The 72,089-nt window shown below is 40.8% G+C and overlaps 4 protein-coding genes and 1 long non-coding RNA gene across 6 annotated transcripts in view; 1 reads left to right on the top strand and 4 right to left on the bottom strand.

Moving 5' to 3' along the window:
- LOC106748857 (cytoplasmic tRNA 2-thiolation protein 2) overlaps window positions 1-2,251 on the bottom strand; it is a 3,148-nt gene extending 897 nt beyond the window's left edge. The window contains exons 1-3 of the mRNA XM_014627761.1: window positions 2,019-2,251; window positions 1,648-1,922; window positions 1-1,562 (exon numbers count right to left, since the gene is read on the bottom strand). The exon at window positions 1-1,562 is cut by the window's left edge and continues 897 nt beyond it. Of these exons, the coding sequence (XP_014483247.1) occupies window positions 487-1,562; window positions 1,648-1,922; window positions 2,019-2,092 (1,425 nt within the window). The 5' untranslated portion in view covers window positions 2,093-2,251 and the 3' untranslated portion in view covers window positions 1-486. The remainder of the gene's footprint in view (window positions 1,563-1,647; window positions 1,923-2,018) is intronic.
- Window positions 2,252-4,580: 2,329 nt separating this feature from the next.
- Window positions 4,581-9,025, bottom strand: LOC106748952 (lysosomal acid phosphatase-like). 2 transcript variants are annotated; one of them, XM_014627918.1, is made up of 7 exons: window positions 8,517-9,025; window positions 7,543-7,688; window positions 7,009-7,104; window positions 6,492-6,731; window positions 6,069-6,375; window positions 5,725-5,930; window positions 4,581-5,396 (listed from the first exon to the last, which is right to left on the bottom strand). In XM_014627918.1, exons 2-7 carry the CDS (start codon window positions 7,648-7,650, stop codon window positions 5,253-5,255), a joined length of 1,101 nt encoding a protein of 366 aa, XP_014483404.1. In that variant the 5' UTR covers window positions 7,651-7,688; window positions 8,517-9,025; the 3' UTR covers window positions 4,581-5,252. The 2 variants fall into 2 exon arrangements, with proteins under 2 accessions (XP_014483404.1, XP_014483412.1); XM_014627926.1 differs by having other exon boundaries at window positions 6,069-6,345.
- A 3,450-nt stretch (window positions 9,026-12,475) lies between these two features.
- LOC106749955 (lysosomal acid phosphatase-like) lies at window positions 12,476-17,736 on the bottom strand. The gene is made up of 7 exons (XM_014629944.1): window positions 17,466-17,736; window positions 15,557-15,757; window positions 15,020-15,115; window positions 14,307-14,546; window positions 13,358-13,664; window positions 13,002-13,210; window positions 12,476-12,751 (listed from the first exon to the last, which is right to left on the bottom strand). Exons 2-7 carry the CDS (start codon window positions 15,716-15,718, stop codon window positions 12,608-12,610), a joined length of 1,158 nt encoding a protein of 385 aa, XP_014485430.1. The 5' UTR covers window positions 15,719-15,757; window positions 17,466-17,736; the 3' UTR covers window positions 12,476-12,607.
- Window positions 17,737-18,398: 662 nt separating this feature from the next.
- On the bottom strand, window positions 18,399-43,114 carry LOC106749961 (diuretic hormone class 2). Its single transcript, XM_014629957.1, has 4 exons — window positions 42,981-43,114; window positions 22,978-23,069; window positions 21,987-22,091; window positions 18,399-21,400 (listed from the first exon to the last, which is right to left on the bottom strand). The coding sequence occupies exons 2-4, from the start codon at window positions 23,067-23,069 to the stop codon at window positions 21,268-21,270; spliced, it is 330 nt and encodes a 109-aa protein (XP_014485443.1). The 5' UTR covers window positions 42,981-43,114; the 3' UTR covers window positions 18,399-21,267.
- On the top strand, window positions 25,818-35,269 carry LOC106749968. The gene is made up of 3 exons (XR_001374898.1): window positions 25,818-25,883; window positions 33,689-33,894; window positions 34,019-35,269. It is a non-coding gene; the product is annotated as an uncharacterized LOC106749968 (long non-coding RNA).
- Window positions 43,115-72,089: the final 28,975 nt, after the last annotated feature.

Here is a 72,089-nt window from a genome sequence, read left to right as displayed (position 1 = left end):
TTCAGAAAGAATTCCCGAAAGGATTTCACCCCCTGATTCTCGTGTAACACATGGCGTAAATAAACCGAGCGGCCTCAATCGAACGTATTTTCCTTTGTTAGGCGAGAACCTAAATTAGATCACCTAAATTAGATCACGTACAAAATTTTCCGTAATTTCCAGAAAATACTGAAAAAAGCTCCGTTATATTTATATATTTTCGAAAGTTTGCGAAAGTCCCAGCAACTTAAATAGGTAAATAAAAATAGAGCTTATATTTTTTTGTTCTCCTAATAATAAGAAAAGCTATACTAATCAAATAATTCAATATTGACAGTATTTTTTTTTAATTCGGTAAAGTAACTTCGCAAATGATTAACTTTTCGTCATACTGAATTTATTCACATTACAAAAAGAGATATTAGTAGTTTTAGCATTTCTATTTGATCAGATAATATTAAATTGGGAAATGATATTCTTCTGTTAATACTAATTTCTATTGTTCATTTATATTAAAAAATCGCTAATATCCTCTTTCATTTTTTTTAAAGCCAATCTTTGTTGAACAGCGAACAATAACGATGCTGGCAATCTGCTTAAAAGATTTGAATTCCGAAATATCAATTGACAACTGTAACATAAACATTTCTGTACATCTTCCGTAGTCAACTGACCCATTTTACCGTTCATGCAACCACACTGACTGCTATTATTGTTACAACACTTTTGATTATTCGACAGACATTGACTCGTTCGATCCGATTTCTTGTCACTAAACGATTCGTTTTCTTTATCAGTAACGGAAGTCCTTGCGTTGAAATATTTAGAAGATACTAGACTAGAAACTTCTATTGCTTTCATAGCAGTGACATTGTTTTCAGAAGACACAGAATCCAAACTTGCATCGCACAAAACACAATTTTCCATATCCTGATTGTCCTTGTTATTCCGCGCACTTACTTTCTCAGCCGTGCGCATTATAGTGGATATTGTGCTGGAAAATTGTGACTCCATTCCCATAATGAAGTTATACGTCAAAGCCTGTATGGAAGTTGCTGGCTGTGTTGTCACATTGATCTTTTTTGATTTAATAGGATTCAGCGAATGACACTGAGAATAATACATCATTTCCTGCTGTGTAAAATCTCTCATCGGTTTGAGTATCTTGATATCTGTGCATCGAGTATCGCAAAAAGTTGCAAGTGTAGAAAGTTGTGCACCTCGTCCTAAACATATATTTCCAAGAACTTTTGTGGCAATGTCCATAGTAGAATCTGCTACAAACACCTTGTTGCAATTAAGTTTCCGAGCTGCAGATAGTAGCAATTTTCGACGTAATTGTTCAAGTAAGTCTGTTCTTGAAGTATTGTCTGGCAAATTGGTCAATATCTCATGTAGCTGTTCATCATTGTTGTCCTTTACCAGCTGATTATCGAATTGTCTTATATCTAATGTGTCATCTTTGTTTAAAACTTGGCTCAGTGATACAATATAGTAGGCAAATCCAAAATTCTTTGTTTGTTCAGCAATTTTACATTGTAGGCTATTTCTATCTTCATCTGTTATTTCATTTGGTAGAGCATCTATGTCAGAGAAGTAAGATAGTTTTATGCAACCTCTCTGCAAAACTAAGTATAATATAAAATTATTCATTTATATAATACTTACCATCTATATATAAAACTGTTGTCTTGAAGATGAGTTTCTTATGAGTTGACTCATTCATACCAGTTTTAATCAGGTGTAAAAGTACGGTAGAATTCAATTCACCTGAGTGATCAACTAGTATTGAATCACCATGACGGATGATTTTGGATTTACCAAGTGCTGCTCTAAATTTATGATTTGTGGCAGTTAGAAAACACATATTACAATAACCATTCTGACCGAGCAGTAGAACATCAACATCTTTTATCCGGCATTTTCTGCATACTTTGATATCTCTATCAGAAGTAATGAGAATATGTAAATGCTTATATGTTAAAACTAATCATTAACATGCTGTTTTCTTCTATTTTACTTGTCATAACTATACTTACATTAATGAGTCTTTCGTATTTTTTGGTATCTCATCATCATTACTATTACATCTGTAACCATTCAGTGAACACATTTTCTGTTTTACAGCTTGTCAAGGTCAAAGTTTCTCGAGAACTAATTATTTGTCAACACAGTCGCAAAAGTATTTTCTAACCTAACAATGGAAACACCACACATGATACGTTGGCGATGGTTATATCATCGACAACATATTGTTAAAGAACGCTGACGCAGAATTAGATTGGCTGAAAAGTTTCGTTGGACGCTGGCGCCCTCTCAGAAATATCACGACAGGGTGGCCGTCGCGTCACTTTTCCTCAGGAAAGAAAACGCAAAAGCAGAGAGAGAGAAACATGAAAACAGCCATCCCGTAAGAATTTCAGGAGAGGCATTTTCCGACGCGTCACCTGAGAAAGTACATCTGAACTTCCTCGGTTAAACGTTCTTTCCAGCTGTAACGGTAAAATCGTTTGGTTCGTGTCCGTTCTATTTCCACACGATAAGTGTAGAACTCATACAACGTAAAATGACTGTGCACACGTTTAATTCTTATGATAGTTATTTTTTATTAAGGCAATGACCACACGATCATTTTAACATCTAACACAGTTTCAACAGGTGCGTTCAAATGGACTCTGAATTCTGGTATGCATTTAGAAACATTACATTGAGGGTAAAGTGGCATTTAATTGATTAATTATGATAAAGAAATCTTTGTTCTTTTTGTACCGATTGGTCAATTAAAAGCTATTCTACCTTCAGTGAGATATTTCTGAACGCAACCCAAAATTTTTGTTCCCGGCATGTTTTCGTATCTCTTGTCCAGCAATCGGAAAGTCTCTCCCTATTGGTCGTCTGAAGGTGCCGTATGCTTTAGGGAGTCGATCGTGTATCTCGAAACGTAGCGAGAATTATAAAGTGAGCAATTCATTAGAATATTTATAATTCCATTGCTCAACATCTAGTGAATTTGCTCATTTTGCAATTCTCACTACGCGTTTTGAGATACACAATCGACCCTCAGGAAACAACGCAAAATTATCGTGAATTTGGCATAGTCACGTGACATCTTTCAAATAGTTAAGCACAGTGACTTTCAGTTACGGAATGGCTCATTCGCGGTAGTACAGGTACGTTCAAGCTGTTCTGTATTTCTTGAGATTTCAATCGCCTAAAGTGAGTTCCACGTAAATTATGTTGGGAATGACGGAAATGAGTTCCACGCGTTCGTCGCGATGAAATTCCGTGAAATAATACAGCTATTCGAAGTTCGAAATGCTATCTTTTTTCGACTCGCTCAACGAATCTCGTGCTGCCGGGAGTGCCGAAAGTAAATATCGTGTGTCGGCCAAATATTGTTCAATATCTCTTGCAAGCAAAAGTCTCATATTACGGATCGTCGAGAGTAGCGAGTGAAGTTGTTGCGCATCTATATTTCGAGAATCGTAATCGTCAAGATTCACGATACAATGTTCGGTAGTGGAACGAATCATGTCGGACAGTGCAAATTCGTAGAACCATTCTGTGTTTCTTACCATCTCAACTCGTCGACGCCGAATCTCGTGTTCGAATCATCATCGGGAACCGGAAGCAAGTTTGTCACAATAAGATATCGTTAAGTAAGTACTCAAAGTATATTGAAGTGAAGAGAGGGAACTAAAGTAAAGTGAAAAGTAAAGTGAAAATTTCGATAAATAAATCTTGAGAAATGTCGAGTGAAATTTGGTGTGGGATAAAAGAAACTTGTTAATTATAATAACGCAATATTAATTGCACGATCTATTGTTATCCAGTCTTATAAAATCGATACTATTAATATAAAATTTATAATCATATGAGTTAAAAATTTATAATCATATGAGTTAACCATTCCGATATTTCTAACGAACACTTAGACAATTACTCGGAAATAGCAATACCCCCCAATTATTCTCTAACCCAATTTGAATCTCAATGTTAGTTGTTAAATTTTATCTTGATTTAAGTAGTATTCCATCGACGCATCAAGTGTACACGCGTTTGATATTCCCGCCACCAGAGTGCGCAACGTGTCGCATGCAATGCTTCTTATGCGATTAAATGTTGTGTTATAAGTATAATATAACGAGAGAAGAATCACGATTGTTCGTCGATGATGAAGTTGTTCATAAGATTGTTTAGATATCCACGTTCGTATTAATTAGAACTATTATTAGAAGAAATTTTTTATCGTATTTATAGGATTACTTTCATTTTTCATTTTTACAATAGATTTTTATATTATAGATATAAATATAAATATGATCTTACCAGATGCTAATGATATGGCAACTTTTTATTAACATTTATTGTCAAATAACAGCTTTGATGACATTCTATGCGAAAATACATATTTGACACACTTCATTATGTAAATCTCCGATAATCGTGCTATCATTTCGATACGTTAATATTTATCGAATATTAAATATTTTTTAATTATGAGATTCGATGTGTAGAGTAAAAATAGTAATTTCCATGATTTGTGTATAAAAATTAGTGAAAAGTGTCAACGTATTGAAGATTAATATCACTTATTAAATTATTATTAAATTATTATAAATCTGGGATGCGGAATGTATAAAATGAAAAACTATTAAGTGTGTGTGACACTAACGATATATTACAATTTTTACATGTATTTTATTTACATGTAAAAATTGTGATATGTCGTTAATCTCACACACGCACACATTAAGTGCACACACATTTAATAGTTTTTCATATTGTACATTCCACATGCCAGATTTATAATAATTTAATAATAATTTAATAATTGATATTATTCTTCAGTATCAGAGATTTATACAATGAGTGTACGTATACATGTGTACGAATACGTATAATACGGATTTTTGCACAGAATGTTATCAAAGCTGTTATCTGACAAAATGCTAATAAAATGCCTTATCATCGGCATTTGATAAGATCAGATCCTATATAAGACCTATCATGTGTATGTATAGTTGGTACAATAAAAGTTACAACACTTTTTGATGAATTTCGCAACACTTTCGATGTCCAATAGGAGAATTTGTTTTTTAATAATTCTCAAGAAATACATTTTTTTATTGAACGCGAATTGTATTGCGAAATTCATCGAAAGAAAAGCGTTGCCACTTTTATTATATCGACAGTATTATTTAAAAGCTACTTTCAACAACATCTATATATACATGGTGAAAATATTATAGTAAAAATTACTACAAAATTTTTCATATTGTACATTCCGCATCCCAGTTATCCGGGATCACTTTGTGCCACGTTTGCTTCAGGCTCTGCAATAAACAAGGATTCGCACAGTTGGGAATTTCCATAAAAGATGCGACTTTTTTTTCCGTACTACTTAAATATAAAATCTGCAATAATAACAGGAAAAATAGCATTAGTACAGAATAATATGTAAATGCACACAATACTCTATCGCTATAATTCGAATTTTTACAGAATACTTTCTGAACAATTCTCGTAATTATACTGTTGCTAATCAAGCGTAATTTTTAGTAATTATATTTCATGGATTACTCAGACTTGCTTTAATCTGTAAAGACATACAGAATAACGAAATGTAACCAATAATCTCATAACGCGAAATATTCTGAAAGTAATAAAAACATTTCCCGGTCGCTGATATGATCGATAAATTACTTCGTAAACTTAAACATTATAATAGTATCATGATTCCACCTTCACTTCCTGACTTTGGTTATCGGTGCAATGCAACTCAAAAATGAGCGTCGCTCCAAAATCTGGTTTACTTATATTCATAAATTCCATTGTTCTCATTACGTTGATGATCGTTATGTCGGAAACGAAATAAAAATATGCCCGTCTCGGCTTCGGGCCAATCTTCGTCTCTTCCATATGTTGTAAGATTTTCTTTAGCAACGGACCTGCAAATATCGGAAGATTTTTATGATATTTAGCTTATATGCATTAGCAAATAGGATCTCGCGATACAAAGTGAAAAATACATCTTCGCGGCGATATCGCGAATGTTTCTCGTCATTTAGATAACACTATTATCGAACCTCCTCGAAGACGTTTTTGAATAATGTCGTCGGTGAAAAGATTATAGCTGCGAATAGACATTTCACGCATCTCATTATTATACAAATTTTGCGTCCAGATGGGAAGTTTTAGTCCGTGTTGCTCTTCGATCTGGAGAGTATCGTAAAGATACGAGACATCGAGGATCGTGCTTATATTCTTTCCGGTGTATTTTGTCAGTTTCTTGTAATATTCAGCCATCTTCGCGCTCGATCTTTTCTCCTCTTTTAGAAAGGCTTGTTTCAAAGCCTCCTCCAGCTGCGGACATGGTGCTTTCACTGATAAAAACTACAATAATATCGTCTTGAAAAAAAAAAGTTTTCTTCACATGCCTACTACTTGTCATTTATGCTTATGTCTTCGCCTTGCGATTGTTAAATTGAAAATCCAACCGGTGATCGTACCTTGTCTATTTCCTTTGGTATCGTATACACAGGAATAGGCGTCCATTTCAAATTGGGCGTGAATATATCCTCGTGACTTGGTGAGAACAACCCCGCGAGTAACGTTTGTGCCGACATAATGCTCCGTTCTTCAGAGGCGCTAAATACCATCGTGTTTACATTTTCGTATTTCTTACCGATTATCGCGCCGTAATCCTCGCGAATCCATTGAGCTATAGTGTAAATTCGCAGCATTCCTTTCTGAAAACAAATTTTGCAGTCGATAATGCACGATACTTCATTATTCGTGCTCAGTTGTACGTCTTACAAATGATACCCTTTGTGCACAATGACGAGATTTAATTTACAACGAATGTCGAAATACTTGTACACATATATCTTATCTCAAGATATATGTTATATATATTGTGTTTCTTGATTATATTTTCCTTAGCTGATTCTATTTCAATTTACTTGGACACTTTGTATACATGGGATATCGATTTTTAACGGTATTTATTACGTATGTCACTCGAACCTTGGTTAAAGCACCCCGGCCACCGGGCCAAGTGTAATTTATGTGAGGGTCTTTAGGGTAAGTCTCCACGGGATTTCGGTCACCGTGACGAATTATCTACCAAAAAGATAAGATTATTTTCATATGAGGAAATCTATAAGTGGCGCAATTTCATCATGCTGCCTCTTATTTATAAAATTTTCAACTAGCTCGAAATCTTCTAGCGAATTTCATACTAGATATATGTATAATAATAATATCGTGTGGGTCAGTCGTAAACAACTTTCCACGAAAAACAGTGTCTTCGAAGAATGTGTACCTATTTCTGAAGGCATGCGAGAAGAATCGATGAAACTATTCATTAGATAAAAATGTAAGCTATCATTAATAGTAACGTATATATTATAAAATCATACTCTACTGTGAAACGTTTCGCGTACTTTTAGAAAGGGAGGAAAGAAGACAGAAATTATATATGACTTAACCTGATAGACCAACATAATGTACAAGCAATATGTAATGTAATGGAATAATTGCTGTCAATGCATTACTTACGAATATCACTTGCTGCAACGTGTCATGCTTTGGAATAGGATTTGCGAATTTTACATACGTTATTAGCATGCACCCGATCAAACTCCCGAATACAACTGTTCCTTGCATCTTATCTATTCGCTCAATTAAAGGTTTTCTATAAGGATCTGTAATTTTGAGTCAGTCTAAGTACGCAGTGAGTAAGTGCACACATTGCCTATAATATATGTGGTAGGTGCGGGAATGTTGGTGTCTATAAAATATCTAGTCATTATCATTTCAAAAGACGGTATATGCGCGTATGTCGCTCGAAGAGCGATGATGATGAAGTATTATTATTTACTCTGATATGAAAATTTTGAGAAATTACCATTAGAAAATGAGTGAGTAGAATGCAATCATATGCTAAAAATGGTGGTATATACAATGCTCAACCTACATATAAAGAGAAGTCGTAGAGATAAATATTTTTGTATGCAATTTGCACACTTAAAATTGTGAACTCATTCGCCCAACATCTATGCGCATATTTACCCTATATACAGGACAAGAGGAGCATTTTGAATTATATTCTTTTCTGTTAAATTACAACGAATTGGGACAACGATTTAAAACTTTATGTTTGTTTGGATTTTGAATTTAGTTTAATCAAGAGTTTAACTAAATAAATATATTATTGTTTCAAGTACAAGCCTTTTTATTATTTATTTATTTGTAATAAAACGTAGGAACACGAGGATGGCGTACTGGTCTACAGTGCTAGCGGTCCCGGGGTTCGATAAAAGCGACGAGACCTACGACAACCGAGAGTATCTTTGCCAAGAGAACTTCTAAAATTAATATGCCGTTCGGAACCGGCATTAAACTGTAGGTTACATAAATCTATATATCAACGTACGCACCACGGGCATATGAGAGAGATCACTGCGCAATATGGATACAGGTAATAGGACTGAGAAGAATAGAACGTAGAATGTTAAAGTCCGTATACTTACCCTTATTGATGATTCTATTCCACCGATCAACGGCACTAACACTGACTACTTTATCATCGAATTAGCCTCTTTACTATTATTGATCTTATTGATGTTTGACTTGAAGATTTTGCAATCTCTATATATTTGATCTTCTTTGTATGCACTGAAGCACTGAACAGCTTTCGCTTTATTTAATTTGGCCTCCGTATTAGCGCTGCGTCTTTTGTGGATTTATTTCCGATGTTTCATGAACATTTCAGTTCATGTCTTTAGAGTGAAGCGCGACTTGAGATTGTCTTACTTCTCTTTACAAGAGTCTTATTTCTCTTTACAAGCTTAATTAATTCGACGAGTTTCATTCCTAGATTGCTTTGTCTATGTAGGAAGTCGGAGAAACAATGCGGCTTAATTGGCCGGTAATCGTAACACGTAGTCCGCACATGGATGCCTCCGTTCGTATGCGGTGGTGGAATTCGTCGTTTGGTATCGCGGCGAATTAGTCGGCGAACGTATCTCAGGTGAGAGACATCCACTTCGATTTATTTCGGAATCTCGCATTAATAATAATGACATCACGCACAGAAGACGGTAGGCGCGCGCGCGAGGAAGGAGAATCGCGCGGTGTTAATTGTTAGAAGGTGGGGCTTATGTGAATACTCAGTGGCGCACTTTGAAACATTCAGGATACTAGGCAGATGAATTGCTAAATCGGATTGATTTTTAACCCACTGTCTCTGCTGAAATTGTTGGAGTATTTTTAAATCTCTAAGGATTTCTTATATTTTCTAAGAAAATAAATGTTGGCTTTGGCTAGAACTGATGGTCTAGCCAAAATTCAACAAAATTTAACTTTGATCAAAAACAAAACAATATTCGATAGTCAAAAACTCAAAACGCGATCCTTTTCAGCGTCTTCGAGAAATTGTTACGCTAGACTGTATATCGCGTAAACTTCGGATATCTTCGGTTACATTCGTTACAAAACCGAATATCTTATTGCTTGATAAGCATTCAGGAGCAAAAGTAAGAGAACGATACCAGAACTGTGTCACGAACATAACTGAAACACCCAAATTTGATTAAGTTGACACAGCTGACACCGCTAATATCATACAAGAGCGCTAATATTATATAAAATAGTCTTCTTTTCAAAAGGATCGGTACTCGCCTTACAATTTAATGCTATACTACCACCGCTACCTTTGAAAATCAAAAATTAGAAATATTGTATGGATGAAAAAATACCCCCGCCCTTAAACGAAAGCGTTTAATGCGAAACTCGCGCCGAAGACCCGTAAACTATTTTTCTCCTACCTCACTAAAGGTTATTACACTGCTTTATTACACTGCTAAGCATAATATCTGAATTTATCACTATTTTGAATAGAACTTATTTGTATAAATAATTTATATAAATAATATTTCACCAGTTTCCCTCAGGGCTACAGATATTTTTAAAACATTGGAATAACAATTCGTGTAAAAAAATTATTTGTTTCTTGTTTAAGCATGTTATTTTATTTGTAATCATTCTTTTAGTAGTATTAAAAAATTCTTTTATATCAAATAAGTATATTCAAAATAACGATAATATATAGTATAAGTTCAAATACTTATTTAACACGATATAATTTCTTATTAAATACTATTAAAAGGACTAATAATAATAAAGCAATATATATAAACGACATACAAATAATTTTTTATATGAAGTGTTATTCATCTTTCAAAAATATTTATGCTTTGAAAAAGACCAATGAAATACTATTTATAAAAATGATTGATATAAATGAGTTTTATTCAAAATAGAGGTAAATTTAGATATACACAGTCGTGTAATAAAATCTTTAATGAGGTAGAAAAAAACAACCTACATAACTTCAATAATATTTTGTAGTTCCGCTTTTAACTCAAACGCATACTATTGTAATGTTATTAGCGAATGCAAATTAGCATTGTATGCTAATTCGACCTCTTTAAATAGCATTCATTTAAAAATTACCATTAATTAAAAACTATCATTTGAATAAAATTTTAATAAAATTATATGAAGTCGCCATGATGCCCAGAAATGAAAAATATCTACAATAATATTGAATTACGCTATCTAGGTCGCTTGTCGCTAGATGGATCAAAATTACTGTCATCTACTCTCTTACGCGATCCGAATCTATTCCATTATCACATGTTGTCATACGGATATTACACAGTCATCATCTCACTTACTCATTCGCTTTGTCTTTAACACAGTCACTCGAATATGAGCGCGACTATATATTCGACGCAAGTATTTACTGGCATTTGCCTTATAAAATCTCGTAATTAATATATCGGTAACGCGTAATACTTAACAATTCAGTTTCCATGGAACTTAATTATCTCGCTTCTAAATCCGAATCTTATCACAGATATTTGAATTATATATACGTGGTGACGCGTCACTTTTGCATTCATCTATTTTCAACTTTCATACTTAAAAATCGAAGTTAAATACTCAAGTCTATAAAAGCTATTGAAAATAAGTGTACAAGTTAAAGTTAAGTAAAAAAATGTCCAACTTAAAGAGTTAACAAATAATTTAAATGCATTTACAACAAAATTACATTTATAAACGTTTCGGCCACTCTTTGCACCATTCTCAATGTAAAAAAGACACAACTTACGTTTTTCTATCATTTATCGGAATAACATAACGTGGTTGGTCTGATAGTAGATGTTTTCTATCAAGCGTGATTCCGATTCTAAAAAAGCAACATATCATGATGCTATTAAATCCTCAACAGTAGAGTCCCAAGTGCAAAAAATATTTTCAAGCGGTACAGTAAACATCCAATTCAATGAGAAATGCATTTAAACATCTAAAAGTTTAAATTAACCAAAATTATTGAAAAGAACGCTATAGAGTAAAAAAATTTGTATTCAATTTAACACAAAATGAATATGTTAAGTAATGAAGTAACAAATAATATCAAAATAATATATCAAAATAACATATCAAAATAATATATCCTCGCGTCAAAATAATATATTCCAGCGTCTTCGCATTAGTGCAACCCGCAGGAAACATTCAACGCTTTCAGAGGCTAATTAATGAAGATAAGATCGTTCACATATATGAATTGGTCAGTCTGATAGAAATAAATATTGGTAATGTCAATATGATTATTTACAAAAAAATTCAGTTACTGCAAGATTAAATCTCGTTAGATCCCTCGCTTGCTGACGACGAATCAAAAACAGCGGTACAGCGGTGTTTTGCCACAGTTTTTAAATTGATACAAGGAAGAAAGCGAGATCATGCGCAACAAATTTGGAATACACTACTGTGATGGATGATAAAGAAGTTGAAACATTTGTGCGCAGTTGAAGCAATCAGTTTCTTTTTATAAAAATAGCATTTTTAAGCTACCCGAACGCTGCGAAAAGTATGTGAAAATTAGAGAAAAATATATATATATATAGAGAAATAACAGGTATACACATACAGGTAAATGGAGGATAAATACGCAAAGAAAAAAGTTTCTTTAGATTTAGTATTTCTATTCATTTGACTAAAATTTGTTTCATAGAAACAACATATACGAAATATTATTTGAATAAGAATTTTATTTGTCTTATTCAAGAAAACTCATTTAACAAAAAGAATGCTATTATTTGAAATATTTTTTAACCAAATAAAATATTATCAATATATTAATATATAAATAAATAAAATATTATTTGGTTACAATAAATATGTAAAATGAAACAAATAATTTCTTTGTAAGAAAATTATCTTTCGTTTCAAAGAAACGATTTTAATTTAAAATAGGGATACATATTTGTTGAAAAGTCTAACAATCGTAATTATTAATCGAAACATTAGTTTCTTTGGAACATGTCAATGATGAAATTTGTTTGGATACAATAAAATTTATTAAATTTGAAAAAATCTTTTTCTCAGCGTATATTGTTAAAATTATTTTTCGAAAAAAAAATTAAAAAAGACAGTCGTTTATATTTGAACCGTCCTTATATACGCTAGCATATACGCGCGTAGATAAAGTACACATAATAATTTCAATATATCGTAAATTTCATACATAAAACATGAAGTTTTTTTATGTTTTTTATGTTTTGCATTCCGCATCCCAGTTATCCGGGATCACTTCGCTCCACGCTTGCTTCAGGTTTTGCAATAAACAAGGACTCGCACAATTAGGAATTTCCAGGAATTCTGCGACTTTTGTTTCCGTATTCTTCAAATATAGAATCTGCAATAAAATCATACAAAATAGTATTATTGAAGCTATTAGATGGTCATAATTACACTAATATTAGTTGTGGTACGAAGGTATCTCGATTTATCATAATCCGTTACGATGTGTGTAACTAATATTTCATAATTCCACACGTTCCTTGAGTCACATGTATCAGTCAAAGCAATCGAACACTTCTTCAATTATAAAATTTGTCCATATTTGTATCGTAAATTTAAACAATAATGTTATTCAATAAATCTACCTTCACTTCTTGATTTCCATTATCGGCGAGATGCAATTCTAAAATGAGCGCTGCCCCGTAATCCGGTTTGAGAAGTTTACTCGTAAATCCCATTGTTCTCATCGTGTTGACGATAGTTATGTCGTGAGCGGAATAAAAGTAAGCACGTTTCGGTTGCGGGCCAATCTTAGTCTCCTCCATATGTTGCAGAATCTCTTTTACCAGCGGACCTATAGATATCAGGATAGTTCTGTGACATTTCCAAATAAGATCTCGCGATACAATTTAAAAAATATATTTTCGTTGATATCGCGTAAATATCAACAAAAATATATTTTTCAAATTGGATCGTCATTTCATAAATGTTACAGTTATACCTCCCTGAAGACGTTTCTGAATAATGTTGTCGGTGAAAATCGCCAAACTGCGAGCAGCTATTTCGCGCATCTCGTTGTTATAATATTTCTGCGTCCATATCGGAAGTTGTAATCCATGTTTATCTTCGATCTCGAGGGTATTGTAAAGAAACTCGACGTCGGTGATCGTGGTCATGTTCTGTCCGGTGTGTTCTGTCAATCCTTTGTAATAATCGGCCATTGCCTCACCCGATCTTTTCTCCTCTTCCTGATAGGCCTTCTTCAAAGCTTCCGCTAGTCGTGGGCATGGTGCTTTTACTGCTATCAACTGTAAAAATATCGTTATTCTGAAAGACAAATATTTTCTTGTACCCGTTTTTTGCTATTTTAGACCGGTAGTTCATGATTTAAATTATTTATGATTTTTAGAATTTTAATTAATAACAGATTTGTATTCACGAGTCGTCATTCGGTTTTTTGCAATATTTTTTCTTGTATATAATTAAAATAATTATAGGTTCATAAATAACCAGAACTTCACGAATATACAATTCTTTATAAAATAATAAAAGACTATGAATGCTGGCTTGAAACTTCTTTCGGGTTTGAATAACAATAACAAAGATCGTGTTTCTTCTTTACAAACAATAAAATTATTGGAAAAAATATTTTTAACTAAAGATAACTTGCGTCTCTTGATATATCGTGTTAGTTTACGAGATATTTCGTGTTGGTTTACAATTTCATGCTTATCTCAAAGATAAGGCGGGAAATATCTCCTTTGCTCACTTTCTTGTAGTCGTATATGAGTGGAATGATAACGAATAGCTAAATTTAAAGTCAATAGTATTTTTATATATGAGCCTCGAGAACGAGTTAGGAAAATAGAGCTCTAGAGCTCTAGCTAGAGTACGAGATACATTAATATAAACTACCACTTGCTTAATTTGCAAATCTAACCGTGAATTACCTTGTCAACTTCACGCGGTATCGCGTGCACAGGTACAGGTGTCCATTCCAAGCCGGGTACAAATATGTCCTCAGGACTCGGTAGGAACAATCCCGCGAGAAGCGTTTGTGCCGACATAATACACCGATCGGCATAAGTGCTACGCACACTCGTGTTTACGCTTTCGTATTTGTTACCGATTATCGCGCCGTATTCCTGGCGAATCCATCGACCCAAGTTATATAGCTGCAGCATTCCTTTCTGAAAGCAAATTTCGATGATACACGGTACTTCATTATTTGTGCTCAATTGCGCGTCTTACGAACGATACTCCTTGTGCGCAATGGTACGATGAGAATCGAAACACACAGAAAAAAGTGCTAGATTCAAATAAATAATTATTCCAATATTCCTTAACGAATTTTTGCTTGGATTAAATATAAATTTTACTTGGATCAAGTGAATATATTTTACTTGAATAATTTACTAAGAAAATATTTTACTTACGAGTAAAATTTGCTATGGAATAAGGAATCAGATTAATTATTTATAATCTAGTATTTTTTCTGAGCACATATACATATATATACTCATCTCAAGATATATTCTGTGAATCGTATTGTATTTCTTGATTGTATCGGTATTATCTTTCTTGGTTCGGTTGGTTCGAGATTTACTGAGATACTTGGTATACAAGAGATATTTTTAAAGGTATTTGCGTATGTCATTCGAACCTTGGTTAAGGCACCCCAGCCACTGGGCCAAGTGTAATTTATATAAGGATCCTTAGGGTAAGTCTCCGTGGGGTTTCGGTCACCGTGGCGAAATAGCTGCCAAAAACAAATATTATTAACGTATGAAAAAAAATATGAGTTCATCGCGCTTCTCCTTACTTATTAAACTTTCGACTAACTTAAAGTCTTTCAACAGTCTTTTTTATATTAAATATATAATCTCGCCATGAATAAAAAAAATATCGTGTGGGCCGTATCAACGAAAAGTCAACATATTTCTCATAAAAATAACATATATGTGTATATTTTTCTGTGCCAAAAGAATCGATGAAATTGTCTATTAGATGGAAACGTAAGCCATTGTCAATAGTGACGTATACATTGTTCGATTCTACTGTGAAACATTTAACGTATGAAAATACGTTTACAAAGACAGAAAGGAAGGCAGAAGTTAATAATAACTCGACCCGATAGATTAACGTCATATGCAAGCAATATGCGATATGACTGAATAATTGTTGTCAACGTATTACTTACAAATACCACTTGCTGCAACGTGCCATATTTAGGAGTGGGATTCGCAAGCGTTGTATACACTAATAATGTGCACCCGATGAAAGTTCCAAGTGTAATCACGCTCACGCAAGCGCCACGTTTCCAGAAATTCGGAATTTGTTCCCTAAGCCAATGCCGAGCCATTTGCCAAATTATATACGTCTACCACTATGACCTTGAAACCTATTAAATAACAGATCCATGATTTATACATATATATATCATATATAAATCATATATATGCATAATTTGATACAATATACTATGATTAGATATGATGTATTTATAATTAGTATAAAAAGTGAATTAATCATCTGTATCAATATTTTATATTATTTGTTTTATTTCATAACTTATTTAGTTTGACTTATATTATTTACACAGAAAAAATATTCTTGAATCAATGATAGATATTCTCATACAAAGGATGTCCCAGCATAAAGAAAACGCTTAAATATCTTGAAGCCTAAATATAGAAGCCTAAATATGGGTAAAAAAAGCCTAAAGAAATAACAGTGAAAACGTTTTCCTTCCACGGTATTCTTCCTTCAAAACCATTCAAACTGTGCTTTAAATATTTCTCATATTATTAAAAATAAAGAAAATATTTAGATGTTCTCCTTATGTTGAGACACCTTGAATAAGCAAGAATATTTTTAGAAGATTTTTAATCTTGAATTGATTATAAATAATATTTGAATCAATACAAATTCAATCAAATTACGACTAAAAATTTTCTAAGGAGATTATAATATTCTTATTTATACATGAAAATATCTATCATTGGTTAAAACTAATTTTTTCCGTGTGTCTATTGACATCATAATACAACAATGAACTTTTCAAATATTTTATTTGATTATTATGTCTGTTTGTTGTCAGCTGTGTTATCATTTGACGTTCCATGCGTCAATAAAAAATTGAACATCTATTTCTTAATGATGTCAACAATGAATATACATGTGCATATCTATCATTGCCATATCCGATAATATTCAATATTTCAAGATAATAAATAAAAATAAATAATACGTATTAAATATCGTTATAAATCATATTAAAATAGTTTCTGATCTACATGTTAAAATAAATAATAATAAATATATAAAAAGAATTAAATAAATAAAATGAAAATGATCGAGTGTTGAGATGGAGGGGAGGATTGGAAAAGTCACGTCTAAATTAAAAAAAATGTAAACAAGTCCCAAACTTTAAAATGGAAAGTGAGAAAAAATCGAAAAGAAATGAAAAATTAAATTAATTTTAATTACGAATGTTCTTTTAACACGCTCAAACTTATTTAATCGGCGAATTGCACTAATACACTTGTCCGCTGGTTCTTATTGGCCATTTTATGTATTTTGTTTGATTAATTCAAAACTATTATCCGTGTTATTGATTAGAAATGAAAAGAATAATAAATTTATTAAGTAATCTTACATTTACATATCGTAATCAAGTCAGAAACAACCGATTCAAATAGTAAGTCCATTAGTAAATATAGTTATAATAGTTAATCAAATAATAAACATCGTTTATGATACAAGATTTGTGTATGAATCATTATCAATAGCTGGAGTGTCTCGCGAAACCTCTTAGCTTGATACAAATATCAAGAAATTATCACTATATCGCATTTTATTTGTAAGAAAAAGAAAATCAAACATTTGCTATATTCATTGTAAATTATTCACGACTCGACTTGATATTTTCGACATTTAATACGTTTGAAGAGACGAAATTCTTTTTAAACTATAACAAAACCATTGTTCATATTCTGAGCGCACATTTATCGTTAAATATATCCAATTTTCATGTAAGATAAATATAAGTTCCTAAACTGCATGATTACAGTTCGACTATCTAACTACGATAACCTTCACATATTTACGTATGTTATGTCTCTCTGTTACATCGACCATGCGTCCGTCTGCTACGATGCTGCACTACAAACTGTTTACTGTTGAACACGTCGATGCCGATGACGTCGGTGCAGCTTGTGCGGAGTAGGAGATACAAAACGCACGTGATGTACACACATACATCGCAAAATTGCATGAACTGAAACACGCTTTATAACTACACAATTCACAAGTTCGCGAATCCAATAATATTATCGATTCTCGACTAGGAAATTATGTGTGAGTAGAATGGCGATGCGCGTTACGCTCTTTCACGCACACTGTCGGCGTACAGGTCATCTGAGGTCGGTCTCTCTCTCTCTCTTTCCCCCCCATTTCCCTCTCCCCCTCCCGCCTCTTGTGTGTTTATTGGTCGTTTTATCTATGGGTGTATATGTATGTTTCTTTTGCATAAACTCCGCCATAGAAAGATTTTGACTTTATCTCGCAACTTTCCTCTAGCGTGACCTCCACAGGAGGCACGAAAAAAAATTAATATTTTCCTTACAATAATGAGTTAATTTTTTCCAATTATTTGTACAAAGCGATCATACTCAAAAATCACGCAATATCTCAAATTAGATCAACGTGAAATCACACGAGTGATACCGTTAATACCGAGTGATACCATTGAGTCGATTAGTTTGACACTATTGATAATTGTCCGTGAATGACCGTGTGCATGAAATATTATTTCGGGCGTGCTCCAAAAACGATAGACGTTCAACCATGACAGACTCGACAAGAGATATCTCATGGGATTATATTTTTATAATTTGAACCGGTTAAGTTTCAGTCTATTGTGGAAAAACCGTGTCGTGTCGCTTTTCCAAATATTCAGCGACAAGTAGAGCGTTTTAACGTTAAACGCGAGAGCACGCGTTATATAAGCACTGTTGGAATAAATAACGTTCGCGTATGGCTGGGTTAAAGTAGGTAACTTTTATTTACGATCAGTTTCCACTAGAGGCAATAAATCTCTTTATAATACACAGAAACGACAGGTCTCGACTTCACGCGCTTCGCTTTGATTATAGGTGATAACCAAACAGGACTTTGCGATCACAATCAAACGAGTCGCTTCGTCCGTGGACATTCGTATATACATCTGTAAAGTATTAAATAATTTTATGAGGAAATAAAATTCGCACCTCCGTCCGTCGGACGATACGATTATCGTATGAAGATTCGAAGCAATATGCTGTTAAGTCGTATACCAGGCGAAATGTTAGAATAAATGTCATTTCGCTCATTTGCAGCTGTTAAACTATTTATTAGCTAATATATTATTTTACAGGCCGTGCATTTTCGTTTCGAAACGTACGTGTTTCTTGAATAAGAAGACAATTGAACTGAACCTTGGCACTCAATCACAATCGTATTTAAATTAATTATCGCTGTGTATTATTTCTAAGACAATATTTAAAATATATGGGATATATAGAAACTTCCGATTATCTGAATCTTTCAAAAAAAATGGAATCTCGCTTGGTTTACTCAGCTTAACGTGTCGTTGCTTCGAGTTTCTTTTATTATATCGCGCGTTATCATCTTAGTTATAATGAGAAATGTATTATCAACACTTGTCGCGTACTTTGGTTACCACCTGTGGACAGGAATGCGCAACTGAGATAGTGAGATATTGAAGTGGGTCGTACTTGGCTTAAAACTAAAATAAATCAGCTCTCACTGCGTATAGAATTCGTTCCACATCGATGATATCGATGCGGCCAGTTCGTTCGCGGTGTTTGGGATTACAAAGAACGCTGTATCATTTTAATTAATTAATCGGGTTAAATTGAAAAAGTGGTAAGTGGCGTGTATGGTGCTTTTACGATTTATTGTTTGTCTACAGTGTCTCCGCGATGCAGTGATGCGCGAATATGTAAAAAAAAAATGTAACCAATATAACATGTATCGCTTCGCAGCTTGCTTGAATCTCGAGACGAATTAAAGTAGGACGTTGCGCACTCCTGATGTTTACGGACTAAATCTAACGAGATAATCTGTAACACGAAAAAAGCCGAAAAATCTCACTAATTCTACGTCGCACTTTTACACGGTATTTTTAGTTTTCTATGCAAGTAACGTATTACAGGCTTAGAGATGAGACGTCGAAGTCAGTAAAACCAGGTGATCTAAAGTAATAGAATTCTCAAAACCAGTTTCAAGCGATAAGCTTTGTGAGGAGCTTTCTATTTTTGAAATAAAAGAAAAGAAAGGAAAGAAAATAGGAATACACGATCGTTCGAAACCAGTATACGATATTCCTCGCGCTATTCTAATTCACAACGCGCGAAATTACGATCTTTCTTGTCGACGAGACGAGAAATTCGCAAGTCGTACTCGTCGACGTGACGAGGAATTTTAAGCATGCCTGACCTAACGAGCGGCAACACCGATTATACAATTATCGTATATTAAGTACAACGATTCTTTTTTTTTACAAGATTCACTAAGAAAATCGGAAAAGAGGAGGAGAAGGGGACGAGATTGGGAACGGGAGCGAACGGTGATCGTACAATACGTCGAAATATAAAAGTATAACGAAGCGAGCGTTTTTAGAGCATAAAAAAAATTATTCCGCGAGCGTAAGGGATTAGGGAGAGAAAACTCTGCCGCTCAATTCGCTCGGGGAAACGTAGGACGAGCTAGTATGTATACGATTTCAATTGCAGATAGTAATGACTGATGGAATAAATCCAGTCCGGAAGTGGAGCGTCATCGATTCGCATACGACTTGTAGAAGCCCGTCGTATCAGCGAAACGCCGCGTCCATATCCTCTTCATTTATCTCGTGGGATGGATAAAGTTGCTAATCCCTGCACAGGATTCGCGCGCGCAACGTAATTCAGATGGAAGATCAATTTTGACAGTAGACGCAACAGTGACATACTTAGAAACGTTTCTCACCGTTCCGTGGTTGTGAATTTTTTTCTCGTTGGTCGGATAACAAAAGGCGCAGAATTTCAATTGCGAAAGCCAATTATACCCGACTTACGTTAATCCACAAAATTATTGCGAAATTCCGATTTTGACGATACGGTTGTGTGTGTGAGTAAGCCGCAGCTGGGCTCGATCTAAATCAATCTGTGACATTCTTTATGGCATGTCATTTATTAATTGATACAACTGTGTTCTCCGGCTGGGTCTGCGCGCAATTAAAATGATCTGTCTCTTTAATATTCCAAAACTCATGCCGATTGAAACGTATATATTTCCATGTGAGATGAACTTTAGCTTACATGAGATCCATCGATCACCTCTCCAAATAGCGTCACCACAAAAATATTTACGTCTCGAACAAAGTTTACAATTCAGCAGCGAACGCAATTCAGCGGACACGATTAGTGGTGTAACTAGTTAACTGAGGTGCGCGAAGAATTTCGAGTGCAAAGGCTACAGGGGGAGGGGGAGGGAGGGAGAGGGAGATGAAGATTAGATTAGATTATAGATAAAACTCGATCGATACTAGTAACGCGTGTAACAACATTTAAACGACTTATTAGAATCGTAATCTTTGAGCTCGCGCGATGAGAGCTTGCTTATTATTTACGATTCGAGGAGACAAAGATGTATACTACAATATACACTCCCCCTGCAGTGTAAGTCTAAATGGAATTAATGGTCGAATATCTCTCGAGCGCGCAAACGCCCGCCTAGTTACACCACTGGTAACGGCGAATTTTCACATCAGCTTCAAGCTCGAGGTAAAGACAAAGTGGTAATAGGGTCGAGTCGAAAGTGATATTACGGATTAGTAATCTCTGCATCGGCGATTGTGTCTGCCATCTACGCCTGTTCCGAGCGACGCCTCCGTCCGGGACCGCCGGCGTAATTCGCTGCTGCGAGTCCCATCAAATGTTTCGCCGCTTGAGAACCGCTGAATCCGCGACTGATACCTAAATCCAATCCTCGCTTGGTGCTGTGAACGTGCGATTCGACTTTTTATTACACCGTTACACATATAATTCGACCGTTTTAGAAAGCGCATGAAGACCTTGTTTGGTCGGCAAACGAAAAAGAATATGATCGAGATTCATCTATCAACAAACTCATGATTCTTGCTCAAAATAAATTGATATTGCGCCAGGTGAAAATATCGTTTCGATTTTCTGTATTCGTCGACGGTAAATTAGCTCCTTCTATGATAGAGATGAACTAGTCTCTTCAGAACTTTCGGGAAGAATCATAGACAAAGACAACGATTATTCGGAAGAGGAAACATTCTTTTTCCATTGAATGTGATCAAAGTCAGATTTGATTTTAGAAATCGAAGCAAACATTTTCACTGACAAATACAATATAATTATCTAAATTATTGTTTTAATATAATTGACATAATTATACTCAAATTATAATTATAATTATATTGGGAATAACAGAGAAATGAATACGATATGCATATATATGATCTGATTGTCACGTACTCATAACGTAGCACGTATCACGACGATTATTATAACAAAATCATGCGTTTTAACGTTATAATCGTTATCACGTTTCCTTACTTTTCCATCTCAGGATGGCTCATTACGGTGCGACTAAGGCGAGAGAGTAACTCAAGGAACTCGTCCCGGTCTATGTCATCTTGCTGATCCCAGTAACTTTCATGGCTGTGCGTAAAATTGGATCGTTCGATTATTACGATTGCAAAGAAAAGTTTGCACGGGCGTCTCTCTTTCTCTCTTACTCTCGCTGCACGGCAGCACGGAGAACACGTGGAAAATATAATTTCCGCGGCAGCGAGATCGATCGGTCGCGGAACTCGCAATCTTTGTGAGACGGACAAGAAAAAGCCGGCAATTGAATTGAATAGGCGCGCGCGACGAGGAGGAAGAGACGCTCGACAAATATAATAATATATGGACGACGTTAATGGAACAACGTCCGAACGCAGTTCGAAATTATACGTCGGCGTCGTTGTTTGAAACGTCGTTCGGCGGCGATCAAGTCACTTTCAGTATACCGGGATTCATTTCTATCGGTTTGGCGCGTCGTCAAATGGAACTGGGTTAAACTGTTCGACGCGCGAACAGATGCACTTTCTTTCTCGTCCAACATATTCATTTAATTGTGAGTACATATATATGGACACACGACACACACATACACATCGAAATCAACCGCGAGCGTGCTTCTAGAATAGATTCTACTTGAACATTTCTATTTGAAAAATCATGTGGTTTTATTCGCGCAGCAAATACATATATTTAACCGTAACCGCTTAAATCGATGACGTAATTGAAAACCGCTGGCTCTCTCGTGCAAAGTTTAAATCGATAGTTTTTTTTATTAACATTATGTCGGGATTTATATTGGCACAAACGTATGAGAAAGAAAGAGAAAAATTGGGAGGAAAAAGGGAAGAAAGCTGACGGGGCTTTCATATACGTGACTCTGCGTTTCGTTTACACTTATAATATTTGCGACCACTAGTCCCCCTTGCTTTCCTCTCTTGTTGATCCCTCGTTCAATCTCGCTGAATAGAATTTTCTTTACCTATGCGGTATCGCGTCCACTGTGAGGCTTGAAACCGCGATGACAATTACGAACGCCAGCAGCGTGCACAGGACCGTTACTTTAGGCTGCATCTAAACAGAAGTAATCACGTAATTGTAATAAACAATCGTAACGGTCGAGTCGAGCGAGTCTTACAATTGTAAAAATCGTCGTATACCAAACGCGAACACACGTACTTTCCATAAGTCAGACCGATGGAACTCTCGGTATCGGAACGTGGTCACATTCGGCGTTAAATTAGACGTTAAACGAGGATGTGAATGCGGTCGTATATCGTGCGAATACGTCACATTCGTACGCATCTCCCGTGTAACGCGTAATTCACTGCGGTATTCACTGTCCCGTGCTTTCTGCCGCTGGAGACTACTGTCTCCAGCATCGTTTAATGGAGAATTACGTACGGCGATGTCAACGGATACGCTTCGCCATGCACACGTCGCCGGATTAAAGGGCAGTAAACCCCTGGAGAGAGAAACGTTCCTGATTACGAGGAGTTCCACCGCCACCGCCTCGTACATCTCAACGATAGATTGAGTACCAAGAATTGTCTTGAGATAGAAATCGCGCAAGGGAACTGGCAGAGTTTCGCGTCTTCTCTCGCATTGTAAAGTTCTACTAACTCGACGAGGCGGAATTTAACTCGGAAATATCGGGCTTTCCTGAATATATAATAATTCAGGCGGTAGATGCAAAAAGGGGATATGAGCAACGTGATATCGAACATACGCATTTGAAGCATCTGTTTGACTTAACGGGATACTTCGGCGAATAACGAAAGTCGCAAATTTTGTCGACAGCTGCAGTTTATAAAAAGAGTTGCCTTCCGTGTCTTATTTTATAATAAGATTTTATAATATTTTATAATAAGATAAAAACTTCAGAAATGTCTTTCCGGTACAATGTTCTCTTTTCTTGCATGTTTCTTTTTGTCCACTGTCTGCTTTATTGATTTAGGATAACGAGAAACCGCCTTTTATAGCTAAGGACGTACAACGTGATTCACGCTGTTTCCGGGTCGCCAAGGCTCGTAAGCCTCGTAAAAGTTATAAAGATAAGGGAAGCCTGCCACGAGAGAGATCTATCTGTCAGTTTCTGATATTTATCCGACGGGAAACTAGCTCGACCGCACGTCGTTCTCCAGGACCAAATTTCCAGATTGAAATTTCTCGATTTGCGCGATGTTTTTAAACGGTCGAACAATATTCTACATGTATAACCACATTTAACGAAGTCTTGGAGGAGCAATACGCGTTGTATTGTTCTCGAATTATCGCACGTGGTCCTGTATTTTTCCGGAGCGACTCTTAAGACACGAAAAGTTTGCCCCGATGCGCATAGATGAGACGCAAAGCAAGACGAAGAAAATGAGAGAGTGCGAGATCAGTGGGTGGCTAAAGATTCGTGAAACGCGAGAGGAACGAAACAATGGCCCTCTCCTCCGGAACACCGGCGAAAAGTTGCCGCGTTCGAGCGTGTGCTCGACTAACAAACTATTCAGCTTCACATTCACAAAGAACATTCCACCGTTCGCCGGGGTACATAGTATAAGTATATAGGCGGACAGAATGCCCGTTTTGCACTTAACAGCGCGCCCCACGGAGCTATGGCGATGAATTTAGAGCTGCAACGGGTTCTAAGTAGAACAACGTGCGTTGTTTGGCCCCGTGAGATTATATAACAATTTTCCGGAGTATTGCGTATAACGCGAATTCCACAGACACATCACGTCTGATCACAGATGACCTCCTTCGAGCCCTCATTTGTTAGGAGCATTTGACGAAAAATAAAATCTTCGCTATTTTCCTCGGAAGTTATTTACGTGCAAATAATTTAATAAAGATTACAAAATAAATATAATTAATAGATAAAGAAACATATTATAGATACATTTTCTTTTCTTATAATCTACTTATTTTTTAATTGGAGTTGAAAATATTGATGGAATTTGCAGATACAAAAGGGACGGAAAGGAAGAAGTGAAAGCAAAAATTTGTGAAGGCAAAATTTGTCTTTGAAACTCCTTATTCTCGATAAGTTCGTTAAATGACCGTTAACATTAAAAACATCCAGTATAATAAATGATTTGATATGCATCTGGAAACTTTATATATACATTTAGAATGTGATATCGTTGGCCACGTCCCCATGAAGTCTTTTGCGCTGAGCCCCTCCGCTTCCCCATTCAGTGTCCAATTGCACTTCCTCGTGAGATTCCGGACACTATCTCGTAACATTGACTCTCACGTAAATATGACAATTCAGTCGAAGAAACACGTGTTAAAATTAATTTGATGTTGAAGCCAGCCCGATTCAATATTACAAAAGCGGACAAAATATTTTAACTACCTGACTAAAATTATAACTAATACATCGATACAGATGCTCCATGGGAAACACGTTACTCACCGGCTAGTAACGTCATTTCAATTACGGAACATAAACATTCGGCCGGGGAAAGGTACATGACGCACGGGAGTAGTAAAAAAAGGCTACGTCATCTCTCATCAACCGTCGTCGCTTGTTATCGCACGAATGAGTGATCACGACAATCAATATTCTCCAAACATTCAAGACCTTCAAAACGGTCAAACTAATCCTCTCGCGTCGTCGTATAGTTCGCCGAGTATTACTTTATGTTTCGAGCCGGCAAACGATACATGTATTATAGAGCATGCATATCGACGTGTTAGCAATAATCATATTTCATATCAATATTCTATTCCGTCACGCGTTCTCGTCGGTATCGCGTTCATTAATATGCATATATCCGTTCGAAGTATATCTCGAGTGTCAGCGTCGATATCAGCTACAAAGGTATACGATGGCGAAGCAGCAGGATCGAGGAGACGGAGAACGCAGGACAGCGATACATCTTATATTTCCAGGTATATCATTTATTATTATTTGTACTGGAAGATTCATTAATGCAGTCCCATTACCTAAGGAAATTTCCAAACAAACGCATTAATTCTTAATATTTGTGCATCTTAACTGCTTTGGAGCATATCGTTTCACGAATAATCAACAGTCATGAGGCACGAATATTTGGACATGACACGCTCGACTCCAAACTTTCGGTATTATTATGGCTAGGGAATAGGATTGGCCTTCTATACAGAAGTTTTCCGATTTTAATTTTTGCTAGCCACATTTTCGAGTCTTTAATTCGCCACATTCTAGTATCTGAGACCGCTCGATTTTGTCGCCTTGTTATTTTCATTCTAATTAATATTTTTAAGCTCGTAATGTGGAAATTGTAAACACAGAGTCTGAATAAAATGTTTATAGTATCAGGTTAAGAAAATGATTTAGGCTTAAACTAAATTTATCATTAAAAGGAAAAGTGTTTTCAGAAAATATTTTCAAATAGTTTTGCAAATGCGATTTAAAAAAAAAAAGTAATGCTCCTTCGTTGTAGTAGACACCTGACACTTAAAAAAAAAATAGTATGCCATGTGAAAATTGGAAAACCGGGAAACATTCAGCGGTCTACAGCGATCGAATTCGCGTGGCGAACTAGAGAATTCGCTTAACGAACACTTGACGAATTAATCGAGAACAAGGAGAGACCAAAGTCAAAAAATTTGGACCGATATTCATACTTCGTCATTATTTAACAAATGTGCTATCGGTTATACAAACACCGTGCATTCTCTATATCGATATTCAAACAAGAAATAATCTATTTCATTCGCTAACTTGAAAAAATAAAACTTGTCAATTGTGTACTTAAACGAGTCCGAGTACAGCGATTTTCGTTGGCCAATGTTGTGCGGCTGAAATTTTCACTTGATCCATGCAGATTTCGTGGAGCGTTTGTTTTCACGACGTTCATTCAATTAGCATTTTATTGCGGGTGCAATCATGGCCGGCTTTGAACGACGATGCCTTGTAGTGTGGGTAGAATAATTGGATTCGCTGTTTGAAATAATTGACGGCCACAGCGCCGTTATTCCATATCCACTCTTTTATATTCGTCCGCAGAAGACACAACGCACATATGGAATATGTATCAGGGACGACGCTCTTTCTCTCTCTTTCTCTCTCTCTCTCTTTCTCTCTCTCATCGTGTACGAATCTGAATTATTGTATTATATGTAAAATCGATCTCGGAATGAATTTATATTCTCTCTCTTTTTTCTTGCATGATGCATTTGTTAAGAATGCAACAAGAATCCCGGATAGTTTGTTAAATAAAAAATTCGTATTTCCCGCGAATCTTTTCTACGTTTGTGGAATTTATAAAATGGTATTATTTATTTGCCAACAGTTCAGTCTACCGATTGATACGTCAAATTGATTTGCATTAGCGTTTGTGACGCCGCACCATAATTATACTCATGTGATGCGAAACACTAATATTAGTAGAAGCACGATGGTCCACATAATTGCAAATTGCGTTTCTATCGGACAGCACGCAACGTTGACTAACTCAGAATGGATTGATTTTGATCTAATATCTGTACTATTATTGGTCGCATAAAAGAAAAGAAAAGAGAAAAGATGGAAACACGAAAGGAATTTTCTTTATTTTTATATTTTAAATTATACACACACACACACACACACACACAGCATTCTGCTGATTGAAACGAATTACTTCGGCACTTTAATGATATACGCAATATCAGAGATATATCAGCGGAAAAGGAGAAGCTGTTACCGCATCGAATTAAGTGTCCCCAGAACGCTGAAACTTCGCCTTTAATTTCCTTAGGTTGCTATTAATGCGAATTAGACGACTCCGGCGCCGTCGTTCTCACTTCGCTGTCCTTGAGCGAAGTCGCACGAGCCATAAATCCACGTAATTTCGTAGAATTTATCGTCCGATTTACTTAGACCGCGGGCGGGACGGGACGAGAACGAGATAAATCTAATCACAATTCAGAAAAAAAAAACCAAAAGATCTATGTAGCAAGCAGCGTGAGAGTATGCTAAGTATACACCCGTCGTTAATGTCATTATTCCGATAAAAATTTATTTTCCTAGAAAATACGTTCTCGATAATTGTCTCCCCGGTAATGCCGTCGCAGCCGCGGTGAATCTAATAACGCGATAATCGAGTTTCGATCCCAGAAATTGTAGCGGCTCGATCTTTCCAGTCGCGACGTTGTCCGTTTTCTTGCTTCCGTCCCTTCGGGGGCTTTTATTTTCGTTCGTCCACGCGAAGGAGAGTGCCTCGTTCGGCCCAAAAATATTTGCTCACCGCTGGGTAGTCATATCTATCAATCTCTTCGCACGGAATGTTGTTGAATCACCGTGTCGAAACTCGCGAATGTAACCCCCGATTAACTCGAAATCTGCCTTATCTTGGCAAAAACACAATTAGGCGTTGGGACTTCTTTTCGCGTCTCTCTCTCTCTCTCTCTCTCTCTTTATTTATTCATTTCATTAATTTTTGTAATTTTATTTTCTCAATTACTTTTTCACTACCATAAGCTAGACATTTTATATTAACTATTGTGAATTTATAGCTTCTAATTTAATTCATACGTAATTCTTTTGTATGTGCCCGCAGAATATTCACGTATATCTTAGAACTGCAATAACATTTATCTATCTTTTTCTTTCTCTCTCTTGTCCTTTCCTTTTATCAATTTTTTCCTATGTTAGTATTATTCTTTAAATCGATCCGGTCGTGGTGGAGTCGGTTTTCAAATTACGTCATCCGTGGCTGCAACTTTCTTTTTATTATTCACGTATCGTGTGCGATATCACGCGAAATGGTAGCGCTGTAAAATCCCGGTAGATAAGAGCCACGCATGACCAAATTCGAATGATCGTTGATCGCGTATCGTGTGCGTTACTCCGGCTTTATGGAATCCCGAACGATATCGGACAATTTCGGCCGAGCTCACGGATATAATCGCGTTTCGCTGTTTCGGCCAACTTCATCGTGTGCGAAAGCACCGGTTAATCATGTATAATGAATAATATTTTCCACGGTGGTACCACCTTTGATCTTTTATCGCCCGGGCATTTTTCGCTCGCAATTCAAGCATTTTTCCTTCGCAATGCAAGCGCGCCACTAAATCTCCGAGAACTGTTCAAATTACTTTCACGTATCTCTTTTAATTTATCATCACTAACGTTTTCCTCTCTTTTCATAAACCACGCGTGTATCGGGAAAATTACATTAAAGCAGATAATTCAGAAGTTTACGGTTCGTCTATCGTGTTGTCGAAGATCATCACATTTTTCTTCGTTTACTTTTTTACTTTATTTCCTCCTTCTAATCGTAATGCCGTTTTACTTAGCTTATTTTATTAGTTTGAAAAATTTGATCGAGTTCGGAGTTCGGAACGACGGATAAATCGCCTCGGCGATTTCGTCGACGAAAGCCTCGCCGCCGACGCACGTGTCGTCATCACTGTCGTCTTCGTGAAATGTTTCCGCGCGCGCGATAACGCGACTAACACAAATGGACCGATTCCGCGTGATACATTGTTCCGCCGTTGCAACTTTGCCGTCATTGTAGATGCATTTAAATGTGTTTTGCAGTTATCGTGTTGGTGGTGGTACCGGTTGGATGACTAGAACGTCGCATACGCAGTGCACTTACCCTACAACGCCCGTCGTGTATCGAACGACGGGGCGAAAATAAAACGTAGACGCGATTTGCGAAACAATCGCGTGACGCACAATGGAAAAGTTTGTCGTTCGCCCGCGGACACGCTATTAATCCTACGAAAATCGAGCGGTAAGAGCATTTACGTGAGCTATCGCGACGGCAGATTGCACCGTTTGACGGATCCGCGTCGAAAGCTTTACACTGGGCCGCGTCCGTCGTGCGCAACGCCATCATGATAAACGTATTCTTGCGAAGGAATATCGCAATCGCTCTTCTCTTCTTTTCTCTTCTCTCCTCCCCCTCCCCCCTTTTTCGCTCTTTTAATCGTAGGCACGGAATGGCGTTAGTGCGACTAAAATTTCACGTTTCATTATATTTCCAAAATAAAAGAAAGAGCATCTCTATAAAATAGTCATCTCTATAAAATGAATCTTCCTTTATTTATTATCAGCGGACGCGCGAGAAGTCCGCTATCGGATTTTCATTAAAGAAATGTAGGGTCTAGGTGTTATCGAAGAATTCTATAGCTATAGCGGGAAGAGCAACAGATATGTTCCTCTTCGCGAGCGAGCTATAGATATGTTCCTCTTGTCGTGTGGAAAAAGAGCGAGTAAATACGCCCGTGCTAATGACGAACTCGATCGACAAACTGATCTGGGTTAACCGACACCGTCATGCTATCTGCGACACGGAGACGCATTTCGCAGTCTCGTTGACATATTCCATTTCTGTTAACATTGATACTTTGTATCGTAAGAATAATTACGCGATACATATATCGGAATATCTCAATGCGAAAGTAAATTATTTCAACAGATCGATCGACGGGTTTTTAATCAGTGAGCAGTATTACATTTATGTGCGCTTATTATGTAAAATTATTGTTATTATTACGTATAATTATTATGTAAAATTCATTACACGACGTGATAATTCGCGAAGAAGCGGGTCACAAACGGCGCATTTGAAAAATGCCGTCCGAAGCAGTCTCGAGCGAACCACGAAATTAATAATTACGTTCGATGCCGTTCGATCGAGCGACGCTTTCGTTGTGTTAATCATGTGTCCACATTGACGTTTCTCGCGTGCGGAAGACGAGTCGGCGACCAGATAGCGAAGCTCATTAGCATATTCACTCTCACGGAACGGTGCTTATCAAGCGCTGAACGAGTTTATACAGGGTCACCTAGCACTTCCGGCTTTATTCCAGGTCGGCTTTAATATATTATAATAGAGAGTCGATCGAATATTAGAATTCAAGTCAATTCTCACGGGAGAAATTAATATCGGGTTGAATCACAAATTACTTTCATCGCAAATATTGGTTTTTCAACGCTTTCGGAGTCGATAATCCGTATTTTTCGAGATCACGGATCACTATTAATGACGACGCGTGCGTAGTGGATCAGTCTTCGGGAAAGAAGAATGTAATAATATTTCGTTACGAAAATAAATTTGCAGGGGAGAAATGGTCGATATTTACGGCTCAATCCGTTACCGGGAGATGTGCGTTCTCCGAAGAATAGGTTTCTCTGAGTGAAGGATCTATCGATGAAAATGTTCGTGTTTCGCATCTCACCGTGTGATACGTTACAAAAATAATACGACGTCCAGCACTCCGCATCGGAGAAATTAGATTCGCGTCATATGTATCCGCGGATTATAAAGGGTATATACAGACGAGACGAGAGGAGAGCGAGAGAGAAGAGATCCGAGAACCTTTCTTCGGGTCTCTCCAATAACAGTTTTAGCGCGTTTTTATGAGCGGCTTGAGGGTCAATACGACTACGCGAACGGGCATACATGGCGGCTTTATGGGAGTATTTGTCCCGGGGCGGAGATGTCATTTCGCACGCGCGCGCGCTATGGAAAGTGGAAGGAAGCATTTTGTAACGTCTCGACATCTCCCCGGCGCTTTACGACTTATCTCGGCTTTACGGCTCCGTCATGATTAATAAGATTCTGATTTCGGTGCTATCATATCACGCGTACATTTCTTTTCTTCCGCTTTCTTCTCTCCTCGAATGGCAGCGACTGGCACGGATATGTCGGCAAGTTCTGGAAATGTCCGCGTTTCATTAAAAAAAACCGAAGTTCACCCGAAGTTATACGGCGAGCCGGCGTCACTTGTTATAAAATCTCATAGACGTGTTCCAAGAGCTGTTCGCGGTCGCGGGCACAGGGTGTTACGCAATCGGCGTTACGGTGTTACGCAAACGCACTCCGCATGACTTATTGCCGAGTCGCAGTAGTAACGTTTTAATAATAATCACACGCTGTGCTGATGTTACGCGAGCCCGTTACGGTTTCAATTATTTCGCCGTGGCAACTGCAGCAGAGCCGGTGCGCAGAGCGGGGAGTAGCAATTGTTGTTAATTATGAAGCAGCGTTTCCAAAAGTAGCCGTGTGAAATTAACGAAACGTCAATGCTCAGGAGAAAGCATTACGGTTTCATCGGATACCGAGAGCATAGCCGTTAAATTCATCGTTCTCGCCCTTCTTCCGTACGAGGTATAAAGAAAACTTCTCGAGTCACTCCCCGACGGCGAAGAAGAGATTCCGCGAGGAATTTCCTCCGAAAAATCCACTCCGCCGGCCGGACGCAGACGTCCGTTTCCATTACCGTGTCTTCCGCACAAGCTAGTGACCGTAAACGCTATAAAATACCAACTACGGATGAGCATGAAGTTTCCGCGTTCATCCCCTCGTCAAAATTGATCAAACGTTACAAGGCGATTTATCTGAAATAATGTTCCACGATGTAAGAGAGAGAAGGAAAGAGGGGAACGGAGAGGGAGAAGAAATGTATAGCAGAGAATAACGCGAAACAAATTTAAATTTTATTAATTTCTATTTGCTCTCTCTCTCTCTCTCTCTCTCTCTCTTTCTCCCGTGTGTATCTCCCACTCGTGATATGTACTTTATAAGTGGAAACTACTCTGAGCGAAATTCGATTTAGCACGCCGAAAACAGAACGTCTCATTCGGTGACAAAAGAGGGCAGGGAAATCATTGTTTGTGTGTAAGGCGGGCGCAAAATGAATTGTTGCTTGTTCCTCTAGCCGCTCTAGAACATTCAGTCCGGAGTGCCGCTTCAGCTCTCCTTGAAAGTTTGCCAGACTTTAATGGAAAAGGGAATAGAATAATCGAGTAAAATCGGGAATATAATTAAGAACCGTACTATTTGTCGTTATTGTTGCCCCGAGCAATGCATCCCGATCGGCGAGCTCGAGCTCTCACGTAAGTGCAGTCGCGATTGGTCTGGCGTGACACCGGGTTTAATTGACACGCTCTTCACGCGAAGGGAGTGGCACAATTTCGAACTTCTCGATTCAAGGAACACAACTTCTCTCGTCGACACGTCAGCCAGTCCAACTCTACCACGCAAGTGTTCGATCGATAAGCGATTTGCGCGACGTTATGTGAATTCAAGCATTTGCGACTTAACGCTCCATTAGGAGATAACACTCGGGAACACTCAAAGATTCGTAGCACGCCCGACAAACGGGCGGTCTGTTTTTCCTCTCGAGAATCGCAAATATTGTTTCAAAATTTTCGCTCACCTCGGGAAGGTCTCCACCCCTTTCATCGTTCGCGATGCACGTAATTCGCGAATTCCTTCCCTTCGATATTTGCGACCGCGTCAGAAATTATTTTATCGCGACGGATATACGATCGAAATGTGCACGACGGAGAAGTTCAACTTTCACGAGTACGGGTGATCTTGCAAACGTATTTAAAGTTATATCTAAATTCCCGTTATTCAAGAAATATTAATATTCTTAATGCTTTTTGATTCTTATATTATTATGAAAATGTTTCTCGCAGAAAACTGCTGACATGAAACTGCTGGGAAAAGGATAGGTTGATTATATAACACATTACACGGTATTCGAGTTGCGTACGAGAGTGAAAATTTCACACAAACGACGCTCCGGGCAAATTGTTGTTCTTCTTTGAAAGATTAGAAGATTGAATACGCTGGACTCGCTAACACACGAGCATAACGCTATTTTACAAACACACTCGCTCGCACTGCGGTGAAATTCTTTAACGCACCGGAATTTCGACAACCCTTCGTCGTATATAGTCGCATCGCAATGAAGCGCCTTTGTTTCAGGAAAGTCCTTTTTCCCGCCCGTTCCTGTCATCGCTGCCATTGTTATCGTGGTTGTCTACCTTCGGCTTCGGTCGCTTTGAGAATTCTACACACCGTGGACGATGGGCGTATCCTGCCGCAATATGGAAATGCGACTGTAACGCTCCATCGTGTGATCTCAACAAAGTCATATCGTAGTCGCGACAAAGAATTTCTCCCTTGACAAAGTATACCACAGCATTTAATTCAGTCTACCGCGAAAATCGTTAAATTAGAAAAAGAGAAATGGATTTTCGTTATTTTCCACTATTCTTTGCGTGTAATATCGTATTTATTTCGCTTCTTTCGCAGTTATTGCAGCAGAGACGTCACGACATGCGACGACCTCAACTTCCAATGAAACTTAAAGTAACGTCACACTAATATCATCAAAAAACGAATAAACGAAATGGATGCATACACGTGTCTCGGTGGAAACCTTCGTCATGGATGTCTCCGCACACCGGAGTGATGTATCGTTTGCCCGACATTTATATATTAGCTGCCACTTCTGCGTGGCACTTAATCAAAATCCGCTTCGTAAAGGCCGGCCGTGCGCGAATTAAATTAATTCATCATGAAAGTTCACCCCCGTGGAAAGCCCGGACATCTGGCCGGCGATGTCCGCCAAATTTTCCACTCAGAGCACAGGCGGCGAGAGGCTTTAAGAAGGGGCCGCGCGATCGATTCGCGAAAATTACAAACTACATACACCGAAAGAGATTCTCTTTTCTGGTTTTACCAGCCGATTGCCGGTCGGGTATTTTCGCGCGTCACCTTGTTGCGGAAAGTAAATTTCGCGCTGCGACAAACACAAAGTGCGAGTAACGCCATTATCGCCCGCGCAAGAAAATTTCCATTCTCCGCGTAATCTTACGGTGATCTAACTTTAAGTGCTTGAGGGATTTGCCAAACTGAGAGAATACACACGGTGCGCACAGCTGTTATGCGCGTAAAGCCGAGGAGGCATGTATACGGCGATTGGTGTGCGCACCGAACGCCTTACGAGTTTTATGATAAAACTGCGAACTTGGGGCGGACAAGCGCACGCTCGGTATTCCATTGGTTCCAGAAACGGTGTTTCACGAGTAAATATATATATCGCTGGATTTCTCATGAAACAAGAAAAGAGACTCCCGAGATCTTTCTCGGCTGAGTTATAAAACGGCAAGTAGTTTGGAAAAGAAAATATATAAGCGTAACATTTTGTTAAGCTTTATATCGAAGAAATCGTCGTCTTTGAAAGCGAGGCTTGTACCGTTCGTCGTCATTTTTATATCGAGCCACGCTACACCTTTGTTCTCCTCTTCGGGTAAGCAGCGTTCAAAGATTAAGCGCTGGTTATATATCGTATTTCACAAGCAGCTGCGTGTAGCTGTGTCGCGATTTAGCGTTGTATTTTTAACACGTCGCGTACAAAAGGCAACGCACCGGTCTTACATGATCGATAAATTCGCGAATCTGTCCGTGAAAGCTTTCCCCGAAGCTACAGTAAAAATAATTTAGTCATCTCGTCGTCTTTAACTGGAATATTGTCGTACGCGTAATTTCTTCGGAGACTCTCATCGTCATCTTCGCGCATTGTTAGATGTTAGACTTTGCTCTTAATACAGTTAATTAGATTCGAATTAAGTGCCAACTTGCGCGGAACCGTCGAGTGTCACATACTATGCCTTATGTGTATATTTAGTCGTAGTTAATTATACAATACTCTCTCGCGACATCCATAATAACATGTAATTTCAAACACTTTCCCAGTTACGTTATTCTGCGAGATTATTATTTTATTATTATTACACACACTGCGCAGTGAGATAATCCATCTGAGATTTCCTTCGGAAAGATTTATTGGGCAAATTTCCGGAAAATTCTTTCCGGAAAAAAATTTTAAGAACGATCTCAATCTTGGTTCATCGGGAGCGTTCTTTTTTATTTTATAACTCGATTCGTTCGACACTAAACCGATTCAAAATCACGACTTCGCGATATATCGGAATAAAAATCACCTATGACGCGAAAACACCGTATCTCGTGTATATTCATCTTCATTGAAGCGAGCTGGATGCGCCTACGGCGCCATTTCTCTCGATACCCACACGTAAGCCTCGGCTGTTCCACCGGCTCGACCTCTGTTATTAAGAGGCTGCCGTATCTTTTCGATCAAGAAGACAAACCGACCGCCTCCGTGTTGCCTTTATGAAAACAATATCTCGATGATGTTTTCTCGGGTCGGCCGAGCGTTTCGGCAGTTTCGACTCTCGCGTTTGTCCCTCCGTTTTTGCGATCACATTCCTATACGTCACGACTTGACGCGTTATTTATACGCGGGATATCCATTTTCACAGCGTGATAGCTTCCTTTTACTGTCCGCCCTTAAAATACAACTTTTCTTCCTTGACACAAACGAAGAACTTGGAATTTCAACTAAGAAGTTATCACTTTTAATTAATAAAATTAATATCAAATCATAATATAATTAATATCAAATCAGGTTCCCTCGTGAGGTATTTCGAGTGAAAAAGTAATTTCATAAAGAAAGAAAGAATAAGAAATTCTTTCTGAACCAATCTAATGTTCACGAAAGGATCGCGAAGGAAGATCGTGTTTAATCAAATTTACGATGCGGAGAGATCGCCTCTAAAGCGAGGCATGTGTAAACGGAGGGACGCGCGACGCTACGAACTCCCTCCGCGCGAAACAACAAGCTCGACGACCGCTGAAAAAACGTTGTCGCCATTAAATCGGTTATGTAGACTCTTACTGGACTCGGCTCGTCGCTCGTGCCGCTTGTTGATGTATTCGCGCTTATATCATAAGCTTTTCAGCCCGCCGATGGAATGTCTATGGTCACCGCAACAGACGGCCGAGTCTACCTATAAATCAATGATGCTCCTACCGCTCCAAGTAGCGCACTCGTGCTAAAAAATACCCTGCGAGAATTCGCGAATTCACCTGTAAAACACACGACTGTTCTCTCCCGACGCGGCTGCGAAAATAATTAAAAGGGCCGGGATCCGAGGGCGCCGTAAATCCGTGAATGAAATCGTTTGAGGAGCGAGAAAAAAAAAGCGCAGTTTAAATATCATCCCCCGGAGGATTTTCTGACGTGTAAATTTGCGGAAATTATCACATCAAATGAAATTCAGATGAAATCACGCGAAATCGTTTATCTCTTTCTCATCACGAGAGAGATCCATTTGCATTAAACCGAAAAAAGGGAGAAATACATGAAATTTCGATAAAAATCATAATCGGCTTCCTGAATAAATATGTATTGACGGATTGCCATTGCCGCGAGAGAGCCGCTGCGGTTCGTTGATTGTATGCTATTCGTAGGCGGTATTTTTACTTTTTTTTCTCTCTCGAAAAGCTCGGTGTGCGTAAAATACACGCTTGTAATAACGTTCGGCCGAGCGTGAGGCGGTAAATTAGATGAACGCATTTTTTATAAATCAATGACACTCTCGAGCGCGGAGGCGTTCAGCGCGCGCTTAGGCGTGCTTAAAATTACGTGAATTCTAGGATGAATGCGCGGAATATACAACCCCCGTCGTCGTGCTACATATACATATGTACGAGCAAACATCCCGTTCCCGTGGCTGACTGAGGGTAAATACTTTAAACGGTTTACTACTACGGCGAGGATATATCGCGAGCGAGATCCTCTCGCGGCTTTCGCTTCATTGAGCGTGAAAGTTAAAGAGCGTTCCGATTACAGGCGGGACCCGGTACCATCAAGTGTCCATTCATACGAAACCCGCGATCGTATCGTCACGAAACGACGTTACTCGTTACGTCACCGAGCTTTTTGAATTTCCGCCGCGAATGCAATTTGTCACCCGCCATTTTCGCCGAGTCAATGCTATTATCTTAGAAACGCATGTCTCGTCCAGCTCTAAAAATAAGAACGACGTGCGCGACCGCTGTGTGTATGTCCTCGTCTGAGTTCGCTGATTACGGCAAGATTGAACTTAACAATAAAAGGTGCATTTTTGTAGATCCACGAAATACGAGAGACGAGAAGTGACATTTCGAAAATAATAATAGTGCGAAGGTGTTTCATAATATATGGGCATAATGTCAAAAATACATTCACGACACAAAAATGGCACGAGAAGTTATTTTGGTGTCTTGAATTCATTTCCGAAATTACACCCATATGCTATGAAACACCCTGTATAAGTAATTTTTTAACGTTACAATTGTAATCGCGCTATCGTTATGAAAATCGCTAAGAAAATACCCGTTGGAAGCGGCGTTGGGATAAGGAACGTAAGAACGCCTTCATCCTTTATAGAAGCAATTAATCGCGACCAGCTCTCTCGCTCTCCTCGCGTATTTAAGCGCCAGCAAAAGTGCGCTCTGCGTTACTTTTTTTTTACTGTTAGTCCCGGAGCCAATCCTTTCGCTCGACAATTTCTTCCGTCCGGAATAGCGTGGCGCCGCAACACGACGTTCCCAAAGTGCGTCCACTAGCCACTGTCGCTAATCGTTTCGTAAATACGCCGACCGCGTAGTTTCTATCTAAAGTCAATCCTAAAATATTTACACGTGCACATTTCCGCACACGGACAAACGGCCGATAAATATTTGGCAATCGATTATATTACAGTTACCGCGGCGAAATTCGATCCGACTTCTAATTCCGACTTCTTCGTGGCAAGCGAGAGTTCTCTTTTCCTTCTCCTTTTAACTAGTTTTCGCGTTTGAATTCATTCGGCGAGTTATTACAATTCTGAACTATTTCGTACAGAGTTCTAAAGATGATGAAAGGAAACGATGAGAGACCCTCGATTTTCTCAAGAACCCTCATAGAAATTTTCTCAGATCTTCCCATATACAGCATAAATTCTGATTAGAATATTCGAAATTGTCTTGAAATATATTACTTATAATACCAATTGGGGATCCCATTGGCTGTGTGCTACGGCTTGCTTGCGACTGTTGCTTACATGTGCGACTGTTATCGCCAAAGTCGAATGATAGTTTGACCGAATATCAGATTAGGAAATTAGATTAATAAACGGGGTTATATTTTTAATGTTGTCATATTTAATGGCATGCCTGTAGCGTATACAGGAAAAATATTGTAGTAAAAATTGCCGCAAAATTTTGCAACGCTAGACCATACCGAAATTGTGACTGAAATTATAATAACGTGTTGTAATTTTTAGAATGTATTTCATATATATATATACACACCATTAAAAATTACACATATATAATAATTTCAGTCATAATACCGATATGATCCAGCATTACAAAGTTTTATGATAATTTTTACTATAATATTTTTTCCATGTGTGTAAATACAGAGGAAAGTTTCTTTGGATTTATTATATGTGTTTAACTTGAGTTTGTTTAACACGTTGAGAGACGCGTGGGTCACCGGTGGACTTGCCGTTCAAGCTGCGTAACTATATTAATAGCTGCGTATATATTTTACGTTATCTCTTCTCTTCATAACAATTATTTTTCTAGTCTCATAAATATTATGAGATATATCTTGTAAAGATATATAAGAAAAATATGTAATAAATGCTGGAATCGTGGATTATGGGTGGGTATACGCGGCGTGAATGAAAAATCACGTAAAATTAGCGCGGCATTCAATGTGTTAATATAAATAACATAATTTAATATATCAAATATTATTTTATTTGAATGAAAATATTATTGTTTCGCTAAAGTAAATCATGTTGTTTGATAGGGAAACAATATTATTTAAGGGAGATAATGTTTGGGTTTTCGATAAATGAAACATTTATTTCTTTATATATTAAATATTATCCCACGGAAACAAAGAAGTTCTGAATATTATAAGTTTCTTAATATTCTTCCAACATAGTATTACTTCTTTCAAATAATTTATTACTTGTGACAACCACACTGTAATGTTTGAATGAAAATATAAAAGGAATATGTTATTTACAACTGGAATCGCGCAAAAAATCGCGCATCAATGTATAAATCCCGACTAACGATTACACGAAAAATATACGCGGGCAAGTAAACGTACCGTTCCGCTTTATGAAGTGTGCTCTGATAATTAGCATAATCAGTCATCTGATTGATCGGTCATCGCGACGTTCAAAGAACGTTCCAAATGGAACATCAGTTTTTACTCAGGAGCAATCTAATCGAATGATCGTGCGTAACTGGAAAGCGTCCGTTTGATTAGTTAGCCTTATTAGTCGATCATCGTAATTAGGATGGGAAATTACGGAAATACACATGTCGCGCGGAGTAATCCCGCTGCGGACGCGCGTACACACACACATAATTCCTGCCGTACTCAGCGATGGCGTCCGGGCTGTAATTAGATATTAATCGATTGCACAAATTATCATAATGAGTTCACTGCGGATTCCGATGCTTTCGTATTTTGTGTCTAAATGAACACGATGGTTTTTCCGATCTTGTGTACGCCGCAGGATATTACCGGCGATAGAGCGCTGTGTGAAACCGCGCGCGTTCGGTTATTGCGGCACACGCACCTCACTGGATGCTTTATGTATCAACAATTAAACCCTTTTGCCGCTACTACGAATACTCGCCCTTTGGGCTCGCGCCCACGAGCTACGAGCCACGGGCTATGAGCTACGAGAGCGCGCACAGTAAACGGTTGATAACGCTATTTTACGAAGGTAATGCGGCGCGCTAACGTCCATCCGCCGTCGAATTCTACGCAATAACGCGGAATATCCCACGCGCACCTTAATTAATTGCACGCCGTACACTTAATTTCAATTGGCCAAGTCGAATAAATCCAGAGTAGCGGCATTAAAAAAGATCTTGAGATTTTCTTCCGGCCCCGTTAAATAAATAAATAAATATTTCTTCCGGGAAATCTCGCGAAAAAACCTCATTTCTGCGCGCAGTCACTTTTTACATTCCATATTTTAAGTAATAATGTGGATTTCTCGGTAATGAGAATTTCGTATCATATCCTCGAAAGCAGTAATAAAAGTATGTTCGCTCGACCGTCGAGGGAATATCGTTTTCTGTCTTATGTCTAACTACATTTTAAGATGCGGCCCGTAAAAAATCTTTACGGTGGATTGGTTGCGTTACTTGGCGATTCGATTAGAAGGAGAGCCGCGTGAGTCTTCTCGTTCCGTTCCATCTCATTTCGCTCCTCCAAGGCACCGCTCAGGAATATGGCTTTTAAATATGTGAGATTCGCCGTGTTTCGGCGGATTTACGAGTCGGACTTCGCGCAGTTTCATGCACCACCTTCCTTTCATCCATACAATATCTTCGTGTCGCCTCTATATAGCGTGCCTTTGTCTCGCCCTTTGTTTCGTCATCGCTGTATGCTACGCGAAAATACTTTTCGCGACGACCAACGGACGCCTCTTGTTCTTCTTTTTAGTCGTGAAAGAATACGTATATATCTCGATGTGCCGCAGATTTACGCGAGGGAACTTTCGCGCAAGTTCGTCCACACTCCGCCGCGGTTAAATTAACGAGAAGATAACGCGAACCTTTGTCTCCGAAATACGACTGACATTTATTTTTTGACCCCTTAATACACCCGTCGTTGAAACTAAAACTATGCAAATTTAGAACCCATGTAAATTTTTTCGTCTCTACTATGTTTCAACCCTCGTCATGCGGACACCGCCGTGTGTCCGTTCGAACGGTTTTTGCCGAATAACAACCGTCAAAGTGTCAGTCGTTGCCTGTTTTATATGCCACAGATGTCCAGAACACATTTTTAACACCCGAGCAACCGAAACGATATCGCACGTCTATATTATACGAAAGAGAAATAAATGTTTCCTTTAGAGGCTGTCTTTTCCTCTCAATTCTTACGTATTTTATTAGTATTCTCCTGTGGAATAAGGAGAGTTTAGAAAGCACGATAAGATCAAAGTTCAAGCTTAAAAATTACACGAAGGACTCATAGAAACGAAATTCTATTATGTGAATCCGAATGGACTCGCTACTCGAGATTAAAAAGCGTAGCGCTGCTTAAGTTTGCTCCAACTTTATTTTCATCTGTGAGCTTTTTTGAGAGAAGCGAGAGTTTTTACCCCGGTATCGAACAGAGTTGATCTTTGCTATTTCAGACTTTCAAATTCAGTAATATCCTTTCTATCCGAAATTTAAAAATTGCTTCGCTACTCCACTCATTCCAACTCTATTTCCACTCGTGATTTTTCCGAGGAAATTGAAATCAATTTTCCATGCCAATTTCGAAGGAAATCTTCACTAGTTTTAGAATCAATGAGACACATGCAAATATATTTCGTGTCATAGAACGGATACCGTTTCCGTGTAGTTGCCGTGATTTATACGGTCTGACAAAGCGCGAGGATAACTACTGCCCGAAGGGACGCGGACTTTACTACTATCTGAGTCGGAGCGCGGAATCTCGCTACACAGAGAGACGAGGCGCCTGGAATTACTGGCTAATCAAGTGTAGACTTCTCTAACTGTCACACTGGACCGTGTCGCACTGGACAATCACGCGAACGCATACTCGCGATTCACTCGAAAGACGCTTGATATTGCTAACAATCAAATGAGTCAATCTGTACTAGAATCAGTTTGACACGTCTTTCCAAGCAATCTGCGACTCACAATTACGTCGAACAAGAATGTCCACGTTCAAAATCAAACGAGAGTAATAATATTCCATTACTGAATATGTATAAAAATTAATCTTTGAAATTAATCTTCCGAACAAATTAATCTTTCCGCGCCGACAAGTCGCTTCAGGACAGCTTGTAAGGCGCAAAGGGAGCTTTTTCGCGCCAGGGGTGCATCTGTTCGTTAAATGAACAGCCAGCTTGGCATTGGCGGCGGTATTTGGGACGGTGATAAAATTCTAATCACTCATTACTCTATACTCAGAAAGATTCATCTTCGAGACTACCCCGTGCATCTTTTTCATCACTCGCTATTTAAAAATTACCGATGCCTCAATCTCTCCGCGACGAAAAAAAAAAAGTCGCCCCGGGACACTTCGCAGGAGGCGAAAAGGGAGCTTTTTCGCGCAAGGGATGCATCTATTCGTTAAGTGAACATCTAGTTTGAGTCTAGTCTGACTAAACCCGGGACGGTGATAAAATACCGTCACTCATTACCTCAAACTCAAAGATTTAACCTTCAAGACCGCCCCGTTGATTCTTTCAATCGCTCGTAATTTACAAATGATCAACGCCTCGATCTCCCCGCGACGAAAAGTCGTCTCGGGACAGCTCGTAGGACGCAAAGGGAGCTTTTCGCGCGAAGGGGTGCATCTGCTCGTGAGAGCAACACTTACCTTGACGCTGACGGAAGCCGGGGGTGGCAGCTGACGGAAGCAGAGAGGAACGTTCGCGTGACGGTGGTGTGTCGTCCAGCGACGGTGGATACGGCTCTGTGAAAGCGAAGCGTCTGCCACCCGTTTATATAAGCCCGCGCGCGACTTTGCGACTCTCGCCCCATGCACGGTCCCCACCCCCGCATCGCCAATTCCCACCCTCGTCGCGGAGCGCCGCCGAGGCATTCTCGTCCAATCAAACGTACCCATGTACCTCGGTCACGGTGTTCACCCGTTGCTCTATTCCCGCGGCCATCCACGACCGCGATATCTCATCGCGCGCCGAACTCGAAATTTCGCGCGAGAGCCGTCGACGAGCGACGACCAGCGTCGCCGCCGCCGCCGGGATTTCTGTGGACGTGTATTCCACAGGTGCTTGCCGCTGACACTCGCGGAAAGTCACCACCTGGGCAAATTATCGGCGCTGGCTGGCTGATCAGGCCGGCTCGATCGCCGAAGAAGCCGATGGGCCGTCGAATAGAGCCCATTTGTGTGACGACCGATATTTTTTTTCTCGCGTCACGTTTGACTCTCGCGCGAGACGGTTAGATCGAATGCTAAATAATATTCAAAAAAGGATATTTATCTTCCTCTCGACTCTTATAGAAAAGATCGATGGTCTGCTTGTTAGTCGGGAACATGGCTTCTTAGCGAAGTTTCGGATTTAATCCATTACATTCATTAAAATCGCTCTTATCAATCCTCATCCTCACATTCTTTGATTGAATTTGTTCGGTCAGGCTGTTGGTGAAAGGGACTCTGATTAAATTAGCTCATCCATGCATCGTCGTATCATCTTTTAAACACGATAATTAATTGAATAGATAATTGATCGTGCAACCTATTGTCCGAATATTTTCGAGAAAAATACATTTTTGAAGAAAGGAAAATTTAATCGCGTACCCTCGTTGTCCGCGAGAGCAGAGGAAAAACGATTGTATATGGCAAAGCGAGAATTTAATTTGTCAAATTAGTTTTCAAGAGCGAGTTACGTTACTCGATATTTCTTTGATCTGAATGCTCCCCCCCGAGGCGACCCAATTTTTAAACCGGATGCGCTCGGTGCCGGACGCATCGTTCGTCCATATGGTTGCCTATCATACGCAACATAATCCAAAATAAACTGGTGTACGGTGAATAAAGGCTCGTACTTTCATTGCTATAGCGGGGCGAGTATTAAACCATGATTTCGAATTTCAATCGATACCGTGTGAATATCTTCTCTAAGCTATATTAGTCCCGATGCTTGCTTTTAGAAACGGGATACGACTCGAAACGGGCAAACCACCCCCGCTCTGATGCGGTCACTCGTAACTGACTGCTTTCACATCTCTCCGCGGACATCATTCGATTCTAAAATACGACAGTCTCATCTACGCAGTAATTCGCCATAATAATGTCCTTCCGATCGATGTAATCGAGGGTATCGACTCGAGTTAACGCGAGTTGCATTAACTCTCGACGAGGTCACTTCGGATCATTTGACAACGTTACACGGTTGCGTAGGAAATCATAATAAAATAAAAGCGAGTCACTAGACAAACGTTTTACGAGGAAGCGGACGAGAAAGAGAAGAGGAGCGGGAGAAGAAGAGAAGTGGGAGGAACGAGAGAGTGGGCTAAGAGAAAATATCGACTCACTGGTCGTTAGTCACGTTCCGGCCATCAATTTTCGATATAAAGCTCGAGCTGATGCCGATGTGAGGATCCCAGCCAAAAACGAAATTTACCAATCTCTCGTACGATGCCCAACACGCATCGTACATTTTAACCCGCAATGTAATTTAAAACGATGCGTATAAATAATTATTTATACTCCAATTTGTTAGGAGGAAAATACGTTGAGATTCGGCACTGCTCGTTATAATAAATATAAGGATTATACATACACTTTTTCATTTGTATCCTTCAACAAAATATTCGGTTTCTTTATCGCCACCCTTTTCCTCGAGGTCAATCGATATAAATGCACGACTTACTTTATAACTGAATGTTCACTAAACTTCATGTCTCGCGAGAATAGACGTTTCACAAATCTTATCGTGATTCTTCATCTCTTATCGTGAGAAATCTTCCCAAATCTTACGTTTCAATTTTTACAAAAAGACCAATGTATCTACGGCAAACAATTCACGATGTCGATTGTTATCGCTATTTGCGGAAATAGGACTCGCGAAGGACCAGTGTACACATGTACGATCGGTTTCGCGCCATCAAGAATGCACCAGGAAGTATTCAATTTGTCGCGAGTATTATTTGTTCCCTTGTGAAAGGTAGTCCGGGTCACGTTGCCATTCTTGCACTGTAAATACGTTGACAAGCATCGGCATTATTCTTCGGATAAAATTTCCGTCGAAGAAGTCCGCGAATCTTTTAATTTCGGGACAAAGAGCCTCGCAGTCGTCTCGCCGATTTTGGGGAAACTTGCGCTCGAGTGACTTTTGAACGATAAAGGAACACCGATACGTACAAATACATCCGTTTGTTCGTACTTGAATTGTGTACAGAAATGCGTGTAATATTTAATTGTCCTCGCCTCGCTTTATAAATCTTTATAAACTTTCAACGTCACGTTTATCGTTGCCGGGCAAGCTCAGTTTCACGGGAATCTTAATGTGTGCGTATTCCCGCGATATGAAAACGGGATTATGTCGCGGATGCGAGGATGATATCTTCCGCGGGCATGCGTTCGCCCTGCATTCAAGACAAGAATGTCGCGTCGTCACGCGACATACACGTGCGCACCACCGTCAGTCATCGCGTACGCGACAACAAAGGGCACTCTGGAATAATTATGTCTTTCATCGTCGCTTCTTCTCTCCAGCACATTCCTCCACCTCATCTTTTTTCCCCGTCGTACTCGCGCGATCTATTCCATCTCGACAGGCATCCTCGAACCCGGAGGACACCCCCGCTCTCCTTCTCCCACCACCACATCAGGAATTGCGTTATTACTGTTTATCGCACCGACGACCCTTTCCCGGGGCGCCGTCTTATGCCATTGTCGCCATGCAAATTGTGTAATAGTCTGTTCTAATAATGTCCGCTAAACGCAAAACAGCGTTGGCGAGCACTTGAAACAAATAGCCATCGTGTTCGTAATGCGATATAAGCGGGTAGATGAAATACCAGTGCGCGATGCATCTGATGTATGGGAACGCGTGTGATCGCGGTGAGTCACAGCTCGCTGGTCTCTTCTCATTGATGCCGTCGTCTCTCTCTCTCTCTCTTACTCGATACGACGCGATATATAGGAAATTCAAAAAACGAATAAATCAGGAGGAAGAGAGTCGATCGGGTCGTGTAATTGGAAAAATGAGCCTCGCTCTGATTAAGATAATTAATCGTTGGACATGAAGTATTATTGGATCGAGCACACAAATAACCTTCGACGAAGATAACGAATATTTATTCTTTCCGACTCGTAGAGAAGCATGAATTATCTCCGTAAATATAACATTTAAATGAAACATTAAATATAATAATAATATTATTATTATTCAGGCGGTAATAATTAGGTAATAAATTAGACTCGATTGTGAAATATTTTGCATACATATAAAGGCATTTGTAGAAAATAGAGAAAATGATTTCCGATACGGCCCGATACACATTGTGATATCGCGCTGCGCTGATACCTTATTCTTTCTTTGCGACGTCGGGGTTATTGCTCGTCTTTATAATCATCCGAAAGATATCAAAATGCAACCGCGATAACGCGGCGATATTCGGGGAGAAATTATGATATTTGTGTAATAACGTCTCTCGCTAATTAGTTATATAAATCGCACATATTGATTCATATGAATGACGCACGATGTCTACGCGTCTGCCGCGACGGAACGGCTAGTCGTGGCCAAACTTCTTATTGACTTTCTTCTAATTCTCTGTCTTTCGTCGGCGCGATAATATTATCATATAATTATGACGTAACGTTATTATTACGCAAACGTGTGTAACGTGAAAATGATTTTACATAACTAACTAATTAACAAGAGACGTTATACAAACATTATCCACGTGTTCTCTTCCTCTTGGCCTATTCTCCTCGTACCTTTCGATCATTGTTCAACGCAAATTCCGAACGATCGAGCTCCGTCTCAAGTAACTCCGCAAGTTCACCGAAGTTAATATATATTATGATTAGATATAAACTCTCTCGTCGAGTTTCCAATAAAAGTGACGAGTTATACTTGAAAGTGATGGTTACGGTATAACGAATTATCCTTTCCAACAAATAATGGACAACAGTGACAAGTTACTTTTAAAAGATAACGTTTCCAACTACAGTAGTAATGACACGAGAACGGTGTTACCGGTTATTATTGTTCGTGTTGTAAAACGCGATTGTTATATCTCTCTCTCTTTTCCTCTACCTCGCTCGAGGGGCTTGAAATCGAGATTGAAAATGCGCGATGCGCCGATTCGAGCGGGACCGGGCGGCTCGCTGCCGCCGGGGTGTTAACAGAATCCGCTCGTGCAAATTCGTTTAATCAGCGGAACGGGTAGCGGCGCTTCTCCATATCCGCGGCATCGATCGATTTATCGGTCGTTAGTTTATCGCTCTCGTCAGAAGAGCGCCGACGAAACGGTGGGTTTACACGATATTCCTCTCTCGCGCGCGCATAACGCGCGGAAACGCCGAAAAGTCATCGCCCCCCCCCCGCCCCCCCGCGACTTCTCACTAACGGCCGAGCTCGAAGAATGGAGAACGGGTGAGATGAATTCTCGGGCTAACGCGCGAGTCGTAAATACGTAGTCGCAAATTAAGTTGCGGCGAACGTAACGAGCGTACACGCCGTTTATTAATTAACGAGCGCTTCGCTCGCCGAGTTTTCGACTCCCCCCGTCGTTCGCGGCGTTCAGGAGCCACCGAAACGCGCACGCACGCATCGATTATAACACATCCGGTTGTGCAAACGTCAGTCGGGCTTTCGGACGAACGATCGACCGGAGGATCGTTAATTGATCGCATTAACGAAAGGCTGAGATATCGATTCGATTTCGTGCGACGCCGACGGGGCTTCGTCCTAACCGGGATATTTCTCCCTTTTTCTCAATGCCTCGCTCGCTCTCATGCTGTCGTTTCCTCTTCCTCCGTCCAGCAGAATAAATAGTTCCGGCGTCGCGCGATCCGCCCGACACCACCGAGAGAGCAAACACGAGCGAGAAATGCGTGCGCCGGCGGTCGTAATGGAACGCATTACTCTGCGGCTCGCCAAATGTAACATAAGTAATACGCGCTGCCTGGGACAGTTCATAATCGCGAAATGGGAAAACGCGAGTCCCGCCAACCGCGACCAGCTTAACGCGCGGAGCGCGGGGAACGGCGCAAATATATATCATCGCCGGCGATCGTGACGCAAGAGCGAAAAAATTTCAATTCCTTCAATCTCAGGGAACCGCCAGCCATTATCGGTGATTACATTCGTAAAATAAAACAGCAATTTGTGCGCGCGCGAGCACACGCAGCGATGCGATTGCGGTTTTGCGTGCGAGTCACACGGCTCGCTGAACATTCCGTATAGATTTATTCATTCGAGGGGGGGAGGAGAGGGGGCTGTCGAATGACGCGCATATTGTGGTGTGTAATATCGCGGCTCAGTTATTTTTATACCCTCTAGCTAACTCGAAGGATCCTCGCGGGGCAACGCGAGGATTATCGTTCGTTTCGTGCGGCAAGGACGACACAGCTGTTCCTTGAAAAAAGGATGTTGGCGTTTACGGTTTGAGAGAGACGAGAGGAAATTCGTTATTGAGATACGCGAATGTATAAAATGACGCAACTGGTGATTTTCACGTTGGACCGCATCCATGTTGGACTGCATCGGCCTACACATTATATAGTACGTTATATGGTAGGTTTAAATCGCTATTAAATCGCTTATTAATATTTACGAATAATCTCAATAGCTTAACCTTATTATTATTATTATTAATCTGATTATTTTAGTTTGATATTTATTATACGTCATTTCATTTTTTTTAAGGGCTATTATTAATCATTTGAATTTATCCTCGTGACGTTGCTTTTCCTTTCCCTCTCTTCATGTCATATTTGTAAATATTTTTCCTTTTTCTCCCTTGTTCTCGTAATTCATGTATTAGTATATTTCTTGCTTTCGTAATTTACTTTTTAATCCTATGTACCAAAGGGATAATCTCACGTTAAAATAAAATGAATGATAATAATAATTTTGAGCTCGTCGAATGACTGTTATTTCGGCGATTTCTCTTTGATAATTTCAGTGATGTAAATGTGAAATATATGTCAGAAATAAACGTGAAATGTATTGAAAGAAAAACGAGAAAATAATATATGCATAACGTGGTAAACTTGCTATATTGACCTAAGGAATATTTAACTTGCGCTCGGTTTAACTCGAGCCGCTGTAAATCTAAATTCGTAACATTAAAGCTTTTAATGTCCGCTAATTTCTCGCACGAGGAAAAACAAAAAAGAAGAAAAACACCAAAACGCACGTGCGAGGGGACATCTTCGCATCCGCGATTTTCAACCGTTCGCTGACCCGACTGGAATTGCGAAAGGTCCACAGAGACATCCAGCCAAATCCAGCTAAACTCCGTATGACGGTAAAGTTGCTGACGGATCGCGGATATGCGCCAACTGCAATTCCCGGCTGACGTAATATAAAATCGTTAAAATCTAATCCTAGCGGAATCCGCATATGTTTGCGTTGCTGATCTTCTCTGATTTCCGTAATGTACGCGCGAGAACATCGCGAAAATTTAGGTCAGGCTGATTTGTCCTATCCACTATCGCGGATTCGTTCTTTGGAATTCAACTCTCATCGAGCACAGGCTCCATCGGGGGAAGAAAATGAAATATCCGTTCCTTATTTCGTATTTATTATTTACGCGACTTTCCGTGCTTGGCGATCGAACTGGACGAGGGAGGAAACCGAGGCGGAACCGCTTCGTCCGCGAGCACGAATGGTGAAATCTATCGGCTGAACCTCGAAGTGGGCCGAAGTCCTTTTCGAGTGTCGAGAAGTGGATGAGTGCATCCGTTTCTCGGTTACCACACAGGATCTTACGTGGCCGCTAACGAGTGCGCTTACGCTCCGGATGTATCCGTAATTAAATCTCGCTGATAATTTATCTCAAGCGAGAAACCGATGCGCGCGCGGGTTAATTAAAGAGACCAGCTTTTACTCCCTAATTTACACTTGCGAAATTTAATTCGATAAAATCGCCTTCCCCCGTGTTAAACTGCTCGTTCGGAAGGAACGGTAAAACGGATCACGTGACCAACAGCAATTTCGTCCGGAGCAGACCCACGCATTTTTCATAAATTGCATTCGATTCACGATTTGCATTCCGTGAGGAAACCGCCGCCTTCCTTCCCCCCCTCCCTCCCTCTCTCGCTCTCTTTTTCGTTCTTCTCGATTTCGCCTCCGGACTTTATTTGATAGCGGGATTTGCGAGATCGCTACTATACATGATTGTCCACACGGTATTCCAGCCGTGTTATAGATGATCTTGTTTCAAGACGATTGCAATTTAAAGTTTAATACCTAGATAATATTTCTCGAAGCCATTAGGTTTTGCGTCGTCGAGTCTGTAAAACGAATACAAAAGTTTTCTCTTTTACGTGCAAATTCTATTCTATCTTTTACTAATTTATTGTAGAATTATAGTAACTGTAATAATATGATAACGCACGTAGCTACCTGTTTCACAAGGCAATGCAACGCGTATATAGTTTGAAAAGAGATAGATCTTATTATCAAATCGAGAAATCTAATGCTTGCGAGTTGACAACTAATTTTCTCCATATGCGCCGCAATAATTATTAGTACAAATTCAAAAAGGATTAGAGAAACGAGAGCGCGAAGTTTGAATAATTAACTCGAATAATTTATCCATGTAATCGAATAAGAGACATGGCGAATATAAAAATTTGATGGTTTCTTCATCGACTTATGATAAAAAAGTTTGTCGTTACACGCATTATCATATAAGGATGAGTTTTTGATTTTGAGTTTCACTGCATTTTCCGATGCGTATTTATAAAAATTTAGCTTACGGATTTCTCCTATGACCTTTGATGACCTATGAACTTTGAGAAATTTTGCATTATAGTGTCAAATTCTAAATATGTGGCATTAAAAAAAAGATGTAAAGATAACAGGAAGAAAATTGTAGTTTTAGTTTTTCATCTGCGATACCATTTTCCAGTTTCCGTTTACCTAGTTAGACCACTGCTGAATAAGAAGTGAACTGTAAATTCATACCTTCTGATGAGTACTCTGATGATATCTCCTGGAAGAAAAGTTGCGAATTTGTCGCGTGTATAAAAAATTTAAAATTGATTTATAAATCTATTATATTACGAAAGATATATATCTCTCAACAGCGTACGATAAGACTTTTACTAATTTTCTCACTCTGTCAATATATTTTTATAAAATAACGTATGTGTACATTGAGAAAAGGGTTCCGTCGTTGCCCAACAGATGGCAGAGCGTGTTCGATTTTCGCGTCCGTCGTCAAGTCCGTCGTCGCCAATTATATCGCTATAAAATGAAACAGTCGATTTCATTATCTCGATAAAGAACAAATAGATTTCAACTTTGTCACGAATCCGTCCTAGAAATTTTAACTTTGGATAAGAAATGTAACAAAGTGTTCTCAGTTTTTCGCGACACGGTACTCGTGATACTCTGTCCGTTATCAGTTTCGAGAACATTTCTACCGATACCAGCTGTGTATAAAAGGCCCGGGAGGCGAAATAATCGATGGCAGATTCGTGCCGCGACTTCCGCAGGTAATTTAAAGGTCTGGGTGGTGCGACGTGGTGCCACGGTATGCCGTTTCGCACAATGCACCGGATGTGAAAATTCACGAAATGCGGTGCATACCGTGTCACGGTGGGTAGCGACACGCTACGTCTGTTATTTCGTGGCGCTCCTGCTTTCTCCCGCCGTATATTTCTCTTTCCCGCTACGCTTCCTCCTTCGGCCGCGTCTCCTCTCGCGTCGGCCTCACCGCCGAAATGATATACATCCCGTGCGGATAAAGCCGAATATGTTGACCTTACGTTTCGTACGACGTGAACCAAGCTAAGACAGGATGTCCCGTCGCTTGATGTGCCATCATTTCGTCCGGATCCCGTTTCTCGGGTAATTTCCAAAATGCTACTCTCGCACGAGTACGAGCGCAATTCCGGAACGTTCATCGCGAAATTACGCGAAGTACTCTCGAAAATATCAAACACACTGCCGAGGGTGTTCTCCAAATTTAACCCAGCCAACAATATCAATTTATCAACTTTATTTATTTCATTATATTAAAATTTTTTATACATTTCTTACTTATTCGTTTATATTTATTTTAATCCATATCATTTATATTTTATCTTAAATCCATTTAACCCCTTTATCTTCCTGTTTATCTTATTATTATTTTCCGTCAGTTATTTGTATTTTTTTTAACATTGTTACATTGATCTCCGCGACGTCTCGTTTTGCCTTCTTCCTCCTCTTTTTTCCACGACACGAATGCACCTACCACGATCTGCGCTACGATCGAAAATCGAACGCGCGCTCGCACGGAGCGTTAAACTCCGGGACGATATTGGAATCAATCGTGGTTATTGTTAGTCCTGAATGTCAAGTGGTAGAAAGGTAATGCGAGGTAAGTACAATGAGCAGCGCAGTTAAGGAGGCCCGATGTGGTTGCACCACGCGACCGGGACGACGACCCACGCGCGTCTTACGCCACGTGCATGCGGAATGGACGCGCGAGAGGGCCTCCTTAATAAATATTAGTCCTGCGTATAGCCTAAGGGCCCGAGCGAAACTGTCATTAGTATGCTATGTGCGGATTTAATGTACGAACACGGAACCTCGCGGGCTCCACGCGACTGCCGTCGATCGTTCTTCCTTTAAACTGCTCACGTCCCTCTCACTTTATCGCCCCCGCGTCCCTTCGGACCGACCACCATGGAGCTTGTCCTCCTTATCTACTCTTCCGCCGTTGATCGAGGAGTGCTTCTATAAACCAACAACTCTCCTCGTACGGAGTGAGAGAGAGAGAGGGGGGAACGAGCAGCTATTTTAATTAGTTATATAACACAGTCTTCTACAGGCTGTTCCAAAAGTCCACCGAGAGGTTTCTTAAAGATGGGCTCTTTGAGAAATGTTATACTTTTATCCAACTGTCCGCAACATTTATTTATTTATTTAGCTCTTTGTACTCGAGACAATCGTTGTTCTCTTTCAAGTTGTCACTATGACGCAATTTGGAACGCAGTGGGTCGACACGGAATTTCAATAAATACTTTTCATCAAGGTTTCCGATCGAATCGTCAGGATGGGACGATCCACGGTTCCAAGGATGCGCGAAACACGAGCGCGTACATGCTTCTTCTTCCCTCTTCCTGGCTCTCGAAGGTCTCCGAGTACCCGTAGCTCGGATCGCGTTTCTCCGCGCGGTCAAGAGACGCGGTCCCGATAGTCCTCGCTGCGGGTACCCGGATCACTCGTCATCTCGCTCGCCCGGCTTTGTTTTTGCGCGGGACTTCGAAGGATTTTCTCGTGCGGCTCTTCACCGGACCGGAGGGCATCGCGTGCACTTGCGTTGAGAGCAGACCAAACTGTGTCGTAATATTCCAATTTATCTATAATATCGCTCAAATATATTATATTATCGCGACAATATCTAATCCTCAATTTTATCTACGTATAATTTAGGTCAAAACGGAGAACAACAGTGGCAAGTGCGATTGAGACTTGAGAGTGACTCATGCAGAGTGAATTTCTCACTCGGAATCGTCGAGCGAACGCTTTTATTCGAAACTAGATAGTAAATTTGATGTACTCCGCCGTCACGGAGACAAATTCACTCTTGTGATTACGAGCGGCGAGTATTTTCGCTCCGAGCGAGTATGTCCACTCGTTCCGAGTGAGATTTCACTCCGCGAAATTTAAAGAGTAAATTACGTCATGGAATTTTAAATGGTCGTTAAAACCATTGCGTGCAGCTCCTTCTTCCCCATCGTGTTTGCCCATCTTTGTTTACGAGAGTGAGGTACAATCCGGCTCATTCCCTAGAATCGCCCTGTACAGTACAACGCTTCACCTTGGACTGTTCCGCACTCATCGCGCTCCTCACGTGACGGCAACGATGCGACGCGGCGTTAGGAGGGCGATATCGCGAAATTAGTCAGCCCGTGCACTCGTGAGGACCTTATCCTCGCTTCTCGTCATGCTGATGGTGCACGCGTACGGCGAGTGAGTATGAACGCGTGATCGCTAGCCGTTCGCATTCGCCGGCTCGCGCGATATGCGTCGGCATGAGTCACTCGGTAGTGAGTCAGTGAAGGCTCGTACGCGAAACAAATCAAAATGCATATCTATGCGGTCGAACCCTCGGACATCTTAGACCCAGTTCGTGGAATTAGCCGGTTTAATCCGAACCGATAGCTCGATCGAGACATCATGCGCGCGCTTGCGCGTGAATACCGTAGACGATAAGTCGAAATTCCTTACTTCTCGAATCGTTCAGGCCGATATTTACAGTTGTAAATAATTTACAGCCTTCGATCGGGGACACAATTAATTACGAATTCGTATTCATGGATCATAATATCTGGGTCGATATTTTCTCCGGATATGAAATGAGTAATAAATGCATTTATTCTCTCAATTTATTCTCTCAAAGCCGCGTTTTCTTTAAATAAGTCGTAGAATTAAACGTAAATAATTAAAATAATTTAAAATTAATCACGAATATAATCGTCGGTAATGTTTCAGGTCGATCGAAAATAATCAATGATTCATAAAACTATTATCGCTTGTGAAATGGTGATGAACTATGAATATTGATCTTATTGCCGGATTAAAGAACTTTCAATGTCTCGGAATTGTTCTTAAAGTCCGTCCAGGCGCCGTGTATTATAGTCTATAATTTAATTTCTTTCGTAAAATATTGCACACGAATTAATATATTTTCCTAATTGCAAGACGGAACCGTTTCCCGTTTCCCTGCGCGTTCCGGCGTGTCCGTAGTTTTAAGAAATTTTGGAAAGGTCTCGCTCGTGATTCGTCAGTTTTCTGTAAAGCATCTCCGATGCCCATCACGTAGCGTCTTCGGGAGTCGTGCGAGCTCACGATCGACGGTAAAAACAAGCCGCGTGTATCGCACGCATCTTCATAGACGACACGCATATTGACGTCATATCCTGGGCGCCTCCGTCCATACGATAGGAACGTCCTAAAGCCCCTTCCTGTTAGATGATCGTTCGAAGCTCAGCTAGAAAAAAAGCTCACAGCACACAATCGTGTATTTATCGTTCCCTGGTAGAAATATATGCAGTTTTCCTAGACACCCATCCAGTTACTGTCTAGTATTAAGACATTCTCATTAATTGCAACAATACTGCATAGAAAATGGACAAGAACTTAATGAAGTTTACTCAGAGGTACTTCTAGAGCGAAACCGGCCGTTTCATGAGCAGCAGGCTAGCTTATTAATCAATTGAATAGTTTTTTGTCCATTTACTGTTCTGTTTTCCTTCAGTAAGTGGGTTCAAATTTTGCGCATCTTTTGTGCACGGTAACTGCAGGAAAAGCGTTACATCTTGATTGGGGTCCCAAGTAGTTTTATTCCTCAGTTACTAGAAAGAGGTTAAACTAACTTAACTATTACTAAGTAGGTCCAGTAACTACTCCGAAGTGCATAAAATTTCCACCAGGGTCGCTCACAAAAATTCACATATTGTCAACAGAGCCGTGCGGGTCGCGCGCGTCCCACGCTGAACTTTCCTCGTTCGGGCTGTTTGATATTTTCGCTTTGTTAAATGTAACATTATCATAAAATATTTCACAAAATCATGCATCACGGCGATGCATAAGCGATGAAATTTACCACGAACGTGGCTAATCGATAATACCAATAATAATTCACCACATGTCGCTTCTTATCGCTGATTGCAGGCACGAACGAAGGACGATCAGTCAGACGAGGCAGGAGGAACTTTCTGGACACGACGTAGTATTTCGTGAAACGAGGTGTCGTCGAGCAAGCGCGACAGGAGCAAAGGTAGGAAACGTTACGCGTAACCACACGTCGCGACTCCGATGGCCAGCTAACCAGCTATCTAGCCGGCTAACTTCTCGTTAGATAATGGTGGTTCACGCAACGCGGCCCGCCGGCTGAGCGAGCGGTAATCTAATCGCGAGTAATCGCCGGGGTAAGTGAGCGGCGGCGGCGGCGACGAGACCGAGCGACGAGACGGCGTTGCGCCTTGGCGGATCGCACTCGCGTAATTCGCATTGACTGGCATTACGTTCATTGCGCGACGCGCCGTTGCGTTGCGCGCTGCGTTGGACGTGGAACGGCGCGAGACGGTGCGGCGGCCGGGTTCACGCGCGCGCCTTATCGCCTCGCGTCGGAATGTAGCAGATATCGGTCCAGCTGTCCAGCAGCTGTAAGGTTCACCTGCTGCTGTTGCTGCTGCTGGCTGCTGCTGTTGTATTGCCGGCGCGTTACACGCATGTGTCTTACACGACGCGTTTCACCTCGCGAGCAAACGCAAAGAAAGCTCCTTTCCGTGCGTTTCTCGCAGTCCTATGATCCTCTTCGAATACGATCTACCGCGTGTGCAGTCGTAGGCTCGAGGATGGAACGCTGAATCGACTCGGTGGAGCTTATATGAGAACGCCTCTCGATGCCTTTCGAGGCTCTCGCTTCTTCGCCGCGGTCGTATGAAATTACGACGTCAGAAGAGAGAGAGAGAGAGAGAGCGCGCACTGTGAGAGTCGGAGGAAAGAAATTGATTTTTTCGTGTGCTACCGTTCGCACGTGTGTCAGATTGAAACCCCGATTCCGTACTGTGAATGATAAGTACGTACATTCTGTGTTAATCCCTCGCGTTGACGTTTAATGGCCGGGCACGTATGCACGCTACTTAAGTTTACTCTGGAAAAATACAGAAGTGTACATTGTCATTCAATTACGCACACGATCTCACAGTAAGGTCGCAAAAAATCTTAAGAGCATTTCGCACGATATTACGAGATATAATAGAGTCAGGTCTGGTTTTCAGCGCAATTAAAGAAAATTAAATTAAAGAAGTTCAACTAAATTAAATCAAGGTCTCGCGACAGTACATACGTTCGATTCACGAAGACGCAACGTTTCAAAGTCGTCGTTACAGCGCGCGAGGAGTTAATTATTGGAAATTATTTTTACGCGACCGAGGGGCAGACTATTTCGATGTCTGCAAAGAAACGATAGACTCGATTTTGGCCGTAAGTGCCGGTCAATGATCAACGTTCGACGTATACGTGCGCGGAGAAAGCTATTGTCGTTCGAGATAACGCGAGGTAGCGCGAGCGCAGTTGTACAAACAATTTGTCCAAACGCGTGCGCGTACGTCGTGTCGTTGCGCATACATCTCTCTTTCTCTCTTTTTCTCTCTCTTTTCCTCTCCGCCTGTCATAGGTGCGACGATATCTGTGTTCATAGGATGTACGACTGCGGGCGATAAGCGCCTCGTATCTCTGTTTATGCTATAGATTGATAGCGCGAGCTACGCGCGAGACGCGAGCTCGCGTTGTCGTTGGTCGCGTCCGGAGCGCGATCCTTCTTCATGCGAGAGAGGGAGATCTCGAGTGAATCGAAAATTAGATTACTCGCCCGCGTTATGAAACGCGTATCGTCGCGTTCAGAAAACGAGTTAATCGTTATCCGCGCGCCGCTCCTCCATATTTCGCGAGCTCAATCCTCTGCCCGTCGGCTCCGAAAGTTCACATATCATCGTTTCTTCTTTCACGGTGATCCGTATCTCGCAGCAAGTATGCCGCTCTAGTCGGCAGCGCGTATCCAAAGAGAGGAAGAAAAGAATAGGGAATGATGAGGGAGGAGAAGGGAAAGGTAAAAGGAGGTTTGCGAGTCCACGACGACAGCACGTGGAAGGACCGGACGGTCGGGGGAGCAGATTTGACCTGCTAGATCACCGGGTCCGCTCGGCACAGGGTTTATCGCGGTGTTATTACGGGAAATATAGCGAGGAGAGAAAGAGAGAAAGAGCGTCGCAACCTCTCCTCCCCCCCCAGCCCCTCGTCACTCTTCCTCTCTCGGTCTCTCTGTCATAGCTCATGGTCGCCGGCTGCTCGATCCGGCGAGCTCGTACTAATTCCGCCTCGTCGTACCTGCGCGGCCCGACCCTTCCGATCCTGACGTAGGAACGTTCTCTTTGTCATCGTTAGCATTCGGAACGTCCGTGGAAACGTCTATGAATCGTAGACGTACCGCTATTCCTCCCCCTCCGCACGGCATTCCTGCGTTTACGAAAGCGCGTGTTCGATTTTCGCCCGGTTCTATATCAGTTTCACCGGCCGGATTTCGCAATCACGCCGGAGGAGTAAGGAACTCGTCTGGGATCGAACCGCGTGGGATTCTTCAGGCCGGCCGGGCGAGCGAGCGCAGGGAGCGGGAACGAACGTTGATCGCGCGATGAACTTTCCGTGCGGATGTATGAGAATATCGAAAAATAGTACGAGGGAACGACTTCGGCGGCGTTCCGAAAATGTACTGAAAATATTGACAATACTAGAAATCCATAGTATGCGTAACGTGAACTATAGATTTGCCGTCTTCTCAGCACATTTCGTAATACAGCCTTGATAGCTTGTTATTCGAACGCACCTTTAATTATTTCTGTCGTCCAAATCGAAATTTTGGTGCTACTTTGCGCGAGGCAATTATTTATTTAAATAAAAGAAGTTAGATTTAAATAAATATGTTATTAATATCCACCGAATAAATATTTTTCATTTTTTATATATTTTTTCTCTCAGTGTGTGTTTATTTTCGCTCTAAAGTCGGATCCTCTAAGAGCGTAAAAAAAAAGAAAAAGAATATTAAATTACAATGTAAAGAATTTCGTACAAATTTCGATTAATTAATAAATTTAGGGGATTAATTCGGACGATTGATGCTAGAGAGTATATGACAGTTGGTTCCAATGCGGTGAAAAATACTGAGAATGTTTGCTGTAAATTAAATTTAGTCAAATTAACGTCCCGTTTGCTTGAAGAATATTGCAAATTACAATAATTGGGTTGCTGATTTGTATATTGTCGGTGTTTGTAAGAGTAAAGCTCGCGTTTAAAGATATATATAGATGGAAGTCCTAATCTTGTGAGGAAGCGAGTTCCAAAAAGATACAGTGGTGTTTAGTAACGACATTTGGCAAGTATATGTCCTACATTACGGCGGCTGTAGGACTCGCCAGGGACGACCTATAATAAATGAGTAAAAACTTACTTTGACAACACTACACTTGTTAACTTCTCTCTCTCAAACCTTTAATTCTACAGATTTAGTTTCAATTGCAAAACAACTCGCTTCGACGTTGAAACAGCGGAAACGGAAATTCAAGATATCGTCATGGTCAAATTAGGAGTAAATTATATCATTGGAGTTGAAACCGAACCCATTATATTAACTCTGCTGGTGTGTTGTAGAATTAAAGGTTAACACAGGGGCCAAAATGTCGACCCGGACGGACTCGGTCTGTATTTGCATTCGAGCTTGCACGCACGCTATACCCGGCATATTTTATCGCGCAGTCATAAGTTAGTGAGCGATCTCGCGCGTCCATTGGAACGAGGACCGGACATTCCACGTTTCCGCGGTATGCAGGCGCACGAGCGAGCGCGAAGAAACGCGCAGGCTGCGATCTCCCAATTCGAGCTCCAAATTAACTGTCGGCGTCGCGCTAGTGGAGTTGCACGCGTGTTTCTCGTGTACGCGTCGCGCACGTACACGTAGACACGTTGTCGCGCGTATATTTGGCTGGTACGCGCCCGGGGAAACTCGCAGCGGCCGCTACAACACGCACCGCGCACGAAATTTATAATAAATTAATTATTACCGGGTCGCACGAAATTGTCGCGGAGTCGCGTGTAAATTTTTTATCTGTCTCAAGGCCCGGCCATTTTTTCCGGGAATTGGACGGGACCGAGCGGGCGTGTGAGTTGCCTCTCTTTTTCCCCTCCTCCTCTCTCTCTTTCCCTCTCTCTCTCTCTGTCTCTCGGGAAAGAGAAGGAGAGAAAAGCACGAACGCACGAGAGATGTCCAGTAACGAATTAACAACTCTTCCCCTGGGCTCGACGTTATAGTTAGCCGCGAGGTAAAAAATCCCGAGATTTACCACGGTAGTCGAGACGACCCGGTCGACTCTTCGGACTCTCGGGTCCGCGGAAGGGCCGCACTTTGCGATCGACGTTCCGATACACGCAGCATGCTCGATGGCAAGACTTCGGGCCCGATTCCCTCACGGACAATTTACGGAAAGAAAAACACACCGGCGACCCTGCCTGTCTGCCTACCTGAGGCAGCGGACCGACGGCGTATAGCCTGTACAAAAACGCGGACGGTACCGCTCGAGCAAGACGCTAGATTGTAAACGTGCATGCATGCTGTCGTCAGAAGTATTTTCGACCGACCGATCGATATACTCGCTACTACCGCCTGAGACACTCAAGTCCGGGCCCTCCCGGATTCGATCGAACGTGACTAAACGTGGATTCGTAGACTCAGGTAGACTTTTGATCCCGTGTATCTTTAAATCCGTGACTATCTATGTGAATATCGTGACTGCAGTCATGGGAGCGACTTATTTCTCTCACTTTCCCTCACTTATTTAGAAACGGCCCACTTTTCCTCACTTTTAAGAAAAAAGAACTCACTTAAAACGAGTTTTTAACAAACGAGCCCAAAAGAAAACAGACAATGATCGTCATACGCGCACCTGACTGTGCTTTCTTTAAATCACCATATTATTGAATATTGTTAAGTGTTATTATTCTTTGACTATTATTTTTAAAAAGTTGACTAACTAGTCTGTGTCCAACGAAAATATCCGTCAATTTTTTATTTCTAAAATTTGTTTTCGTTTTAACGAAAAGATCTAGGATATTCCAACGTCCCGGAAACTTCACCTTTTTTAAAGCTGATTCATTCTATGTTCTTACTTTTTCAAGAATGAAACTTACTTTTTTCATTATTTTTAATAGCTAAGTCGCTTTTATGTGCCGGGATATGTCGTATTGATCAGAGATACTTGAGGCTAGAAAATTTCCTAGATTTTTAGTATTTATGTATAGGATATTTAAATATTCCAATGTCAAAAGTAGATAAAGTATTTGAGCATTTAAATATAGAATATATTTAATTATATAGTATATTTAATATATATTCAATATATATTCAAATATTCATTAGGGACGTAAGTAGAATTTTGGTATCGAAAAATATTTAGTCCGATTTGATTCCATCCTCCGCGGGAAAGAACGCGGTAATAATTTAACGTAACGAATCGCACGCGCGACACATCTCCGACCGTTGCCGATAAGCCGTGGCAAAATGAAACGCCGTCGATGTAATTTTTAGCGGAAAATCTCGACGGTCTGTAATTTGCCGCTAACAGCCACTTCCACAGCAGCGGTACTATAAGATAAGAAGTGGGAATCGTGCTGGATTATAATTCTAGGATTACAAACGCAGGCTCGGCTATCTCGTAGGACGTAGGAAATTATAGGTGAAATCGAGAATACCTCGATGTTGGCCAACATTAATACTTCGGAAGTGGAAACACAACCAAGTTCGAACAACAGTTCGGAAGTAGTAAGAACCGTCGAATGTCATAAATATTTCGTTTGTTCGCGTATTAAAGTTGAATAAAATTCCCGCAAAAAGGAAACTGCCGCACGCGCGAAAATCGATCGTTCAAGAAAGGGTAAACGGAAGTTGCGCTCTCGTGTGACTCGATTCGCACGATCATTTATTCGAAGGTAAATTCAAAAGTGTGCTCGCCGGTCCATCGCTACCTGCACCTCCTCTCCGCTTCCGTGGTCCAGCTTACTTTCGTTCGTGCTCGCGCCTACTCGCGACAGATACCGGAGCGAATGCGAGCGCGTACGTGGCGCGCGTCCCTTTCTTAAATCGCGATCGCGCTCGTGTCGCTTCACACGAAGCCAGGATTAGCCGCTGCCGTCGTCGCCGCTCGGCTGTAAAGTGGCGCATCGCACCGCGATTTTCGACGCGCTCCTACCGCTACTACCACTACCACCACCGGCTAATCTATTTGGCTTATTCAGCCGGTGGCTAAAGGCGCGCTTTAATCACAATTTTACGTAACCGCTACCGTCTATTTCTCAAGCGGGATGACGCGAGGTGGGACGTGTCTCGAGAAACCCGTAGGAGCTTTCGCGACCGGAACGGGGTAAATGTGATTTCTGCGCTCTGCCAAATCGTTTGTCCTCTAATCGTCAATGTTACGTAAACCTGCAATTTGTCGATGTCACGATGTCGATGAAGCGGTGTCGCTGCCAAAACCCGATACAACACTCGATTCAACACTCAATATTCGGAAAAAGTGCGCAATTTCTGAGATATTCATTATATTCGGGAATAATAATTTCCGAAATTAGTAACAAGAATAAATATTGGATTTTAGTGCAAATAAAGAATGAAGATTAATAACCAAGAAACGTGTAACAAGAATAAAGAATGAAGATTAATTAGCACGATATATATAAAAAGGAAATAAAGATTGATAACTGTCTCTTCTCTTTTCTTTAGTTTTAATGCAACGATAGTCGGCGAATATCGTGAAATTAATAGTAGTAATCTTTATTAATGGATACAAACCCGTTAGTATGTGATATTAAGTAATATCCAATCGTAGATAGAGACTCAAAAATGTGCCGCATTAAATGAAATTACCGCGAAATTAAATTACTTGCGAAGAGCAGCTACGATAACGATGTTATCGGCTAATTAAATCTAGATGCCCTTTTCCCAACGGGCATGTCGATATTTATTTTGACGGCAATAACACGTAAACCGCGTCGATAAGCTTAATTCGAGCGCCGCAAATTGGCGACGAACATTCGTTCAGCCGCTCGATCGGCGCGAGCGTCGTTAAGCGAATTAATGTCTCATTATGCGTGTTCTACGTGCAGACGACACTCACACTAATCGCCCAGAAACGGCCAAAGCCGGCTTTCTACAGAAAAAAGTGCGTAGTATGGCAGCGAGTTGTTTTTTCTTTTCTCTTTCCTTCCAGAAGCGGACAGGTGTTGGCTGATGATGCACCTGCGCGCAGGTACCACCCGGTTACCGGCACCTATATTCCTGACCAATTTTCCGCCGGGCAGGCGCGAAAGACAGCGAACATATTATTATATATCATCGTGGCGATTAGGCTAGCGGAAAAGCGCATTACTCGCGCGCTTCGTTACAGCGCCGCGCTGTCTTCGCGCGATTAATTGCATCGCGGATTTATGCGTTCACTTCGTCGTCGTACAGGTGCAACCGCTTCATCACGAGTAAATCGATTCTGCGGAATTCGCTCCTGCGAAAGCCGCGTTAAGACGAGAGAGTAGAAACAGAGATTTACGTAAGTAGATTTATCATAAGTAATAGCACGTTTTTAACCTCGAATTGCAATAAAAATGAGAGTCTATCGAAAATTTAGCGCAATACATACGTGTGTATCGCGTCAAATCAACACGCGAGTACACTGCACCGACGCATATTTTGCCACGTTACGGCCGATATTCAATTTTCATTTTTATAAAATTCGAAATTTTGCCAATCAGCCTAACCACACGGAGAAGCCTCGCGTAGCGATCGTTCGTCTGACTTTACCTTCCCGCCGTGTTTCGAAAAACGCACTTTTCCCACGATGCGAGATACGTTGGTCGAAAACGGCGGACGCATTTCCGAAGTCTCCGGCCGAGTACGACACATTGCCGGGCCGGGCGTCAATCGAAAGTCCGGCGGCGGAAACGGTTAATGCTAATTTTCCCATCGTACCTTGTGTAATATCGACGGGCCAGGCGAACGGCGTCACCTGCTCTCTCGCCCGTCTTCTTGACCACATCCTTCCTTTTTCCAGACAGTTTCGTGCGCCACGCACGTAGGCGGCGTGTGTTCACGCGTATGTGCATGCGTTGCGTAAATTTCTGCCGACACACACACACACACATATGCATGCATGCACACACGTCGAAACGCGCGCGTAGTTACATGCGCGTACGTGCATGCGTGTGTGTGGCGAAGAGTGTACGTTCGTACACGTGTACACAAGAGGGAGAAATAGAGAGAGAGAGAGAGAGGGAAAGAGCGAAAAAGAGACGTGCAACATGCACCACGGCCTCTTCCGAGCCGACTTCCCTTCCCCCTTGCAGCGCCGCTCCCCCTCAATATTAGATCACCTTTCGTACTGTTCTCACAGGAGTGCTGAATCTCAGGTGCGATGACCTTGCTGGCCCTTTAAAGGGCTGCCTGCTCCGTTGGCAACCGCGCCGGTTTCAAAAAAAAAGTTCACCCTTGCCTGCGCGTTCGTGTCGTCGGGCACTTTAAACTTTAAATCGGACGGTACGCGGCGAGCCGCCGGTCACGCTCGCGTCGTTACGAAATTACTAATGTGGCGAGCCTTCCTTTAACCCTTAACCGGCAACGACGTGGGGGTCTCACGCGACCCCCGCGTGCACGATCAGTTTCTCCGATTTCACCGGCACAACGGCTACCTCTTTTCCCCACTTTTATCGGTCATTATCAGAGATGAAGCGTCGCTTGAAGGTCTGTCGAATGAAACTCGGTACTACCGATACAACTAACAATTAAGATAAAGGCAGTAAAATAAATATCGATAGGCGTGAACACATCCCTGACCTTGAACACTTTTGTTCGCTTGAGTCTTTAAGATTTGTAAGGCGAAGTGTGTTTAATAAGAATTCGATGAAACTTGCATCACGTATACATTGAAATATTATCTAACTGCTCGTGCAATTAAAAAAAGATTGCCCGAAAGCTGAGATATTTGCAACTAAAGTTAACACTTTTTGTACGTGTCCTATAAGATTGGCGTACTATTTTTAATTTCTATTTTTCAAGTAAAAAATAAGACTTTGATAAGTAAGCATAGCATTAATGAAATAAAAACAAAAAATAATATTTTTATTCCTAATATTTTGCACGTGTATGTTTACCTCAACTTCGTTTCGAGTTAATATTTATTATTTCGGTAATAAAATAAATATAAAGAAATGTAATTTTACTTGACAAATTCTAAATTTCTGAGTGACCCGCGTCACTGAAAATACCGCACTAAGTCTTACAAGTCCTCAAGTAAGAATAATCAGGCTTTCAGTATAGAATAAACATTTTTTTTTGCTTCTATCTTAAAAAACATAATAACCTTAAAAAATAGTCTGGACTTTAATTTATACATTAATTGCTCAATAGAATTCTTTTTATGATTAGGTTTCACATAATATTTTCTCATAGTGTTCTCAACTGTCCGCGAATTTTAGTACATTTACCTCAACAATGTTGCGTCGCTCGAGTGAGTGACCGACACATCAGGGAATAACATACCGCGATCAGATTTTGGGTGCTATGTAATTATTTCATACTCTGTTAAACAAAGAGAAAGAGGGAGAGAGAGAGAGAGAGAGAGATAGTGGAAGTAAGAGAAGGAGGAAGAGAGCGAGAAGGCAACGTCAACGCTCTGACGTGCAATCGTGCCTGTGACTTCCGCTGTCGATTAAGCGCCTCTCGAAAGCGTTGACTCATAAAATCATACATGTGAACACGCTTACGAAATTACACAGACATCGTGATCGTAACAGGGCTATTCGGGTCGCGAATAGTAATTTTATGGCCGGCATTGTAATACCTATTGTAACGATTTTATAGCGATACAATGGCGGTAGATTGATTTAGGACGCGAGACGCGCTTCCCTACGGTCTATAATAGGAATATTTACAAAATTAAATTTGTGTGTACTTCGACATATGTGCCGAAGAAAAAAGTGCTACATTCAAGTAAATCTCTGCTAAGGAATAATGAAGTAATTTTACTTAAAATTTTAATCCAAGTAAAATAAATGACTCCAATACTCCTTAGCAAATATTTATTTGAATGCAGTACTTTTCTTCTTTCAGTGTAAGGCTTTCTTCGGGGTACACTTTTCGAATCCACCGAGCAAAAGTTTCGCCTCCCCGAATTAAAATTACCGCGTTCGAATCGGCCGCCTTGGGAAAGCCAGGCGCACGCGCGCGCATACATGAGAAATCGTTTATCGAGCCATTAAAAACCCCGTGAAACTCGGAGATGTCCGGCTACGGTGGCGAATGTTCGAGCGAAGGCACGAAGAAAGGAAGAAGACGTATGGAACGAATCCGTCTCGTGTGTCGCTCTTCGGAGGAAGAGGGTTCTTTTTTAAAGTACGATCCCACATCCTGCCGATGGTCGACTCGGGACATGCCGTCGCCGCCGCCGCGTCGTGTTCTCGTCGCGAGAGGAATATCGTGGAAACGATATCGCCGCGTGAGGGGGAAGAATAAGCTCGATAGGCGATTAAGAGGAAGCGAGGGTCAGAAGGGGAGAAGGGAAAAGAGAGACGGTCGACCCGTCGGATCGAGAAAGATGAAGAGAAACCGAGATAGAGGAAGAGAGAGAGAGAGAGGGGGGGACGAGTGCGTGAAGCCGTTCATCATCGAGTTCGTATTTATTTATTACGGCACGTCGTTTAATAGAACGCAGCTGCCGTCATGTCGCTGCTGCACCGGCGATAAACCGACATTTTCTGCCGAATAACGAAGAGCAACGAGTGACGAGTCGCGCGCGAGCGCTCGATGTGCCGCGCGCTTGCTGTCAGATTGTCGTATCTAATCGCGCCGCGCTAAATGGTGCCACTGAGAGACACACATGCGAGCACACACGCACATGACACGTATATGGGACGCCGCGGAGAGAAGCCGGCGATTAAATGACCGTATGCGTTTGTACGATAGAGAATTAGCGCGCTATCAGTCGAGCGAGGACCGTCGCCCGCTGAAGGTGGCGCGGCGCGTTACGTCGTGGCCCAGTTTGACAGAACAATAACTTCCGGCTACGAGGTTCCTGGTCCCGATAAAAGCGCGGATGCTTCGCGATACGGCGTTAGAAAATAATTATAACTGGGTTATACTTTTAATTGGAATTTTTTCATGCTAGGAATACTCGCACATTTTTTTTTTTTGTTCATTTTAGAGCTGCAATATTGAAGAAATTTCTATGATTGCTTTTGATATTGTGTATCGAAATACACAAAAAAAAGTGAACATTCGACAGAATCAAGTTTCCACGCCTCGAATTGTATCGTCGATGAATTTTCCAGCGATAAATTACGATTCGGTTAGAGAAGTTACGGATTTTCTGTATTTTTTTTTTCCCCCGTGCGACCGTCGTCTTTCTAAAATATTACGAGTTTCGTAGAATGGGACTCGCGCCGGGAATCGCGTTAAGTAAGTCAGACGCCAACCGAGAGTGGCTGTGTGTGCGAGCACAACCGGTCGGCCCTTTTCAGTCTGAGGGTCGACCCTGCCTTCCGTAGGGCGCCAATCGACCAGGCATCCCGCCGGCCAGCCAGCAGCCAGCCACTCGGTTGTGCAGCTCGAACAGCTGATGTTTTGGCATATTTCTGGGCAGATGCTCGAGCTGATGTGGACGCCCACTTACTTCAATCGCCCTCTCCGCATACCTGCGCGTCTTCCTGCGTGAAGAGAGCCGCCGGCCGGCAATCTTATTTAATATCACACGATGTGCGTGTATACGCGTGTGTGTGCTATCTGTCCGAAATTATTCTCAACAATTAATCCCGAGTTTATTTATATCACAACGCGACCGAAATTATTCTCAACGCTTGATAAACCCAACGGTCCGAACGCTTCGATCGATGAAGCAACAGTCGGGAAGAAAAAATGTAATTGTTAGCGCTTCGCCGATGACGGAAGCGAGGAGAGAAACACGAGCGGCGAGAAGGGAACGATTATTAGTTGCGGTGGCCGAGAAACGAGATACGACGGCGGATATTGAAGAGCAGGAACGAGAGTGCGTGTGAGCGAGCGAGCGAGCGAGCGAACGAGCGAAAAAGCGGCACGAGGAAGGCGGCGGAAGGAAAGATCGGTGCACGTCACGGACGACCGGTGCAGCCCGGCCCGCATTTTCCACATAGTCGTCGGTACCGGTTGCTGCTCGTGCGTCGTCGTCGTCGTCGTAGTCGCATGAGGGCCGATATGCTCAAGGCCAAGGACACTCCGATCGCGCCCACCCACAACACACGCGAGGATACGTCGGCGGTGGCGGTTCTCGTGTATATACTTATGCGCGGCAACGAAGTAAGAGAGCAACGGATACGCTCGCATTATGCAATTATCTGTCGATAGTCTGCGCGGCGTCGCAGGAAAACTAGCATTATCTCGAGCGCGGCGGCTAATGATAACCGTTGCTCGCCCGGTCGCACAACCAGCCTGCGCGCGTTCTCTCGTCTATTAATTTAATTTCGTAGTTAAACGAGGTTATTTTCGACGAACAACGTCATAAGGCGAAGTACATCGCGAGGACGACACGAGTGTCGGCGTTCGCGACTTGTAGTCCCGTAGATACTCACGGAGAGACGGTGTTAATGGTTGCTTCGAGCTATCGCGGAAAGAGGTTAAAAAGGAATTCGTGTCATAAGTCAGAAAGTGAGATTTCTGAATTTGAATAACCCCGCTCCACTGCAGATAGCGATGAGCAAATGTGAAATAGTGTATTAAACATGAGGGACAAGTGGGTAAATGGAAGGTAACAAACTCTCGAGATTTCGGAACTCTCTCGTTGATCCTTCGAGTTCACTCGCAAAGTCAGTGTAAAGAAAATGCTTCACCAATCATCTCCTTCGTTAAATAATTGATGAAAAGTCATCGGTGAAATTGCAGAATCCTATCTTTTGCACGAGAAATACGGTATCTAAAACTAGAAACGATCAGAAATTACCGCTCGGTACTTCTAGTGTTAGCATGACGACACAGTCACGGGGTTTTCCTGCGCCTCACCTGAAGAGGCTCGGCCGCGACGTCGGTATCGCCGTGCGCTCGCACATGTATCGTCACGCTACCGGTACTCCCGCTGATAATCGAGATCGCGAGATGCGAAAGCGGCTTATCGCGATTACTCGTGTACTCGGCGTATTCGCGGCCGGCATATAACGGCGGTCACTCGTGCGAGACCGGCGTCGTCTAGTCTGCTCGGCTCGCGAGCCGAGTGACGCAATTCGCTTAGGCATCGGCGAGTTACGCGTTCGCGCAAGCTGTGCGATTTGCCTCTGAGCGAATCACGTAGGACGCGCGACGGTGGGAGAAAATGCGAAGCCTGTAAGATTCCGGCTCTCTCTCTCTCTCTCTGAAGCGCTCCCGTGACTTCCGCCACTGTGACAGCTGCGGACAATTGGTTCTGAAAACCGTTTCGATCACCCGCGCACATCGCTCTCTCTCTCTCTGTCGATATCGTCTCGATGATAAATTGTGTGAGCCTTTCAACGATCCAAAGTCCTCTTAACACATTGCGGACCGCTAAGAAATCTGTAAGACATACGCCTGGGACCGTACGTTTTTGGGCAAACTTGCACGTTACTGAAATCGTCATAACATTTTTATTGATGAAGCAATGTTTGTCAAACTTTCAGAAATTGTAAAATAGGCACGCATTTTAGGTATTATTGAAAAATAAATTATGTTTTTTTTTTAATAATTATCATAACTTTTTTTACTTGAAAATAAATTTTTACGAATTTTTTTTTTAATTGTAAAATAGGATGCATTTCAGGTATTATTATAAAAATTGTTTTTTAATAATTATCATAACATTTTTATTTAAAAATCAATTTCAAACCAAAGTTCCTAGTACTTTTTTGACACATTGTTGACCGGCAATTTTACTTAGAATTTATCTCATGTCATCGGCTATTATTTCGTAATTGGATGTGGAAGTGAAACAATATAAATAAACTTCAATAAATTTTATTTAATATTTAATTTTTAATATTTCTTTTTGGTATGATAAACGGTGTAGCAATCACCTACGTGTAATGGTACACAACAGGTTTTGCAAATGTATCTTGTTTCGATCGCGCAAATGTATATCTTGCATCGATCACGAGTTTACTCGTGGCCGGTCAGCAACGTTTGAGCAGGAAGACACGAGTTAACTCGTGACCGGTCAACAATATGTTAACCATTTCTTCTCTTACTTGCGCTCCGCCTACTTGTATTTTTCTTGCTGCACCCCGGTGTTAGTTCTCATTGTAATATTTACAAACAGCGGTTTTCTCGTATTTCATAGCATTTTCTGCATATTTCTGTTTAGACACGGAAAAAATCTCGATTGTTACCAATGTTCCGTGCTCCGAGGGACTAGGAAGAATTTCGAGATAAATATAGAAGCGGACGTATTTCCTTTTCTAATTTTGCCTCCGAAATTCCTTCTTCGCCTTTTTTTGCCCTGCTATAGATTCCGTCGGAAGTGCTTTAATAAATTCTATAGTTTTGTAGGTTCAGAATTAACCGGTTTTTTTTTTCCTATTTTCGACTTCTTCATCTTCTTTACGGGAAAAGTATATGTCGCAGGTTTTAACCGAACATATGTGAATTTTTCTAAACGAATTTTCCCACCCTCGGAGCAGAACAGAAGCCGAAGAAGTCCGCGGGCAAATTGGAAAAATCCGATTTTTCTCGAGCCTTCAAAATGATATTAAATTCCTTGAATTTCGATAGCGCGGAACGAACGGTGAAAGATCACACGGCCGATCGACGTGGTCTAACGTTCACGTGACTCTCGTCTCGTCGTGTCTCCTCGTCTCGTCTCGTTTGGTATATCGTATCGACGGCTCCGTTAACGACACAACGCAAGTAAAGCAACGGCATTCGGCCACTCGTTAGGTAGATAGCCGCGGCCGGTTGCGTAAGACCTCGCAACTGGCGATAGCCTGACTCAGACCGCTAAAATGCGGCGCGGGTGTTCCACCGGTTCCGTACGCTCGACCAATGACAGGACGATCGTTTCGCAATCGCGATTGTGCGGACTCCGCACGAACGGACCCTGCCATTTCGGGAAAAAGGGGGATAAAACACACACGGGCTTTCCTGCTTGTCGGCGCGAGTTCGCTCCTTACGTCAGAAAAACGCACGCCGCGCAATCGCCTGTCTTTGACGTTTCTCGTGCAGGTACACTTGCGAGTGACTAGTCACCGGAGAACGATCAAGGGTAGGAGGGAGCGCAACGGTACAGTCGTGTTACTCTCACTGCACAAAGACTAGATTTCCGAGGTAACGTTGATTAAGCATTTCTTGCTGCCCTCCCACAGAGCGAGCAATATTATAATGCCCTTATATAAACCTTGAATTTCTTTTTACCTTTTTAAAACACTTTATATATGCACCGCTGGAGTTGTATCACGAAACTCGGAGCGGTTTACGCCTTTTATTTCGGCTACGTGCCTCGGTCTCGATTCCAAAGATCTTCTCGTGAGTCACAGCCAGTGAACGATACTCATTGTTTTTTTTTACTTCCTTCTCGACTTCGGCACTTAGACCGTTAATCATAAGACGGTATTCACGGTGACCGATCTTGCATTTGAGATCGTCTTGATCCTTGAAATGAGCTCGTCGGGAAAGTGCTTTACGTGTGAACGGAACATAATGAAAAGATTATCGAACGTGTCGTTTGACGCTCTCAGGTCATAGCGAACGTCTTACCTCGAGCGCATGTGTGCGCCCACGGCACTCCAAGGACTCGGTTTATCTCGAAATGCCGTAAAGGCCGCGTTCATTGACATGCGCACTATCTTGAGATGAATTTAAAGCGATCTTAAAAGTACACAAGAACGACAAATAGCCAACATATTTGACACGTACGAGGAAAGAAACGTGTAGTAAAATATTTTTCCTTAAATCTAACACGTTCAACATATCCTAAACGGTCCGCATAAATGGTTGTATTAATTTAACACAAGGTCAGCATGTTGAAAAATAATACGAATATTGTGTAAAAAATTCACAACGAAATTATAGTGTCCATGGTATGTTAATCGACGGTGAAGTGTAAAATGTGCTATTTTAATTAACACTCATGCATATTGAATATCGGGTCAACGCGGAATATTGAGATAATATAAACGCAGTACGTTAAATCGACGCATGGATATGTTACAAATTTAAC

This window comes from Dinoponera quadriceps, unplaced genomic scaffold (genome assembly GCF_001313825.1).
Source record: "Dinoponera quadriceps isolate SergipeBrazil2010 unplaced genomic scaffold, ASM131382v1 scaffold37, whole genome shotgun sequence".
In the NCBI taxonomy this organism is placed as follows: domain Eukaryota; kingdom Metazoa; phylum Arthropoda; class Insecta; order Hymenoptera; family Formicidae; genus Dinoponera; species Dinoponera quadriceps.
Note: the sequence above shows the minus strand (reverse complement) of the source record. Positions and strands in the feature narration are given on the sequence as shown.

What these genes read in the sequence shown, in the direction of transcription:
- LOC106749961 (XM_014629957.1), bottom strand. Translation starts at nt 23,069, where the DNA reads ATGCAGCCTAAAGTAACGGTCCTGTGCACGCTGCTGGCGTTCGTAATT. An exon ending in GTGGACGCGATACCGCATAG is followed by an intron (nt 22,092 to 22,977) that starts GTAAAGAAAATT and finishes TTTTACGCACAG; the next exon opens with CCATGAAAGTTACTGGGATC. An exon ending in AGCCATCCTGAGATGGAAAA is followed by an intron (nt 21,401 to 21,986) that starts GTAAGGAAACGT and finishes GCACGTTCACAG; the next exon opens with CACCAAGCGAGGATTGGATT.
- LOC106748952 (XM_014627918.1), bottom strand. Translation starts at nt 7,650, where the DNA reads ATGCAAGGAACAGTTGTATTCGGGAGTTTGATCGGGTGCATGCTAATA. An exon ending in TACCAAAGGAAATAGACAAG is followed by an intron (nt 6,376 to 6,491) that starts GTACGATCACCG and finishes ATATTATTGTAG; the next exon opens with TTTTTATCAGTGAAAGCACC. An exon ending in ACCAAAGTCAGGAAGTGAAG is followed by an intron (nt 5,397 to 5,724) that starts GTGGAATCATGA and finishes TTATTATTGCAG; the next exon opens with ATTTTATATTTAAGTAGTAC.
- LOC106749955 (XM_014629944.1), bottom strand. Translation starts at nt 15,718, where the DNA reads ATGGCTCGGCATTGGCTTAGGGAACAAATTCCGAATTTCTGGAAACGT. An exon ending in TCAGAAACGTCTTCAGGGAG is followed by an intron (nt 13,211 to 13,357) that starts GTATAACTGTAA and finishes TGATATCTATAG; the next exon opens with GTCCGCTGGTAAAAGAGATT. An exon ending in ATGGAAATCAAGAAGTGAAG is followed by an intron (nt 12,752 to 13,001) that starts GTAGATTTATTG and finishes ATTTTATTGCAG; the next exon opens with ATTCTATATTTGAAGAATAC.